At 40.9% G+C, this 72,089-nt stretch overlaps 4 protein-coding genes across 4 annotated transcripts; 1 reads left to right on the forward strand and 3 right to left on the reverse strand.

Moving 5' to 3' along the window:
* Window positions 1-18,882: 18,882 nt before the first annotated feature.
* LOC110924704 lies at window positions 18,883-20,000 on the reverse strand. Its single transcript, XM_022168700.1, has 2 exons — window positions 19,869-20,000; window positions 18,883-19,716 (listed from the first exon to the last, which is right to left on the reverse strand). Exons 1-2 carry the CDS (start codon window positions 19,998-20,000, stop codon window positions 18,883-18,885), a joined length of 966 nt encoding a protein of 321 aa, XP_022024392.1.
* A 2,528-nt stretch (window positions 20,001-22,528) lies between these two features.
* Window positions 22,529-22,981, forward strand: LOC110924705. The gene has a single exon (XM_022168701.1). It carries the CDS (start codon window positions 22,529-22,531, stop codon window positions 22,979-22,981), a length of 453 nt encoding a protein of 150 aa, XP_022024393.1.
* Window positions 22,982-28,805: 5,824 nt separating this feature from the next.
* Window positions 28,806-29,741, reverse strand: LOC110924706. The gene has a single exon (XM_022168702.1). It carries the CDS (start codon window positions 29,739-29,741, stop codon window positions 28,806-28,808), a length of 936 nt encoding a protein of 311 aa, XP_022024394.1.
* A 36,424-nt stretch (window positions 29,742-66,165) lies between these two features.
* LOC110924708 lies at window positions 66,166-67,074 on the reverse strand. The gene has a single exon (XM_022168703.1). It carries the CDS (start codon window positions 67,072-67,074, stop codon window positions 66,166-66,168), a length of 909 nt encoding a protein of 302 aa, XP_022024395.1.
* Between the last annotated feature and the right edge of the window lie 5,015 nt (window positions 67,075-72,089).

Below are 72,089 nucleotides of genomic sequence, written 5' to 3' on the forward strand. Positions count from 1 at the left end.
TATAGAAATTGACAAACAACCACTAATCACAGACTGTTACACATCCAAACAAGAAAGCTAACTAGTTCGTTATAGACGGTTGAAGATCAACTACTAATCACAGACTGTTATACATTCAATCACGAAAAAACTTGGGAAACATGATGAACGAAAATCGCCAGGCTAGTGAGAGAGAATTAGGGTTTTTTTCTTCCCTTCGGCATGCTTTTCTTAAGGAATTGGGTTCTGTCACATTGAATCAAAACAATCCTAAATCCTAATGGTGATTTGGGATAATGCCACAAAAAATAATACAATAAGCACACTTATATATAGGAAGTACCAATGGCGTATCCACCATATGCTTATTGTATTATCTAGTTTCGTTATCTAAATCACCAACAATCTACACAAAAACCAACCAACTGTCGAGTTTGTAAAAAGCACTTCTTAAAAACCTTACTATGAAGATGGGAAGATCTAAGACTGTACTTCAAATATCCTATATGAATCTAACTATGAAGATAGGTAGATCACTTAAGGATAAAACATTTAGTTTGCATAATCGGAAATAAACACATAAAAGCACTTAGTAAACACATATATGTCGTATATTTTGAAAAACAGATCGATTACACATATGAATCACCCCAACACATTTGAAGACAGTAAAAGAGGGGAACTATGTACTCACATGGGGTTGCGTATAGTCCCGGTACAAAAGGTATAACAAAGCTTCAAAAGACCAAGGGTTCGAGAGTTGAAGCGATTCCTAGGGTAACAATTACTATGTTAGGGAATCGACACCTAAATCGAAAGATCGGGTAGAATGTGGTCTTGTAAACCAAATGAGTATGGGAACTCATGTGATATGGTTTAACAAAGCCTACATTCTAAAACGAAACCTATCCTAAGTGCTTACGACTCATTAAGGTAGCTTTTTTTTTTTTTGGGTAAAGGGTTACCCCGGTGAATTTTATAAATCAACAATAAGAACAAAAGTGTGGCTGAAGTACCACACCCAAACTAGTGTTGGCATACCAACACTAGGCACAAGCATCCCAAAACACACGAGCAGGCACACAGGCCACAACTAAAAACCAAACATAACACAGCCAAACTAAACAAAAAGACAACAAAAAAAAAACAACTACTCTAGCCGGGTTCAAGCTCCAAGTTGTTGTCAGGAATCTTCCATTTATCCACCAAGCTCCGATTCTCAAATTGCCGTTTGAACTTAAGAGACAGAAGCCGCACTCGGACCGTAGTAAGAATTTCATGAGATACCACCATAGCCGTCCGATGGTTCCTTGAAAACAGCCGGCTGTTACGTTCTTGCCAAATGAAGTAAGTTGCAGCCGCAACGACCAACCTACTAATCACATTATCAGGTTTCTGAAGGGACGAATTATGATTCATCCAAGCCATGATATCACTCCAATCGCCATTGACATCCCCCATATTAGTGAAGCTCCTAACTTTGTTCCAAACCTGCATAGCAAAAGAGCATTCAAAGAATAGATGGTCCCTCGAATCCCTGTTGTAGTAGCATAAAGGACAACACATGAGATTCAAATTTGTTTCACTTCCCGCTTCCCAAACCGAGAGCCGATCCTGCGTCTTCAATTTATTCTGGATAACAAGCCATATATGAAACGCATGCCTAGGAATGCATTGTTTATACCAAACCATATTCCCCCATTGCACTTTACTAGCATGATACCGAATATTATTCCAAACCTCCCAAGAAGAAAATGGACGATTATTGCCTTCCAAGTCTTTCAAAACCAATCGATCACGAGAATTGCTACATAAAGTAGGCGCTACTATATTAATTAGGACAGGAAACAGGTTATACCAGGCAGTCGGCCAGTTCCACTGACCATCATGAGACACCAGCTCAGCTAACGAAGACTGCAAACTGAAACCTGCATTTGCAATACGCCTAGGAGAAATGAACGCTCGAAGAGGACCGATGTTGCACCAAGTATCACTCCAAGCATTTGTTTCAGCACCATTCCCAATAGATTTCCATATAAAAGGACGAACAAGGCTCCTACTCGCAAGAAGTTTCCTCCAACCCCATGTCATACGGCCACGACTCGGGATTTCCCAGAAACTACGACCCTTAAGCTTATAAGAATGAATCCAACGAACCCATAAAGAGTTCCGATTGGATAAAATGCTCCAAACATGAGAAGATAAAAGGGCTTTATTAACAGCCGCTAAGCTCCGGATGCCCAACCCACCCTCATCCTTCGGAAGACAAACCACCCTCCATGCAACCTTAGGCTTCACGGTCTTGTGGTAGTTGCCAGACCATAGAAAATCTCTCATACGTTTTTCCAGATCTGTAACTATTTTAGCTGGTAATAAGAATACCGTAGCCCAATAAATATGCATCGACGAAAGGACCGAATTAACCAGCTGTAATCTACCTGCAAAGGAGAGGGATTTGGTCGTCCAGTTATCAATCTTCTTTTCCATTTTCTCAACCAGCACTTTACAATCCTTATACGAGAGCTTAGATGAAATTAGAGGAACTCCTAAGTACCGGACCGGAAGCGCACCCTCTTGGAAAGGCATAATTCTCAGGATATCTCTTTTAATATTTTGAGGAACATTACCAAAAAAGGCCGTGCTTTTCATCATATTGGGGATAAGGCCCAACACCCTAGAGAATCGATTAAGGGCATCTTTGATAATCTTAGTCGACACAACATCCGCATTCACAAAGATGAACAAATCATCCGCAAAAGTAACATTTATGATCTTCTGTTTTTTACAATTGATGTGGTATCTAAATGCATCACTAGAGGCCGCTGCATTGTGTAATAAAAGCGAGAGACCCTCCATAACCAAGGTAAACAAATAAGGAGAAATTGGGTCCCCCTGTCTCAGGCCCCTTTTGCCCTTGAAATACCCGTGCAAATTACCATTAATGCTCAGGGAGTATGAAACATTGCTAACACATGTCATGATCCAACTAACCATTTTGGGAGGGAACCCGAACCCACACAATATATCCTCCAGAAAAGTCCAGCTGACTGTATCATATGCCTTTTGAATATCGATCTTAAATGCACATCTAGGAGGCCCGACACTCAAGTGATAATTATGCATAAGTTCCTGAGTAAGAAGGATATTATCTGAAATCTTTCTACCCGGAACAAAAGCAGACTGACTAATATTCACCAAAAAATCCAAGCTACCTTTTATTCTTTCAGTGATTATTTTGCTGATACACTTATAGAGCACATTGCAACAGGAGATCGGCCGATAGTCAGTAACCGAATTTGGAGTAGAAACTTTAGGCACCAACGCTATAATGGTGTGATTAATTTGTTGAAGCAGCTTCCCATTATTAAAGAAATCCAAAATAGCTTTTGTTACCTCATCCCCAACAATTTCCCAAGAGTTCTTAAAGAACGCAGACGTGTAACCATCAGGGCCTGGAGCCTTGTTTTCACCTATCGAAAACATAGCACTTTTAACCTCCTCCCGAGTAACCTGACGGATCATAAAGGCTGCAACATTCGGATCCAGAGTGTTACTGAACAAGCCATTGACATCTAACTTTTCCACCTTATGCACCTTACCCAAGAACTCAGTATAGTGGTCAACCAACACTGAATAAACTTCATCCCCCGTGAACTGATTACCATTAGAATCTCTTATTTGGTGGATCCTATTACAAGCATTCCGAGATTTCACACAGTTGTGAAAAAATTTTGTATTAGAGTCACCTGCCGCTAACCACTCAGCCTTAGCTTTTTGTTTGAGAAAACACTCTTCATCATAAGAAGCTGAACGAAATTCTTTAAGGCGAATAGACTCTTCCTCTCTAAGGCCAGCATCAAAGGGATTAACATCTATAGCCTTTTGGACCTCATCCAACTTCAACCTCAGCAAATTGACCCTCTCGTGAAGATTACCTTGCTGATAAAGAAGCCGTCGAAGAGGAGACTTCAATGAGGTGAGTTTCTTCACCACCGAAAACATGGTAACACCTTGAACTTCCTGACTCCACGCATTCAAAACACATTGGCTGAACCCCTCCTTGGTTACTAAAAAATTAGCAAACTTAAAAGGCTTAGGCCGACTATGTTTAAAGCTGGAGAGGAGGAGAATGCACGGGGTATGGTCCGAGATTCGAAACGGGTGAAACAGCGCATAAGCATTAGGATACATATCCAAGAAATGGATATTCCCCATGATCCTATCGATCTTCTTAACCACACCTATTCCTTGTTTCGGTTTTTGATTCCAGGTAAAATGCATACCATGGCTCTTAATGTCAACCAACTCATTACTTTGAACACACTCATAGAACTCTCGCATGCCAATAGTAGTAGTAGAAGAGCCAACTAGACAATCATCCAAAGATAATGCCGAGTTAAAATCCCCCAACACGACCCACGGCCTGTCTTTAACAAAGCTTTTATGCAAACATAAGTTTTCCCAAAGGTGTCTTCTATCTTGGTATTTATTCTCGGCATACACGAACGAACAAAAAAGGATCTTATTATCCGACTTAAACCGTGATTGCACATGAATAACTTGATCAGTTTGGTGGACCACCATAAGATCCACAATATCCTTATTCCACCCAACAATAATCCGAGTTCCCCTTGAACAACTACTACTATTGGAGACCCAATCCCAGTTCCTGAACACCCCTTTGCAAACTCTATCTAAATTAGAAGTGTTAACATGCGACTCCAAAACAGCACAAATATGAAGATGATTTTCAGTGATTAGTTTCCGAACCTCACGTTGTTTCAGGGGATGGTTCAAGCCCCTAACATTCCACACCATTAAGCTACCCACTAACACCCTTTAGACCGGGAGTGCTTGCCCCCTCAGCTGGTTTTGAATTCCTATCTGCTGCCATGAAATCCGACATTTCAGTGTGAAGATCATCTATAACCCCTTCCTCATCATACGGACTTCTACTCGGCTCGTTCTCAAATCTCCGGGTAACAACCGGAACCCCTTCCACCTTATCAGCGCTAGACAGCACCTCAAACGAGTTCTGGACTTTTATCGTGCTTATATTTTTTCCATTGCCTCCATTTACCCCCTTACTCGTGCCTCCTTTGTTCATAATCTCATTATCTTTTGTACCAGACGTACTAGCTCCAGGAGTGCCGAGACCTCCATTAAAACCCTTCTGCATATCAGCCCCAGACGGATTGGTTTTTTGTTTATATACAAACTTCGCCTTTTGCTTCTTCTGAGGAAAGACATGTTTGGCCGTTTTGCGTTTATCAGTCACAAACCCATCCTGATCAATAGAGACTTTCTTTTGCAACACCGGTTCATTCTTCGGACAAGACAAGTCATCATGGCCAAAAAGGCAGCAGGTAGGACATCTCTTAGGTCTCCACTCATATTCAACCTTTACCTCCTCCAGAACATACCCCTCTTCAACCAGCTTAGGAACGGCTACAACGATATGATCTTTCAATTCCTTATCGGCAGAAATTTCAACCATAGCCCGAGCAAAACTTGTCCTACCCCAGTTATCGACACACATATCAGCAGTGTAGTTGTCTAACCTCTTAGGGACCCCAATATTTGATGCCAGAAGACTCAGTCCATCATCCGTGTAGACCGCAATAGGCACGTTATGAAACTTAACCCACACAGGGACCGATTTGATCCCATCCTTCCTAAGTGTGACTGCCGGGGTCCAAGCATTGAGAAATAACGGGATTTTTCTGATGAGCCAAGGATGTCACACCCCCAAAAATCCACACGCGGAGTATCACCGCTTGGGAGCGTGACTGACCAGGATCAAGCCACCAATCATATAGAACAATGTATAAAGTAGAAGTAATTGCAATATAATTCAAAACAAATCCATATGAAAGGTGTTTCCAAAACATAAGTCAGTTATCAATGTTTAGCGGAAGCGTATATATAAAAATATCCAATGTAAATGTGTATCAAGTATCATATGGGTTTCATATGACGTTCACGATCCAAGTCCACAACGTCCGCGCCTCCAGTGCAAGCTCCCAGTACCTAACGATCTGCAAGGCATGTAAAAGAAAGGATCAACAAAATAGTTGAGCGAGTTCACAGTAAATAAGTACGTAACAGTAAGTACAGGTTGGCTCTACTGGGCCGATAGTAAGTTATATAGGTGGGGGCTTCCCATGTTATGTGACCACTAGACTGTTCGTATTATCCCTGTTCTTCGTCCGAGAACAGTAGCGCGTATGAGGTGTGCGTAGCACGTATCCTTTGCATCGAGGATAGTAATTAGTATATGACCACGTAGGTGTTATCCCAACCTACGGAAGAAGTAAGTAATGCGTACACGTAGGTTTTACGTGCGTGCCTGACATCCGAGGCAGTAATGGCATATGACCACGTAGGTGTTATCCAACCTACGGAACCACGTAGGTGTTATCCCAACCTACGGAATTAGTATATGACCACGTAGGTGTTATCCCAACCTACGGAACCGTCCTGACATCCGAGGACTATGATAGGTGATAGTCTAGGAAAAGCGTTTGTACGTTTATGTCAATTGAAACCTTTAACCCATTCCCACGACCCGGGAATCCCATGCCTTAGTAGGAGTGTGAACTCACCTTGGTTTGCTCGGTATGCTAGGTTATGCACTCACAAGTAATTAATCACGTCCTATTGTATGCACGTATAACAAATCAGTTCATGTTCACAACGATACGCATGCAAGTTAAATGTTCACAGAACAGTCAGTTTGCATATCAGCACGGCACGTAGTATTGCACGTTCATCACTAAGCATGGCATGTCAATTAAATCAACGTATGTTCCACTGTTCAAACATTATTCAAAACCCTAGTATCCTTCGACTCATACTATCATCTTTCGAAAACAAGTGTCACAATGATCCTTCGGGCCGAATGTCATGTTTCGGACCATGACATCTTTCGGTCCTAACTATCCTTCGGTCCAACTATCTGTCGGTCAACCAGTATCCTTCGGTCAACTATCTGTCGGTCAACCAGTATCCTTCGGTCAACTATGGTTCGATCAGATTATGGTTCGGTCAAACTACCATGGTTCGGGCCATTGCTATCTTTCGGTCATGGCAGTTACGTTTTATCCATTAACACAATTTCACTAATCAGTTATTGTCAACAGGATCAAACAAGCATAATCACAAGGTTTCACTCAAGAACCCTAATTTGATTAACAAGCATAACACTTTATCCTATACGATTCCGTTTTCAAGAACAGTGAACAATAACAATCCGTAGTGTATACATCACAACCAATCCACAAGCCTTATCATTAACCCTAATCACAACAGATCCAATTTGCATACAAAACCGATGAACATCCAAATCCTACCAATATGCACAACCGATTAACATACAACCCTAGTATCTTTCAAAACATCCATACTAACCGATCATAAAAACACATATTGCAAAACGATCAGGCAATTATAACATTCATATCCCATTAACATACATAATCGATTAGCATACAAGTCCGATCAACAACATATTGTAAGGCGATCGATAAATCATGAAAGCATATACATTAAACACTAACCGATATTGAAAACAGGGAATTGATCAGCAAGAAGTCTCCGTAAGTTTGTGGTTGCCGTCACAAGTAAAGATGCTCTAGGGTTTTTAGAAAAATAACCACTGATTTCATGCATTCCCATATATACGTATCACAGTAATGGGCCAAGCCCATTGGAAAGACTGGGCCGAAACATATCGAAGGATATGTTTCGTGCTCGAAAGATATGTTTCGTGCTCGAAGGATATGTTTCGTGCTCGAAGGTTATCCTTCGTGGTCCTTCGAATCCTTCGAACTACATGTCATCCTTCGAGGGCTAGGTTAAAGTTAATATTATAATAATAACAATTCTAATATTATTTTCTATCACCACAAATAGTAACATATAGGCAAACAACTCGTATAATTCAAGTCCACAATCCAACAACTAAACAGTCAAAGTCAAAGTCAACGCGCAATAAATGCGAAAGTGAAAGTCAAACACTCGAGTTGTCACATTATCCCCAACTTAAAAGAAATTTCGTCCCGAAATTTAGTACGCACTTACTGAGGAAGCTAAGTATCGTTCACTGGTTTTCCTGGGGTGTCACATCATCCCCCCGTTGATTTGGAATTTCGTCCCGAAATTCAGTAGTAGTAGCTTCAGCCTCAGAAGTGGATGCATTGGTTTCGAATAACTGGGGATACTTTTCTGTCATCTGGTCTTCGCGTTCCCAGGTGTACTCTGGGCCACGTTTGGAGTTCCAACGAACTCGGACAAGAGGGATTCTCTTGTGTTTGAGGACCTTAACATCCCGGTCCGTGATTTCAACTGGTTCCTCGACGAACTGCAACCGCTCGTCGATAGTGAGCTCCTTAAAAGGAATGATGAGGGTCTCATCTGATAGGCATTTCTTCAGATTCGACACGTGAAATACATTGTGAACTGCACCGAGTTCAGCTGGTAGGTTCAGTCTGTAGGCTACTGGGCCTATTCTTTCAGTGATTTCAAATGGTCCAACATACCGTGGATTGAGTTTGCCTCGTTTACTAATTCGAACCACACCCTTCTAGGGTGAGACTTTCAATAAAACCCGGTCCCCGACCTGAAATTCCAAGGCTTGCTACGCTTGCCCGCGTAGGCCTTCTGACGGTCGCGTGCTGCCGTCATGCGTTGTCGTATCTGTGCAATCTTTTCTATAGCGTCCACTACAATCTCTGGACCCGTAATTCGACTATCCCCCACCTCTGCCCAACAGAGAGGTGACCGGCATTTACGTCCGTAGAATGCCTCGAATGGAGCGGCTTGAATGCTGGTGTGATAACTGTTATTGTACGAAAACTCCACTAAAGGGAGGTGTTTTTCCCAGCCGTTGCCGAAATCAATAACACACGCTCGAAGCATGTCTTGAATAGTTCGCTCAGACTGCCCATCCGTCTGAGGGTGATATGCTGTGCTCATGTCTAAACGTGAGCCAAACGCTTTGTGCATCGCATGCCGTAGTTCTGACGTGAATCGTGCATCCCGATCCGAAATAATAGAAATGGGCACCCCGTGCCTCGAAACAACTTCCTTGAGGTAGATATCTGCGAGAGTGGAGAACTTATCCGTTTCCTTAATAGCCAGGAAGTGTGCAGACTTGGTGAGTCGATCCACGATCACCCATATTGTGTCGTTCCCACGCTGAGATCTCGGTAGGCCTGTAACAAAGTCCATGGAAATTTCTTCCCATTTCCACTGTGGTATCGTAGGCTGTTGAAGTAGGCCAGCTGGTTTCTGATATTCGACCTTGACTCTCGCACAGGTCAAGCATTTTCCAACGTACGTAGCAATGTGGGCCTTCATACTAGGCCACCAATATGTAGTGCTGATGTCGTGGTACATTTTATCCGACCCTGGATGTACCGAGTAGCGAGACTTGTGTGCTTCGTCCATTACGAGTTCGCGTAAACCGCCATAGAGAGGGACCCAAATCCGGCCCGTGACATAGTAGGCGCCGTCCGCCTTTTGTTCCATTTGTTGTCGTGAGCCGCGTAAGGCTTCAGCCTTGACGTTTTCGGGCTTCAGGGCTTCTGTCTGAGCAGCTCGTATCGGAGCAGGAAGGCTAGACTGAATCGTAAGCTGTAGCGCTCGCACGCGCCGTGGTAAAGTGTCCTTTCGACTAAGGGCATCCGCCACAACATTGGCTTTGCCTGGATGATACTTGATAGCGCATTCGTAATCGTTAAGTAACTCGACCCATCGTCGTTGACGCATATTCAAATCCTTCTGCTTAAGGATATGCTCGAGACTCCTGTGATCGGTGTAAATCGTGCACCTGGTACCGTACAGGTAGTGTCGCCATATCTTAAGCGCGAAAACAACAGCTCCCAGCTCTAAATCGGGCGTCGTGTAGTTGCGCTCGTGAACCTTGAGTTGACGAGAGGCGTAAGCGATAACCTTGTCGCGCTGCATTAACACACATCCCAGTCCCCGAATGGATGCATCACAATAAACCACGAAGTCGTCTGTGCCCTCCGGCAATGAGAGGATAGGTGCATTGCAAAGTCTATCCTTTAGGTGCTGAAAAGCAGTCTCCTGGGGCTCTCCCCAGCGATAGGTAACACCCTTCTGTGTCAGTAGCGTAAGTGGTTGCGCGATCTTTGAAAAGTCTCTAATAAACCGTCTGTAGTAACCTGCCAGACCCAAGAATTGACGTATTTCTGTCGGTGTACGCGGTGCAGGCCAGTTTCGGATCGAATCTACCTTGGATGGATCGACATGAATCCCATCCTTGTTTACCACATGGCCTAAGAAGTGGACTTCACGAAGCCAGAAGTCGCATTTTGAAAACTTTGCGTACAGTTGCTCTTTTCGAAGAAGTTCCAAGATCAGGCGTAAGTGCTGCTCGTGTTCCTCCTGACTCTTGGAGTAAATCAAAATGTCGTCGATGAAAACGATAACAAACTTATCAAGATACGGTTTGCACACCCTGTTCATGAGATCCATGAAGACTGCTGGCGCGTTCGTAAGCCCGAATGGCATGACAAGAAACTCGTAATGACCGTAGCGAGTTCTGAAAGCAGTTTTGGAGACGTCCTCATCCCGGACTCTCAGCTGATGATACCCTGACCTCAAATCGATCTTGGAATAGTAACACGACCCTTGCAACTGGTCGAATAAGTCATATATGCGTGGAAGAGGATAACGGTTCTTCACCGTCACCTTGTTGAGTTCACGGTAGTCGATACACATCCTGAACGTACCGTCTTTCTTCTTCACAAATAACACTGGAGCTCCCCAAGGCGAAGAGCTTGGACGAATAAAGCCCTTTTCCAAGAGCTCTTGCAGCTGTTTCGACAGTTCTTCCAGTTCGGTTGGAGCTAAACGATATGGTGTGCGGGCTATTGGCGCTGCTCCAGGTGCCAATTCGATCTGAAACTCGACTTGGCGATGAGGCGGTAAGCCTGGTAAATCTTCAGGAAACACCTGAGGGAAGTCACGTACAACTGGGATATCCTCCAGCTTCTTTTCCTTTGCTGATGCATCTGTAACGAGAGCCAGAATGGCAGTATGCCCCTTTCGTAAACATTTCTGCGCCTTCAAGTAAGAGATGATGCCAACCACAGCACCACTTTTGTCACCTTGTACTTCGAGAGGTTCTTGACCCGAATGAGGAATGCGAACAATCTTTTCTTTGCATAGGATTGCTGCTGGCTGTTGCTGCCGGCGATTCCGATTTGCAGGTCGTGGACTCCTGAATCCTTAGCTTCTGCTGTGCTCTGGTGATCACTATTCTTGCGCTGCTGTTGTGCTTGAGACCGAACGGTAGCTGAACCCTTGCTGGAATACCCATCCCATTTCCGCTTGTTGTCACTAGGAGTAGCGGGAGTAGCAGAAGTGGTAGCGGTAGTAATAGCGCTGATACAACTAGGCAGCCTGTTCTGTTCCACTGCCTGATCCGTGAGGCGATGAGCAAGACACTGAATGTCTTGGATTTTGTCGAGGTTAGCCGATGTAGCTTGGCTCTGAATCTCTGAGGCTAGACCCTTGAGGTACAATTCGATACGCTTGTTTGGAGGGTCCACCATGGTTGGACACAAGATGGCCAGTTCGTTCTATCGTTTCGTATGAGCTTCGATTTCTGACCCCGTCATTTTCAAATGGTAAGGCTCCACTTCCAACTTGTGGATGTCATCACGCGTGTAGTATTCCCTTTTAATGTGTTCTTTGAATTCGTTCCAGGGGGTGGCGTTAGCAGCTGCCAACCCTAGTATCTGTACTTGCGCGTTCCACCTGGTTAGCGCGATTCCTACCAAAGTACCAGTGGCGTACTTGACCCCTGCGGACCTCAGGGCGTTCACACATGAAGTTCTTGAATGTGCCACTGAATGTGCTTGAGTGACAGTCCATGATGTTCTGGAATGTGTGCGTTCTGACCCGTTGCGCGAGAAAGATAGATCAAGGTTAAGCGCGAAAGTTGGGTCACGAGAGTAGGATCTAACATCCTAGAATAGGTCTGGGATAGCAGGTTATACCTCCTGCTTGTGCGGCTGCAAGTGCCGCAGCAACTTGTTCGTTAATGAGAGCCGTCAACTGGGCTTGAGTCATGTCAACACGTCCAGACATGATCGAACAGTAAAGGTAGCATAAGTAAGAATGGTTCACGAATAGTGCGATGACAGAAGAGTGTAAGCACGTATGTGTTCTCAAGCAATAACAAGTTGTGAGCAAAGTAATGTAAGCATACTACGAGCAAAGTTCTATGCAGTTCTAGCAAGCAGGTAATAAACATAAACCTTATTACCTAGGATGTCGAGTCTTGCACGTGGAGCGAAGCGTCGTTGTGGATCGTTGAGAGCACTGTTCTGGTTATAGTCTGGTTTTAATAAAAACGTTTTTCCATATTAAAACCAAGTTCTCTATAACCAATGGCTCTGATACCAATCTGTCACACCCCCAAAAATCCACACGCGGAGTATCACCGCTTGGGAGCGTGACTGACCAGGATCAAGCCACCAATCATATAGAACAATGTATAAAGTAGAAGTAATTGCAATATAATTCAAAACAAATCCATATGAAAGGTGTTTCCAAAACATAAGTCAGTTATCAATGTTTAGCGGAAGCGTATATATAAAAATATCCAATGTAAATGTGTATCAAGTATCATATGGGTTTCATATGACGTTCACGATCCAAGTCCACAACGTCCGCGCCTCCAGTGCAAGCTCCCAGTACCTAACGATCTGCAAGGCATGTAAAAGAAAGGATCAACAAAATAGTTGAGCGAGTTCACAGTAAATAAGTACGTAACAGTAAGTACAGGTTGGCTCTACTGGGCCGATAGTAAGTTATATAGGTGGGGGCTTCCCATGTTATGTGACCACTAGACTGTTCGTATTATCCCTGTTCTTCGTCCGAGAACAGTAGCGCGTATGAGGTGTGCGTAGCACGTATCCTTTGCATCGAGGATAGTAATTAGTATATGACCACGTAGGTGTTATCCCAACCTACGGAAGAAGTAAGTAATGCGTACACGTAGGTTTTACGTGCGTGCCTGACATCCGAGGCAGTAATGGCATATGACCACGTAGGTGTTATCCAACCTACGGAACCACGTAGGTGTTATCCCAACCTACGGAATTAGTATATGACCACGTAGGTGTTATCCCAACCTACGGAACCGTCCTGACATCCGAGGACTATGATAGGTGATAGTCTAGGAAAAGCGTTTGTACGTTTATGTCAATTGAAACCTTTAACCCATTCCCACGACCCGGGAATCCCATGCCTTAGTAGGAGTGTGAACTCACCTTGGTTTGCTCGGTATGCTAGGTTATGCACTCACAAGTAATTAATCACGTCCTATTGTATGCACGTATAACAAATCAGTTCATGTTCACAACGATACGCATGCAAGTTAAATGTTCACAGAACAGTCAGTTTGCATATCAGCACGGCACGTAGTATTGCACGTTCATCACTAAGCATGGCATGTCAATTAAATCAACGTATGTTCCACTGTTCAAACATTATTCAAAACCCTAGTATCCTTCGACTCATACTATCATCTTTCGAAAACAAGTGTCACAATGATCCTTCGGGCCGAATGTCATGTTTCGGACCATGACATCTTTCGGTCCTAACTATCCTTCGGTCCAACTATCTGTCGGTCAACCAGTATCCTTCGGTCAACTATCTGTCGGTCAACCAGTATCCTTCGGTCAACTATGGTTCGATCAGATTATGGTTCGGTCAAACTACCATGGTTCGGGCCATTGCTATCTTTCGGTCATGGCAGTTACGTTTTATCCATTAACACAATTTCACTAATCAGTTATTGTCAACAGGATCAAACAAGCATAATCACAAGGTTTCACTCAAGAACCCTAATTTGATTAACAAGCATAACACTTTATCCTATACGATTCCGTTTTCAAGAACAGTGAACAATAACAATCCGTAGTGTATACATCACAACCAATCCACAAGCCTTATCATTAACCCTAATCACAACAGATCCAATTTGCATACAAAACCGATGAACATCCAAATCCTACCAATATGCACAACCGATTAACATACAACCCTAGTATCTTTCAAAACATCCATACTAACCGATCATAAAAACACATATTGCAAAACGATCAGGCAATTATAACATTCATATCCCATTAACATACATAATCGATTAGCATACAAGTCCGATCAACAACATATTGTAAGGCGATCGATAAATCATGAAAGCATATACATTAAACACTAACCGATATTGAAAACAGGGAATTGATCAGCAAGAAGTCTCCGTAAGTTTGTGGTTGCCGTCACAAGTAAAGATGCTCTAGGGTTTTTAGAAAAATAACCACTGATTTCATGCATTCCCATATATACGTATCACAGTAATGGGCCAAGCCCATTGGAAAGACTGGGCCGAAACATATCGAAGGATATGTTTCGTGCTCGAAAGATATGTTTCGTGCTCGAAGGATATGTTTCGTGCTCGAAGGTTATCCTTCGTGGTCCTTCGAATCCTTCGAACTACATGTCATCCTTCGAGGGCTAGGTTAAAGTTAATATTATAATAATAACAATTCTAATATTATTTTCTATCACCACAAATAGTAACATATAGGCAAACAACTCGTATAATTCAAGTCCACAATCCAACAACTAAACAGTCAAAGTCAAAGTCAACGCGCAATAAATGCGAAAGTGAAAGTCAAACACTCGAGTTGTCACAAAGGACCTCCTTCAAGCACCTTATTCATACCTTCAGACGAATCAAACTTAAAAAAGAAAAACCCATTGGAGTTCATCATCGCCTTAGAAAATCCATACTTATTCCAGACATTCCTAGCATAATACCCTACCACCGGAAACGGAAGTCTACTACCCAAAAAATATCCATACAAGACATTGTTAAATCTATCTTGCACTTTCTGGACCGCTTCTTTCGGGATAACAATATCAGCATTCTCCATTACCTCCTGTGCCTCTACCAGCCTGAAGTTAACTACCCTTTTAGCTCCACCAGAAGACTGAAGCTTTTCAGCATAGGAAACAGGTTTTGACGACACATTCATACTAGGATCAGCTTTGCCATTGTCAGCAGATGTCTGTACGGGCACCGTGACCTTCTCCAATTCATCAATAATGTTAATAACCCTTTGCTCATTATGAACCATACCACGTCTAGGCAACACCGGGTTCCCATCAATATTCAGAGGCTTAGCAAACAAGGAAGCCTTGTCTCTCAACTCCTGTCCACCCATCGGCTTTGAGCTTATGAACACATCCCCATACATTCTTTCAGAAAATGACTTAAACCCTAACTCCTCCAATCCAGTATCTATGTTGGGGTTTTCCGCAGCCCTCACGTTAACAGGTAATGGTGGCTTACCCCTATCATCTTTCGGAACATTATCTTTCGGATCCATACTAAACGTTACAGCAGATCATGCACAGGCGCATACAACGTAGGGACAAAACCCTAACAGCCGATAATGAATCCAAATCCAAAATAAAACACACGTGTCTCAAATCAATACCTTGTTGAAAAAGAAACTAGAAGCAAACTAGAACCCTAATCCGCCCCCAATTCTGAAGCATGCAGCAAATCCAAACAACGGAATCAAGAAACAACCCGAGCAAGTTGGCCGTAAACCCTAGCAAGAAACAAAGAAACGAACAACCCTAAACCTGATGTCAAAAAATTAGAAACCACGGTAGAAGTCTAGAAACCTTACTCAGAAGGATCGACAACACCACAATTGCTAACTCAGATCAATCAAGAATAAGATTAGATGAGCAAGAAGCTAGGGTTTCACAGGATTCGCCAAAATCGCCCAGAAGCTAGGGTTTCTCATTAAGGTAGCTTACGCCACTTTAACGCGTCGTTTGCGCGAATGCGCGTTCGAGATGCCTAACTAGTCCTATAACAAGTATTATATGCCTTAACATATCTAATTATGTTATATAATCAGTTTGGATGTCAAAACATGTGTTTTTTTTTTTTTTTTTGGGTAAAGGGTTACCCCAGGTGAAATTTTATAAATAACTCAAATAAGTACAAGGGTATGCCAGAATGACATACCAACTAGGCTCCACAAACCGAAGCCTAGGAAACAAACCAAGACAAAACACAACCCCAAACATAACAATGTCCAAAACAAACAAAAAACCTAAGAAACACACACAGCCACGAGCCACACACTCGAGATCCGACACACCAAGAGCTAGGCTCTAACCCGGGTCATCCTCCTGTTCACTTGTAGCGATCTCCCAGTTCTTTAACATCCTGTCCACTTTGGAATCACCTTTAAAGTCGAAACCCATAAGACGTAACCTGACCATGTTCTTAATCCTCCCAACCACCGACTCAACTTTAGCCTGATTATTTGAAAACAAGCCATTGTTCCTCTCAAGCCATATAAAGTATGTAGTCGCCGCAATGACCAATTTGCAAACAATGTGATCTACCTTCTTAGACGAAGCATGAACAAACATCCAATCCATAATGGATTGCCAAGAGTCATCAACCTGATCCAACGACACCAGCATCTTAACATCCTTCCATACCTTTGAGGAAAACGAACATCGAAAGAACAAATGGTCTCTCGAATCACGATTTTTTCTGCACAAGGGGCAACACATGAGATTAAAGTTAGTTGCACTACCCACTTCCCACACAGCCAACCTGTCTTGAGTTTTAAGCTTATTCTTGATCACCAACCATAAGTGAAACGAGTGTCTTGGGATACACTGGGGAAACCAAACTCCATTAACCCACGGCACAATGCTTTCACGATGTCTAACCACGTTCCAAACCTCCAATGACCGAAAACAACAACTCTTACCCTCCAAGTCTTTCCAAATTGTACGATCTAGCATGTTATGGCTTAACTGTGGAACCTCCAAATCGATCAACACCGGATAGAGATCATACCAAGCTATCGGCCACTTCCATTGCCCATTACCATCAATCAGATCTGCAACGGTAGAGGACATAGAGAACCCCGCATGAGCAATGCGTCTAGGAGTTATAAAGGAGCTAAGGGGACTAAGGTGGCACCAATTATCGGTCCACATATTGGTTTGACGCCCACTCCTAACCTCCTTCCATATGAACGATCGAACAATGCCTCGAATGGCTAACATTTTCCTCCATCCCCAGCTGATACTCCCACGGGGTTGAATGTCCCAAAAGCTGCGATCATTCAGCTTATAAGCGTAAATCCAATCAACCCATAGGGACTTCCTTCGAGTAACAATGCTCCAAATATGGCTGGTCATCAGAGCCTTATTGACGTCTGATATGCTTCTAATACCGAGGCCACCTTCCGTCTTGGGCAAACAAACTTCCGACCAAGCCACTTTGGCTTTCGCCCTACCCTGAGACCCCGCATTCCATAAGAATCTCCTCATAAACTTCTCAAGATCATGAATAACTCGAGCCGGAATAATGAAAACCGACGCCCAATAAATATGCATGGATGATAACACTGAGTTAATAAGCTGTAACCTACCCGCAAAGGACAAAGATTTGTTAAGCCAACTATCAATCTTCTTTTCCATACGATCAACTAGGGGTTTGCAATCTTTATATATCAGCTTTGTTGAAATTAACGGCACCCCCAAGTATCTAACCGGAAGAGAACCCTCCCGAAAAGGCATCAAACTGAGAATTTGCTGACGAACATTAAGCGGGATATTGCAAAAATACACCGTACTTTTAGCTGGACTCGGCACCAGACCCGAGATCTTAGTGAATTCCTCAAGAGCTTGTTTCACCTTCCCCACGGACAACACATCCCCATGAACAAAGATGAAAAGATCATCAGCGAAGGAGACGTTAATTATTTTCTGCTTAGCACATTTAGCATGATACTTGAAGCCGTTACCGGACGTAGCCACATGCTGAAGCAATAACGATAAAATTTCCATAACCAACGTGAACAGGTATGGGGACATAGGATCACCCTGTCTTAACCCCCGTTTCCCTCTAAAATAACCATGCAAGTTCCCATTAATGCTGATCGAGAACGACGTCGTAGTAACACATGCCATAATCCATGCAACCATCTTATGATGAAAACCAAACGCCTTAAGCACATTCTCTAAGAACACCCAGTTAACCGTATCATAGGCTTTCTGAATATCAATCTTGAAAGCACATCTAGCCGGCCCCTTATTCAGATGATAGTTATGCATGAGCTCCTGAGTTAATAAAATATTGTCCGAAATTTTTCTACCCGGAACAAAGGCGGACTGATTAATACTCACCAAGTTCTCCAGGCTACCCTTGATTCTGTCTGTGATAATCTTGCTTATGCACTTATAAAGAACATTACAACAAGATATCGGACGATAATCCAGCACCGAATCCGGAGTATCCACCTTAGGGACAAGAGCCAAAATTGTATGATTTACTTGTTTCAACAGCTTGCCATTGTTAAAAAAATCTAACACAGCAGAGGACACTTCTTCACCCACAATATCCCAAGAAGCCTTAAAGAATGCCGATGTATACCCGTCCGGCCCAGGGGCTTTGTTCACTCCAATACTAAACATAGCATTTTTTACCTCCTCTCGTGTTACTTGCCGAACCATATTGGCTGCACCATCACTACTTAGCGTATTAACACAAATGCCATCCAAGTCAATAGCTGCAACCCGATCCTCGGTACCCAAGAATTTAGCATAATGAGCTACCAAAGCGTCCATAATACATTCCCCTTCATACCGAGTCCCATTAACATCCTTAATAGTATGAATTTTATTTCTAGCGTTCCTGCATTTAACACTATTATGGAAAAACTTAGTGTTCGAGTCACCAGCACATAGCCACTCCACTTTAGCTTTTTGCTTAAGAAAGCATTCTTCATCATATGCTGCAGTCTGAAACTCTTAAAGACATTGAGCTTCCATGTTACGAAGATTGGCATCTAACGGATTGTTATCAATCCGCATCTGAATATCATCAAGCTGCTTCCTCAAATCAGCGACTTTATCATGCAACTTCCCTTGATTGAACAAAATCTTACGCAAATACGGCTTCAGATTCCTAAGCTTCTGGGTTACCGCAAACATAGTGTAACCATCCACCCGCTTAGCCCATTCCTTTTCAACGCATAACCTGAATTCCGGCTTGGAGGTAATAAAATTAGCAAACTTAAATGGTTTCGGCCGAAACTTGGCTGACGGAGCTATCTTAAGTATGCACGGTGTATGGTCAGAAATCCGAAACGGGTGATATAAGACATACGCATCCTTAAACATTTCCAAGAACTTCATATTACCCATCACACGGTCGATCTTTTTAAGCAGCCCAACACCATTCGATGGTTTCTGGTTCCATGTGTAGTGTAATCCATGACCCTTAATATCCATTAACTCCGCATATTGAACACAGTCATTAAATTCTCTCATACCAATTGATGGAGTGGAAGGACCATTCAATGAATCCTCTATATGTAACGCGGAGTTAAAATCGCCCATAACGACCCATGGCTTGTTATAACAAAAACCCTTATGTTTACATAGATTATCCCACAACGTTCTTCTCTCCTGATACTTATTCTTAGCATAAACAAACGAAACAAACACAGAATGATTATCAGCTTTAGAGAAGACCTGAGCATGGATGACTTGGTCCGATTGGGCCAAGATCATAATATCAACCACATCGGCATTCCAACCCAAAATAATTCTTTTTTTGGGTAAAGGGTTACCCCGGTGATTCTATTAAATTCCAACGCAAATAAGAACAAGTAGTGAGGATGAGTTCCACACTAGTTCATATATAGGACATGCACCAAAATAATTCTCGTACCTCGATCACATAATCCTCCATTCGACGTCCAATTCCAAGACCGGAAAACATTTTTACACACCTTAGCAAGCTTAGAAATATCCACATGAGATTCAAGAAGAGCACAAACAGATAGTTTATTTTCAGACACTAAAAGCCGAACCTCACTTTGTTTCAGGGGTCGGTTCAAACCCCTTATGTTCCAAGCAGTCATACTATCCATTAACACCATTGTGACCGGGAGTGCTTGCCCCCTCAGATTGTTTTTGCCGCTCACATCGCATAAATTCAGCCATTTCAGTAGGGACCTTTTCCACCACCTCATCATCCATTCGAGAATCTTTCCCATTATTATCTATTCTACCCGACTTCCCATCACCAACTTTTCTCGTATCACAGACATCCGCCTCCCCCATCATCCATATGCAAGCATCAAAAGGGTTTTGGGTATGTACCTTTCCATTCTTAGCAACATTCTCCGTATCCGGTTTCGTGCCTGACGTGCTCGGCCCATACTTGTTCACTTTAGGACGATAAACAAATTTCTGTTTTGGCTTTTGCTTTTTGTGCATCATCCCCCCACGAGCCACCTTTCTCTTGTCCACAGTGAAGCCATCCTCATCAATAACCACTTGTTTCTCTTTATTTTGGACGTTCTTGGCACATGTCTGGTCATTATGGCCAAAAATACAACAAATCGAACAACGTTGCGGCTGCCATTCATATTCAATTTTCACCTTTTCAGTAATGTACCCATCTTCATCAAGCTTTGGAATGGCTACTACAATATGATCTTTCAGATCCTGATCCGCATCTATCTCGATTAATGCCCGAGCAAAACTGCTCCTCCCCCAACTATCCGCACACATATCAGCCGTGTATCCATCTAGTCTCTTCGGGTTACCTATCTTGGATGCTAATAGACTCAAGCCATCATCTGTGTAGACAGAAATAGGGACATTAAACATTTTAACCCACACCGGAACCGTTTTGATACCCTCCTTCCTCAAACTAACAGACGGCGACCATACATTCAAGAATAAAGGAACCTTCCTGATTAACCATGGGCCCCCTTCCAGCACTTTGGCCATACCCTCCTTCGAATCAAACTTAAAGAAGAAGAAACCATCGGAATTCATCATAAGTTTAGAGTAACCATATTTCGACCATACATTCTTCGCGTAGTACTCCACCACAGGAAAAGGGAGACAATTACCTAAAAAATATCCATACAGAACATTGTCAAACTTTTCCTGAACCTTCCGAACGACTTCTCTAGGAATTACCACATCCGCATCCTTAACAGTCTCCACCGAATCCATCTTTCGGAATTTTACTTCTCTTTTCAGCACATCATTCATCTTGACCTTATCAGCATATGAGACATTCGTAGTGTTCATCATTTGATCAGTTGCCCTATCTTCAACTCCATTAATATTCTCCATCTGAACCGGCACGGTAATCTTTTCCAGTTCATCAATAATATTTATTGGATTTTGCTCTTTCTGGACGATACCTCGTCTCGGCAGAAGAGGGTTTCCATCAATTTTCAAAGACCTGATTTCAATACCCCTTCCAGATGTATGCATGTTACCTCGCACCTCTTGTGCATTTATCGGCTTTGTACTGCTCTTGCTAATAAAAACATCCCCATGCAATCTTTCTGAAAACGACCGAAAACCTAAATCCCCTAACCCTTGTTCATTAATGTCAGGCGGTTCAGAATTCATTGTCACAATAACCTAATACCATGCAGACGTAACAATGGCTAAAAGTAAACCCTAGTATAGCCGACAAGGAACAAACACCTCAGCAAATCAATAATCCACCAAACAATCGATACCTTGATGAAGAAGTAATAGCAATTCAGAAACCCTAATCCGCCACCACTCCAAACCATGCAACGAATCCAAAGCAAGAAATCAACCCGAGCAAGTTGGCGGCAAACCCTAGCAAGAAAAAACGAAACGAAACAAACCCTAAACCTGATTTCAAAAGATTAGAAACCACGGTAGAAGTCTAGAAACCTTACTCAGAAGGATCGACAACACCACAATTGCTAACCCAGATCAATCAAGAATAAGATCAGATGAACAAGAAGCTAGGGTTTCTCAGAAGTCGCCAAAATCGCCCAGAGCCCTTCCTTCACCAAAAATTATGTTACATAGGCTTGTCAAAACATGTGTTACATATGCTTAAAATGAAATTAGGTGAAAAAGGGTATTTTGGTCATTTTCCTAAGGCATATAAACAACCTATCATACAACTAACTAAATGAAGTGACCATAAGGTCTAACCTTGGAAGGTTATTCCCTATGCAACTATGGTTACCTAATGCGTTTGGTCGGATCCTAATGATCGACCAAACGGGTCGGGTTCGAAAGTCTAAGCGGTTGTTTAGACCGCTTGACTTACGACTCTATATAAGCACTAAACCTAAAGTGACGAGCTAAACATGTTAAAACATGTTTAACGAATTTAGAAAACAGGTTTGGTATCAAAACAAACGGTTTTGATACCTAAAAGTAGTTTGGTTACAAAATACGCAAGAATACGCATTTTGGCCGAAACTACGACTCGTCACTATGCCTAGATAACGTGGTAATCAGTAGGTATAGTCACAAGAGACTAAAACCATCGTGATTATGCTCACGTTATGAAGTTCAAACGAACTTCGTGTTGACCATAAACTGGTCAATGCAGAAAGTCAAACAAAGTTTGACTTTCATAACTCAAGACAGGATGGCCGTTTGGGAAGCGGGTAGTGAAACTAATCTACGACTTATGTGTTGCCCGCTTTGCAAGTATGATCGTGATTCAAGAAACCACCTTTTCTTTCAATGTGTATATGCTTCAGAAGTTTGGAGAAAGGTCAAAAGCTTGGTTGATATGGAAGATGTTACGGACTCATGGGATTCTATCATACAATGGATGGATCTTAATGCTCATTCTAGAACTGCGGAGAGTATTATTTGCAGGATTGTGGTTGCGGCCTCAACTTACTTTGTTTGGCAGGAAAGGAACAGCAGATTATTCAATCAGAATCAGCGAAGTGCTTCTGTGCTTGCAAAGGTTATCATAGACACTGTTCGACTCAAAATAATGGGGTTCCGATTTGGTAGATGTCCGAAGCAGCAGAAGATCTTGGACAGGTGGCTGATCTCGAAGAAGAACATGGATGTTGATCCCGGCTAGTGTGTCTCTTCTAGTTTTTGGCGTTTAGGCGTGTTTGTTGCTAGGCTGTGATTGTTTCTCTTGTTTTTATGGTTTTGGTTGTGACTGTAGTCGTGTTTGGTTTGTTTGTTGTCCTAGTCTTGGGTTGTCAAGACTAGTAGTGTGTATCGGTGTCACGATGCACCCTGTTTCTTTATTTGTTTGATATAAAATTTCACCGGGGTAACCCTTTACCCAAAAAAAAGTTTGACTTTCATGCTAAAAACGCGTAAAAGAACGAAAGAATACTTACAAGAGGTCCAAGAATGGAGGTTTTGATCTAATAATTCCCAGGTATGATGGTTTATCCTTCAACTTAGGGAAAATCTGATCAAATGTGGGTTGCAACAATGAATGGGTGGGGTTTATATAGGAAAGCCAGGACCGTTAGGATCGTTCATCGTAAAACGAGCTTCAATCACAACCGTACACATGTGCCCATGGTTTTGTGAAACCATGGGAGCCCCTAAAATGGCCCATAGTACTGAAAATACCATTTGCAAGAGTGCACAACAGCTGGAACAGCTGGAAACAGGCTGAAAAATCATTTTTGCAGATCTGGCATGCTCATACCGGCCGCGTAAGGTTCAAGGGAGGCTTACGCCGGCCGCCTGAGCTTCTAGTCTGCACAGAAAGTTTCAATAATTGCAGTTTTGGTCCCTGCATGCTTCTAAGGCCATTTTTGATGCGTTTGAGGCTCGTATAGCCATTTTCAAGGCTCTACAATGATGCTTAAACATAAGGGACATGAAACATGCTCAAAAATATCTCGGATGTCGGTTCGTTTGGTCGTACGGTCGCGTTGTTCGGTTAATTACGATGAAACACGAACGATTGCGAAAAACGATCCAAATTACGTGACGAATGGAATTTTTTCATGCCAATCACTAAAATAAAGTATTTTAATGATTACATAATATTTTCGAAGTCCGGATATATTCAGAACGTAAGATATGCGCTAAAATGCAAACTTATGCACTTTTTTGACGCTTTTAGTCCCTATTTCTAAGCAATGTGAAGGATATTTAGGGCATATTTAACTTATGATCAAGTTCTGGAATGTGAAATACTATGTGAATCAGCAGACTTTCATAGTTTGACGCAAATAGTCCCTGAGTGTGAAATAACTTGTTTTTGACACACAAAAGCCTTCAAAACTTATTTCTAAGTAATCTAAAAGTTATTTAAGGTATGTTAAGCCTATGTCACTGTTCCGGAGTGTTTGCCGCGTTAAACTGAGTACGTTTACGCATCAATTCGTGTTTAACTTTCCAGAAAGCGATTTTAAAGCTTGAAAATGAACTAGAATCAAAATGTGAAATTGTGAAACCAAAATAAACAAATTTTTGAGGTCAAAACACATTGTTTCTTTTGATAAAAGATAGTGTCCTACGTTGTGTGTGTTTACAGAGCATAAGTGTTACAGTCTCCCATACTTCAGGAAATTTCGTCCCGAAATTTATTTGAAGGAGACCGTAGAGTGGAATTGAAACAACTGTTGGATAAGCAGATTGCTAGATCCCAAAGATGCGGAGCATCATTTGGAAATTTTAGGGAATTCAAATTATGATTTGGGGTATTCAAAGCGTCTCAAGGTATTCAATCCTTTGAAACTTGTGATAGTCGACTAGTGTTCAAAAATCATCTAGGTAAGGCACTATGTTATACTAAGCTCCTAGTGTAATTCCTAGCAAACGAAGGGGGTGTACATTCAAGCCCTACACGTACACGGTTTCTAACATCCCACGAGGTACATCCAATGCACCATGAGCATCTCATGCATAGGAGACAGGTCAACATACCTATGGCATCAAGGTCGTCACCTTTAACACCATAATATACTCCCGGTCGGCTCGCTTTGAGTTAATATATGTACTTGCTTATATCTATTGGAAATAACCATTCAAATAACAAACAAACATATAATCACATAATGGTCCAAGATAACATAAAATCACCAAATGATCTCAGCAACGTTCTAAAGAATAACACAATAAGAACACTTATATATAGGAAGTACCATCGGCGTATCCACCATGTTCTTATCGCATCATACTCCTCTCGTTACCTTAATCATTCTAGATTTTATGCCACCATACTTAGCAAGGCTTACTATGATTCTCATGCGTCGAAACTCATAATTAAGTGTGCACCCATAATTACTTGTTTCGTCACATGGTCCACATAGCTCCTCTTGTTAAGCAAAGGTAAACAAATAATAAGGTCGAACTATCATCTAAATCAAATAAACATTGTCACAATCATAACATCTGTCAAATTGAATTGTAATTCATACTAGCAATGATAACACTACTTATTTTGCCTACGACAAATTTAGTAGTATGTATTTTATTCTAGTACAAATATATATGTTTCATATTAACCAAACATGTAGAATGCAACATATACTAATCATACATTATCATCATGATGTAAGCATATCGAGGAAAATTATTTTCAAATTATGCACTAGGTATGCTAAGTGAACATACAAGGTAGAAATGTAAAACAATGTGTCCATATGCAACAAGAACATGTGTAACCAAATGGTTACACATGTTGCTTTACTAATGTTCTTGATGCGAATGTTGCTAGCCAAATGGTTAGACAGGTTTCTCGGGAGGAGGTCAAAAGTGCTATGTTTTCCATAGGTGTCAATAAAGCCCCGGGGCCAGATGGTTACACTTCAGCGTTTTTCAAAAACTCTTGGGATATAGTGGGTGACGAAGTTACAAAAGCTGTCTTGGATTTCTTTGATAATGGTAAGCTTCTTCAGCAAATTAATCACACCATCATTGCCTTGGTGCCGAAAAATCCGTCTCCTAATGCAGTGACGGATTATAGGCCGATTTCTTGCTGTAACGTTATTTATAAGTGCATTAGTAAAATTCTCACGGACAGAATTAAAGGTAGTTTGGAGTATCTTGTTGACATTAATCAGTCTGCCTTTGTCCCGGGTAGGAAAATCACAGATAATATTCTCCTTACCCAAGAGCTTATGCACAATTATCACTTAAACGTAGGCCCGCCCAGATGTGCTTTTAAAATTGATATTCAAAAGGCCTATGATACGGTGAGCTGGTCTTTTCTTGAGGATATCTTGCATGCTTTCGGTTTTCACCAAAGAATGGTTAAATGGATCATGACTTGTGTTACGAGTGTCTCTTATTCGCTGAGCATTAACGGGAATCTATACGGGTATTTCAAGGGTAAACGAGGGCTCAGGCAGGGTGATCCTATATCCCCTTATCTATTTACTCTTGTCATGGAGGTTCTCACGTTGTTACTTAAGAAGGCAGCCTATTCTAGTAACGCGTTTCGGTTCCATCGTTTTTGCAAAAAACAGAAGATAATTAGTGTGTTGTTTGCTGATGATCTGTTTTTATTCGCTAATGGGGATGCGGCTTCGGTTAAAATTCTAAGGGACACTCTTCAGATGTTTACAAATGTCTCGGGTTTAGTTCCAAGTTTGCCGAAAAGTACCGTTTATTTTGGCAATGTTCCTCGGCCTATTAAACAGGAAATTCTCCAGATTATGCCTTTCCAAGAGGGTTCTCTTCCGGTTCGTTATTTGGGTGTGCCGTTAATTTCAACAAAGCTTGCTTATAAAGATTGTAAAAGTTTAGTTGATAAAATGGAGAAGAAGATCGACAATTGGATGACGAGATCTCTATCTTTTGCGGGTAGACTTCAGTTGGTGAACTCAGTTCTCTCAGCTATGCACATTTATTGGGCGACCGTCTTTATGTTGCCAGTTAAAATTGTCACCAATCTTGAGCGGTGTATGCGTGCTTTTCTTTGGTCTGGATCAACCCATCAGTCTGCTAAGGCTAAAGTGGCTTGGAAGGTTGTTTGTCTTCCCAAGTACGAGGGGGGATTGGGTGTTAGAAGTATTTCTGATGTTAACAAGGCCCTTCTGTCTACGCATGTTTGGAGTATTCTTACCAACAGGAATTCTCTTTGGGTTCAATGGATCCACATGTATAAGCTGAAAGGTAGGAGTTTCTGGGAGGTCCCGGGCCGGGGTTGTATGACTTGGGGATGGAGGAAGCTACTTGCAATCCGTAGCTTAATCCGCCCTCACCTGTGGAAGTCTATTGGCAATGGGTCGCAAACAAACATATGGAATGACATGTGGTGTAATCAGTGTCCTTTGAGCCATTTTATCAGCCCGAGACGCATTTCTAATGCAGGTTTTCATCTTCAGTCCTCGGTTGCTGACTTGGTTTCGGCCAATGGTGAATGGAAATGGCCGACAGCGTGGTATGATTTATTTCCTGTTCTAATCAATATTCAGGTTCCAACTTTTCTTGATAGGCAGGATCGGCTGGTTTGGAAGGATCTTGATGGCAATTCTTGTCATTTTTCTTCTTGGGAGGTTTGGAACAATATTCGACAGCGTGAAAGCTTAGTGTCTTGGGTTAATATGGTTTGGTTCAAACATTGTATCCCTAGGCACTCGTTCCATCTATGGCTTGTTATTCGGAATAAACTGAAGACGCAGGATAGATTATCCGTTTGGGAAGCTGGTAGTGCCACGAATTTAAATCTCATGTGTTGTCCGTTGTGTTACCATGATAGAGATTCAAGGAATCACCTATTCTTTGAATGCTCGTTTGCTTTACAGGTTTGGAATAATGTTAAGACATGGACGAATATGAATAGTGTTAACGGTTCTTGGGCCGAAATTTTGTCTTGGATGAATCAGAACTCGAACATGCAGGTTCCCGAGAATATTATCAGCCGCTTGGTATTGTCAGCAGCTTCTTATTTTGTTTGGCAGGAAAGAAATAATAGGCTTTTCTCTAGAAGTCACCGTACGGAGACGGTGATTGCTCGTGAAATCATTCGAACGGTCAGACTGCGCCTCTTATCATTCAAGTTCAAGTGGCATCCGAGCATTCGAAGAGTGTTAGAGAAATGGCAGATTCCTGGTGGGAACTTGGTCATCGACCCAGGCTGATGTGTAGAGTTTTCTTTGTGTTTTTGTTGCTCTGTTGAGCTGGGTTGTTTAGTTGGTTGGTTGTCTTTCTTTGGGTTGTTTTTATTTGTTTGGCTGTTCTGTATTTACCTTGGTATGCCAAGGTTTCGGGGTGTAACACTTCAGTTGCACTTTTTGTGCTTATTTTGTTTATAAAATTCACCGGGGTAACCCTTTACCCAAAAAAAAAAAATGTAAAACAATGTACTAGGTATGCAATAAATGGATATACATGGCATGAAATGTAATGTAAAATAACGTACTAAGTATTCACTAAATTGACATACATAGCATGAAATGTAATGTAAAATAATGTACTAAGTATGCATTAAATGGACATACATAGCATGAAATGTAATGTAAATTAATGTACTAAGTATGCACTAAATGGACATACATAGCCTAAAATGTAATGTAAAATAATGTACTAAGTATGCACCAAATGGACATACATATGAAGCAAATTGGATTTACAATCATGTGCTATACATATTAGATAAACAAATCATGTGTATAATGCTATGATTATAAAACAGTATTATCCTGTATTGATCGTGTTACCAAATTTGCACGAATGCACCAGAGTGTAATCATATTATACTAAATTATAAGATTTTTTTTGGGTAAAGGGTTACCCCGGTGAATTTTATAAATCAACAATAAGAACAAAAGTGTGGCTGAAGTACCACACCCAAACTAGTGTTGGCATACCAACACTAGGCACAAGCATCCCAAAACACACGAGCAGGCACACAGGCCACAACTAAAAACCAAACATAACACAGCCAAACTAAACAAAAAGACAACAAAAAAAAAACAACTACTCTAGCCGGGTTCAAGCTCCAAGTTGTTGTCAGGAATCTTCCATTTATCCACCAAGCTCCGATTCTCAAATTGCCGTTTGAACTTAAGAGACAGAAGCCGCACTCGGACCGTAGTAAGAATTTCATGAGATACCACCATAGCCGTCCGATGGTTCCTTGAAAACAGCCGGCTGTTACGTTCTTGCCAAATGAAGTAAGTTGCAGCCGCAACGACCAACCTACTAATCACATTATCAGGTTTCTGAAGGGACGAATTATGATTCATCCAAGCCATGATATCACTCCAATCGCCATTGACATCCCCCATATTAGTGAAGCTCCTAACTTTGTTCCAAACCTGCATAGCAAAAGAGCATTCAAAGAATAGATGGTCCCTCGAATCCCTGTTGTAGTAGCATAAAGGACAACACATGAGATTCAAATTTGTTTCACTTCCCGCTTCCCAAACCGAGAGCCGATCCTGCGTCTTCAATTTATTCTGGATAACAAGCCATATATGAAACGCATGCCTAGGAATGCATTGTTTATACCAAACCATATTCCCCCATTGCACTTTACTAGCATGATACCGAATATTATTCCAAACCTCCCAAGAAGAAAATGGACGATTATTGCCTTCCAAGTCTTTCAAAACCAATCGATCACGAGAATTGCTACATAAAGTAGGCGCTACTATATTAATTAGGACAGGAAACAGGTTATACCAGGCAGTCGGCCAGTTCCACTGACCATCATGAGACACCAGCTCAGCTAACGAAGACTGCAAACTGAAACCTGCATTTGCAATACGCCTAGGAGAAATGAACGCTCGAAGAGGACCGATGTTGCACCAAGTATCACTCCAAGCATTTGTTTCAGCACCATTCCCAATAGATTTCCATATAAAAGGACGAACAAGGCTCCTACTCGCAAGAAGTTTCCTCCAACCCCATGTCATACGGCCACGACTCGGGATTTCCCAGAAACTACGACCCTTAAGCTTATAAGAATGAATCCAACGAACCCATAAAGAGTTCCGATTGGATAAAATGCTCCAAACATGAGAAGATAAAAGGGCTTTATTAACAGCCGCTAAGCTCCGGATGCCCAACCCACCCTCATCCTTCGGAAGACAAACCACCTTCTATGCAACCTTAGGCTTCACGGTCTTGTGGTAGTTGCCAGACCATAGAAAATCTCTCATACGTTTTTCCAGATCTGTAACTATTTTAGCTGGTAATAAGAATACCGTAGCCCAATAAATATGCATCGACGAAAGGACCGAATTAACCAGCTGTAATCTACCTGCAAAGGAGAGGGATTTGGTCGTCCAGTTATCAATCTTCTTTTCCATTTTCTCAACCAGCACTTTACAATCCTTATACGAGAGCTTAGATGAAATTAGAGGAACTCCTAAGTACCGGACCGGAAGCGCACCCTCTTGGAAAGGCATAATTCTCAGGATATCTCTTTTACACATAGTTCCTAAAGAACGGAATCCTTAAAATTAGCACGAAATTTGAAATTACACATAGTGCAATCACATTAACATTTGAAATTGAAAATAGAATAACAGAGATAAAGATAAACTTCTTGAAATTTATATTGTCATTACAAACATCGTTTAAAATATGTACATTAATCTTGAAAATAAAAAGGAAATTTAGAGGTTCAAATGATCATAAGCGCGTAATCATTAGCTTGAGCCTCATTGATGTTGAATACTCGTCCATTAGCATTGGGAAGCTTGGGGCAGTTTCGCTTGAAATGATTTAAGTCACCACAATTGAAACATGCTCTTTGGCGAGTCTGAATAGGGGCTGCTTGATTCTGGATACGACAGGTCACAGCTAGATGTCCAAACAAACCACAAAGTGTACACTAGCGACAAGGGGAATTTGATGCATGATGATAATTGCAATGATTGCACCGAGGTTGCTTCCCACGATAAAATCCCTTAAAGGGTACTGAGTTCAGTGGAGCAGGTGCAGGAATTGCAAAATTCTTTGAAGCCTTGTGCTTCTTAGAACTTTTAGAAGATTCGGCCTTTGATCTTCTTGAATTCTTGGTAACAGATTCAGTGTCTTGTTTCTTGTCTCCTTTTCGAAATAACTTACCTTTTCTAACCTGTGAATCAGTCAAGATAGCAGCTAATTCCTTAGCCTCCCTGAGCGTTGCAAGTTGGCTGCCAGTGACGATGTTTTGGACAGGGTTAGGTAAACCATCGATGTATTTTTCAATGACCCGATCCAAAGGTGTGACCATAGTGGGGCAAAGTAGGCTTAACTGTTCAAATCGGTCAGTGTAGCCACGATTTTCCCCACTATCATGTTTTAAATAATAGAACTCATTTTCCAATGCCCTTATTTCACTTCTTGGGCATAATTCCTTCTTCATAAGATTCTTAAATTCTCCCCACGTCAGTTCCATTGCTACCTCGGCACCTCGGTCCCTCATAATACCATTCCACCAAGTGAGTGCTCTCTTTTGAAAGACACTCGAAGCAAAATCTACTTTTTTTTTTGGGTAAAGGGTTACCCCGGTGAATCTATTAAAAATGCAACCGCAAATAAGTACAAGTAGTGAGGATGTGTTCCACACTAGTTCATATACAGGACATGCCCCATATATGTAGAACAAATAAAAACCAAAAACCTATGACACCCCATTACCTAGTCTACTATACATCATGACACGACATCTAGTAGACAAAATAATGCAAAATCTACTTTTCGCTCATTGGGACACTGAACATAACGGAATGTGCTTTCTATACTTTCGAACCATTGTAAGAGTGCGGTTGCTCCTTCAGACCCAGAAAATTTTAGTGGTTTGGCTGAATTAAAGGTCTTGAAATTACTCTGGGCATTGTTGTTGTATATCTGATGAATCTGGGTTACTACGCCTAGAAGCACTGCAACCATTTGCTGAGCGAAAAGGGCTGCTGTAACATTTGTGCTTATAATCGTCATGAACAGTTCTATTATCAATAAAACAATGTTATTTGATCCCAATGTTTGTTTGGTTGCGTTTTACATTTTTCATGTTTTAACTTTTGTTCAATTTCAAACTCTACATCGCTTTCTGGAGCATTATACGCAAACTGGTGCGTAAACGTACTCAGTTTAATGCGACAAATACTCCGGAACATCAACATATACTCAACATACCTTAAATAACCTTTACATAACTTAGAAATAAGTTTTGAAGGCTTTGGTATAGCAAAAACAAGTTAATTCGCTTACAGGGACTAAACTTGACAAACTGCGAAAGTATGCCAATTTGAACTGTAACGAACATTCCAGAACATGTCCATAAGTTAAACATACCATAAATATCCTTTACATAGCTTAGGAATAGGCTTTGAGGGGTTTGGTATGCTAAAACAAACTTTTGGATCATTCAGGGGCTAAAAGTGTCAAAAAGTGCACAAGTTTGCACTTTCGCGCATAACTTACGTTCTGAATACATCCGGACATCCAAAAATTTATGTAAGTATCCTAATATTATGCCTAGTGTTTGGCATAAGAAAAATCCATTCGTTGCGTCATTTGGATCGTTTTTCGCGCTTATGCGCATTCCGTCGTAATTAAGCGAACATCGCGATCGTACGGCCAAACGAACCAACATTCGGAACATTTTTGAGCATATTTCATGTCCACAATGTTTAGGCATCATTTTAGGGCCTTAAAGTTGACTTTACGGGCCTTAGAAGTGCTGGAAATGGCTTAAATACGCAACAGGGACCAAAACTGTCATTTTTGAAAGTATATGCAGATCAGACAGGCTCAGGCGGCCCGCCTGAGTTTTTGCATATCCTGACGCGGGCCGCGTGGGACTGTCAGACAGATTCAATGTATGCATTTAATGCAGTTGGCCTTTCGTTCGATCAAGAGGCAATGCCCTTTCACCCAATCAAGAGCCAAGGGGCATTTTCTGACTTACCACAACATTTCGACAAGTGTACGCACGAGATCGCGGCACGATATTCGATAAACGATCCTAACGGTTCCACTTTTCCTATAAATACCCCCCCCCTTGTTCCAAAACCCACACAATCTGATCTTAAGGCTCTAAGTTGGAACCATTGTTTCATACCTGAGCTATTTGATCTAGATTAGCACTCGGGGACCCTCCGTAAGTCTTCTTTCGCTCTTTTATTCGCTTTTCGAGTCCGAAAGTCAACGTTTTGTTGACTTTCTGCATTGACCAGCTTATGGTAGATGCGAAGTTCTTGGAACTTCATAACGTGAGCGTGATCACGATGGTTATAGTCCGTAGTGACTATACCTACTGATCACCACGTTATCTAGGCTCAGTGACGAGTCGTAGTTTCGGCCAAAATGTGCATTCTTGCATATTTTGTAACCAAACTACTCGTGGGCATCAAAGTCGTTTGTTTTGATGTCAAACCTGTTTTCAAACTTAGTTAAGCATGTTCTAACATGCTTAGCTCGTCACTTTTGGTTTAGTGCTTATATAGGGTCGTAAGGTAAGCGATCTAAACCATCGCTTATACTTTCGAACCCGGCCCATTTGGTCGATCATTAGGATCCGACCAAACACTTTAGGTGGCCATAGTTGTAACCTTCCGGGGTTATACCTAGTGGTCACGATGTTAGGCGTTCCAGACGCGTTCTACGCGAACGACGCGTTAGGGTAGCCTAAGCTACCTAAACAAGTCGTAATGGACCGTAAGCACTTAGGTTAAGTTTCATTTTAGTATGTAGGCTTTGTTAAACCATATTACACGAGTCTCCATACTCGTTTGTTTACGAACCCGCATACTATCCGATCCTTCCGATTTGGTCCGGTATATTAACATAGCTACCTATTAGGTGCCGTTTGATATCCCGTGATCTTTAGCATTATCTGGTTATATTACAAGGAAGTCAAAGCAATCTCAGGTGAGTACATTGAACCCCTCTTTTACTGTTTTCCAAACTGTTTTGGGGTGAAATACATGTGCCTATCTGTTACATTCATGCTTTCCATGTTTTCACATCATATGCCTGCTATGTTGTTAGTACATTATAGTACACGATTTTATTACATTTTATGCTATGTATGCCCATTGTGTGCGTACTTAGTGCATTGATTTACATAAACATTACTGCTGCATATGTTTACCCAGCATATGGGCACATTGATTTGCATGAACATTTCTGCTGCATATGTTTACTCAGCATATGGGCACATTGATTTACATTAACATTTTCTGCTGCATATGTTTACTCAGCATATGGGCACATTGATTTACATGAACATTTCTGCTTCGTATGTTTACTTAGCATACTTAGTACAATTGTTTACATCACATGCCTTCATTTTGTTATGACATTTGGTTGGTTTAACATGGGACAATACATTCATTAACATTAGCTACGCCGTTCGTTAGTAGGTAGTGGTACCATAGGAATTGACAACTCCCATTCCTGAAGTCCTGGGTTTGATAGGACTGGAAGGAATGACCGAATTCGATATACATAACTTTGATAAACCTTTAATTTGTTTAAGGGTTTATCGCCGCAGTCTCAAGGCTTGGATGTATGCATAGTTTACAATACCGCATAAATGTTAATATCAATAGAGCATGCATTTTTCCACAGAACATAACGTTGATTTAAACCACGTGTTACTTCAACGACTTGTTTTGTGCATTTTACAAATGGTTTAAGTTGATACATTTCGCTTACCATACATGATACATTTTGGGATGCACATTACATGATTTACATTGAACATAAACACGTTGACATTGACATACACATTTGGTGGTTTACATTTGAACATAAACATTTGACATGGTTTACACAATAACACTTGACATTTGGTTTACACATGAACAATTTACATGGTGGATTGGTTTGGGTAAATGATTTAAGTAACGTGGCGTGTGTAATATGATACAAACATGGTGGATACGCCGCTGGTACTTCCTATATATAAATGTTTGTATAATATTACATATCGTGGCGTTATCTAAGTCATTTCAGTTTAGACACATTACATTTTACATAAGTAACATATTCTTCACAAGACATTATTTTCACAAACAACTTATCTTATTCAACTCATTTTACTTGGTTATTCATTTAACCTTGCACTTATTTATACATATCCTTTGATGTTATCGTTTTTCAAATGGTTTACAAAGCAAGACAAATTACAAGGTTCATGACTGACTGTTATTAAACATTCTTTTTTTGGGTAAAGGGTTACCCCGGTGATTCTATTAAAATGCAACCGCAATTAAGTACAAGTAGTGAGGATATGTTCCCCACTAGTTCATATACAGGACATGCCCCATATATGTAAAACAAAAACAAACCAAAGACCAATAAACACCCCATATCCTAGTCTACTATATATCATGACACGACATCTAGTAGACAAACAATGCAAAAACACAAAACAAAACCTCAACCACCATCATCAAATATAAAGTAGCCACAAAACAGCAGCCCCTTCAGACGAAAACCAGCTAGCCTATCCATTCAAGGACTTGGTAGAAGAGGTGCTTGCCCCTGCTTTCGAGGAGAAAGGATGAGTGCCCGATGTCATAAATGCACTAGTTTCATTGTAGACTTCTTCAACCTCCTCCTCATCCGATTCCTGCTGGTCATGCTGAGCTTCACCATTTTTACCCACATTCTTACCTCTATCCGATAGAACATCAAACGGATTGTGCGTTTTGACACTAGGTGGCGGACCTGAGGTAGTAGCCCCACCCTGCGGCTTGGATCCAATCGGCCGATATTCGAATTTCTGCTTCTGCTTATTAACAGGAAACCCTGATTTCCTAGCCGCTTTTTTTCTCTCCACATCCGTAAATCCCTCTTTGTCTACAGCCGGCTGTTTCACTTGCTTCCGGGAATTGCTTCCCTCATGATTGTTCTGACCAGTGATCGGCCCCTTAGGAGCCCTCCTAGGCTGATTCGGGCAGGAATCATCAGAATGACCAAACACCTTACAATGAGCACACCTAAGAGGACTCCATTCATATTCAACCGACAAAACCACTTTCACAAAAACATTACTATGTATCTCACAGGCATTTTTATGCTGACGTACGTACTTTCACATGTGTTTTCAGGAGCTGTTCCATAGGACGATGAACACGACACTAGGGCGGACCTGTGCCTTAGAGCCTAACAATGAAGATAGGCTAGTATAAATATGTTATGAACTTGGTATTTCTTGTTTTGAAACAATGTACTACTCTTGTTTATAAATAAAATACAACTTTGTATGCCATGGTTATGAAACAAATTAATTCTGTTCACAACACTCCCCGACGTTTTCCGCCGCGGTTGCATGTTATACGCGGTCGGGGTGTGACAGAAGAGTTGGTATCAGAGCCATTGGTTATAGGGAATTAGGTTATTAGTAATGCTTTGACCTAGACTATAACTTTCTAGGACCCTAATACAAGTTATCTTGTGTTTAGAGTTTAAAACATGCACATCACCTATCCTTAGGTGATAACCACAACGGGAACTTCGGTTCCGAATCCGCTTTGAAAATTAATCATCTGTTCTAGGATGATTGATTACTAGGTTTTGAACCCTCTATTGTAAGGTTTTGAACCCTCTGTTATAAGGTTTTGAACCCCTTTGAATTTTCAAAAGCCTCGTCAAGGTTTTGGGTTAATAGTGTGAACACGTGCGAACTGGAAGAGTGAATGCCTATACCCTGGGTTTTCTGTCTAAGGCTAGAGTGTTCGTACAAATCCACATAATCGGACCAGTCACTCTTACCTGGGAACTCTTGGGGTGAGTGTTCACTTATAGGCGAGCATGTCTTCGCGATACACTAATTCTGACCCATTTACTTTGACTAGACATTTCATATCGCTTGTTTGCGTTGCGATGCATAACCACCATCTTTGCTTTTGTTGATTCTGTTTCATCTCATTCTCTACATCCAATCATCTCACTCGTTTCCTTTCATGTTTTCCTCTTCCAGAATGCCTCCTCGACGTGAACACCAAATAGCGACTGCTGAACTGGCAGAGATCATTGCGCAGCAGATGGCTGCTCAATTCCCGAATCTCTTTACTCAATGGAACCAGGCCAACAACAACAACAATGGTACATGCAAATACAAAGATTTTAACTCGGCTAAGCCACTCAAGTTTAGTGGTTCTGAGGGAGCAACTGGGCTTCTTCAGTGGTTCGAGAGCATCGAGAACACTTTCCGTCATGTTCAGTGTCCTGACAATCGCAAGGTCGAGTTTTCTTCGAGTGTGTTTCAGAAGAGGGCTCTTACATGGTGGAATGGGGTTATGAGAGATCAAGGTGCAGAAGTTGCTCTAGCTCAGACATGGGCTGAACTGAGAGCTCTTATGATGAGGGAGTTTTGTCCTCGTCATGAGCAACGAGCGTTGGAGAAAGAGTTTGATGATTTAAAGCAAGATAGTGGTGAGCACAGGGCATATACTGACAGGTTTGAGGAGTTGAGTCTGCTCTGCCCGACTATGGTCGCTCCACTCGATAAGGCCATCGAAAGGTACATCGACGGCCTACCTGACTCAGTACAAGACATCCTTACTGGTAGCAACCCTACCACACTCTGTCAGGCGATCGAGTTATCAGCAACGTTGACTGAGTCGCAAATTCGAAAGAATAAATTGCACAGGAAGGGTGACAAGGGCAAGAAGCAGTCAGCTGACAAGGAAGATGGTAAGAAAGGTCAGAACAAAAAGGGAAAGGATTCTGGTTCCTCAAGGGGGTCAAGGAAGCGTAAGGCTTCCCAAAATTTTGCTGTGACTGCCCAAGCTAACCAGGCAGCTCCCAACCAAGCCGCACAGCCTCCAGCCAAGAAACCCTATTCAGGAAGTGCACCTTTGTGCAATCGATGCAACAGTCACCACCAGCCACAATATCAGTGCCGTTTCTGTACTAACTGTGGGAAGTCGGGTCATCTTGCCGATGTTTGTCGGTTTGCTCAGAATCACGCAGTCCAGAACCCTGCTCAACAGGTTGCTCAGCAACAGGGTCAGGCTGCACGACCAAACTACCCACCAGGTGCATGTTATAATTGTGGGGATCTGACCCACTACAGAAATCGGTGTCCAAGACTAGTCAACCAGAACTAGAATGCAAACCAGAATCCGGCACCGGCTCGAGGTCGAGTCTTTAACATGAATGCACAAGAAGCACAAGCAGACAACGAGGTGGTGAACGGTACGTCCTTTATTAATAATCAGCCAGCATCTGTTCTTTTTGATTCGGGTGCCGACAAGAGCTTTGTGTCATTGTCTTTTGAGACAATGCTTCGCGTGTCTAGAACGAAACTAGGTAAACCTTTGACAGTAGAGGTTGCCAGTGGAGAACCCATTGTTCTTAATTCTGTTCTACGCAACTGCCAGTTGAACCTTAACGACCATATTTTTCCGATTGACCTCACGCCAATGCAACTTGGAAGCTTCGACGTTATAGTGGGAATGGATTGGTTATCCAAGCATCGCGCAGAGATAGTTTGTTCTGAGAAGATTGTTCGTGTACCGCTGTCTACAGGCGAGATCCTACAGGTTCGTGGTGAGAAGCCTGCCGGTGGTCTCAAACTTATGTCTTGTTTTAAAGCACGGAAGTATCTGCGAAAGCACTATGTGGCTTTCCTAGCACATGTTACAGCAGATAAAGGCAAGGGTAAGACTATTTCAGATATTCCTGTCGTTCGGGATTATTCCAAAGTATTCCCTGAAGACTTACCTGGTCTACCTCCAGCACGCCAAGTCGAGTTTCGTATTGATCTCGTACCTGGTGCAAATCCCATTGCCAGAGCTCCATACCGTCTTGCACCGTCTGAGATGCAAGAATTATCTAAACAGCTTCAGGAGCTCTCCGACAAAGGTTTTATCCGTCCTAGCTTTTCACCTTGGGGTGCTCCCGTTCTTTTTGTAAAGAAGAAGGATGGATCTTTTAGGATGTGTATCGATTATCGCGAGCTTAACAAGCTTACCATCAAGAATCGATATCCCCTACCTCGCATTGATGATCTCTTTGATCAATTGCAAGGCGCTTCTTATTTTTCGAAGATTGATCTTCGATCCGGATATCATCAGCTCCGTGTGCATGAAGAAGATATTCCAAAGACAGCGTTCCGTACTCGTTATGGACATTATGAGTTCACAGTCATGCCATTCGGTTTGACTAATGCTCCTGCTGTTTTCATGGACTTAATGAATAGGGTCTGCAAACCCTACTTAGATAAGTTCATCATCGTTTTTATTAATGACATTTTGATATATTCTAAGACGCGAGCTGAACATGAGCAACATCTTCGTCTTACTCTGGAACTCCTAAAGAAAGAGCAACTTTTCGCCAAATTCTCCAAGTGTGAATTCTGGCTTAAAGAAGTTCAATTCTTAGGGCATATTGTCAACGAACAAGGTACTCATGTAGATCCCTCCAAGATCAGCGCGATTAAGGATTGGGATACACCTACTACTCCTACTGAAGTTCGTTCTTTTCTTGGTCTAGCGGGTTATTACCGCCGCTTCATTGAGAACTTCTCGAAGATCGCAGTTCCTCTAACTGCTCTAACTCAGAATAACAAGCCATTTGATTGGGGAGTCAAACAAGAGGAAGCGTTTCTGACTTTGAAACAAAAGCTTTGCGACGCGCCTATCCTAACATTGCCTGAGGGTAATGATGATTTCGTCGTTTATTGCGACGCATCTAAATTAGGTCTTGGCTGCGTCCTAATGCAAAGAAACAAAGTCATAGCATACGCATCAAGGCAGTTAAAGATTCATGAGAAGAACTACACCACTCATGATCTGGAGTTGGGTGCAGTTGTCTTCGCTCTCAAAATCTGGAGACACTATTTGTACGGTACAAAATGTGTGGTTTTCACAGACCACAAAAGTCTTCAGCATATCTTCAATCAGAAAGAACTCAACATGAGACAACGACGTTGGGTTAAACTTCTAAACGACTACGACTGCGAGATTCGCTACCATCCTGGTAAGGCGAAAGTCGTAGCCGATGCATTGAGTCGCAAGGAACGTATTAAGCTTCATTGTGTTCGTGTCCAATCTGTTATTCAAACCGACATCCAAGCACGTATTTCTCAGGCTCAACAAGCTTGTGTTTCACAAGGTTTAATGGATAAGGAATTTCCTTATCACATAACTCCTGCTCTAGAGCTAAAGGACAATGGATCGTATTACTTCATGGACCGTTTGTGGGTCCCAAGCCAAGATAATCTTCGTACCTTGCTTATGGATGAAGCCCATAAGTCTCGTTATTCTATTCATCCTGGCTCAGATAAGATGTATAAGGATCTTCGTATTCAGTATTGGTGGCCTGGTATGAAGAAAGACATTGCCTTATATGTATCAAAATGCCTTACTTGTCTTAAAGTTAAGGCTGAGCACCAGCGTCCTTCTGGTTTATTGGAGCAACCAGAGATCCTAGTTTGGAAATGGGAAAACATTACTATGGATCTCATTACCAAACTCCCGCGCACAAAGAAAGGTCACGATGCCATCTGGGTAGTCGTTGATCGTCTTACAAAGTCAGCGCATTTCTTGCCAATCCGTGAGGATTTTTCGGCTGACAAACTTGCTCAAATCTACGTGGATGAAATTGTAGCACGACATGGTGTTCCTTTGAACATCATTTCTGACAGAGATGCTCATTTCACTTCTCATTTTTGGAGAACCATGCAATCTGCTATGGGGTCTCAACTCAATTTGAGCACAGCTTATCATCCGCAAACGGATGGTCAATCTGAAAGAACAATCCAGACACTGGAGGATATGCTTAGAGCTTGTGTGATCGATTTTGGTGGTAGTTGGGATTCACATCTTCCATTGATTGAATTCTCCTACAACAACAGTTATCACTCCAGCATCAACATGGCTCCTTTCGAGGCTCTCTATGGTCGAAAATGTCGTTCACCAGTCTACTGGAATGAGATTGGTGAGGCTCAGCTTACTGGACCTGCCCTCATTTTAGAGACAACAGAAAAGGTAAAGAAAGTTCGTGATAACCTTCAGACAGCTAGAAACCGTCAAAAGAGTTACGCGGACCTAAAACGCAAACCCTTGGATTTTCAAGTCGGTGATCGTGTATTACTTAAGGTCTCACCTTGGAAAGGTGTGATCAGATTTGGAAAGAAAGGAAAACTTGCACCTAGATATGTTGGACCATTCAAGATCGTCGAAAGAATCGGCAAGGTAGCCTACAGACTTGAGTTACCTCCTGAACTTGGAAATGTTCATCCAACCTTCCACATGTCCAATCTCAAGAGGTGTTTAGCTGATGAGAACCTCCACATACCGCTTGACGAAATTCGTGTTGATAAAACTCTGAAATTTGTCGAGAAACCAGTGGAAATCATTGAACGTGAAGTCAAGTGGCTCAAACGCAAGCGCATTCCTTTGGTCAAGGTTCGCTGGGAATCTAAACGTGGACCCGAGTTTACTTGGGAACGTGAAGATCAAATGAAGGCAAAATATCCGCATCTTTTTCCACGAGTTTCCTCTAAATAAATTTCGGGACGAAATTTCCACAAGTAGGGGAGACTGTAACATTTGTACTTATAATCGTCATGAACAGTTCTATTATCAATAAAACAATGTTATTTGATCCCAATGTTTGTTTGGTTGCGTTTTACATTTTTCATGTTTTAACTTTTGTTCAATTTCAAACTCTACATCGCTTTCTGGAGCATTATACGCAAACTGGTGCGTAAACGTACTCAGTTTAATGCGACAAATACTCCGGAACATCAACATATACTCAACATACCTTAAATAACCTTTACATAACTTAGAAATAAGTTTTGAAGGCTTTGGTATAGCAAAAACAAGTTAATTCGCTTACAGGGACTAAACTTGACAAACTGCGAAAGTATGCCAATTTGAACTGTAACGAACATTCCGGAACATGTCCATAAGTTAAACATACCATAAATATCCTTTACATAGCTTAGGAATAGGCTTTGAGGGGTTTGGTATGCTAAAACAAACTTTTGGATCATTCAGGGGCTAAAAGTGTCAAAAAGTGCACAAGTTTGCACTTTCGCGCATAACTTACGTTCTGAATACATCCGGACATCCAAAAATTTATGTAAGTATCCTAATATTATGCCTTAGTGTTTGGCATAAGAAAAATCCATTCGTCGCGTCATTTGGATCGTTTTTCGCGCTTATGCGCATTCCGTCGTAATTAAGCGAACATCGCGATCGTACGGCAAAACGAACCAACATCCGGAACATTTTTGAGCATATTTCATGTCCACAATGTTTAGGAATCATATTAGGGCCTTAAAGTTGACTTTACGGGCCTTAGAAGTGCCGGAAATGGCTTAAATACGCAACAGGGACCAAAACTGTCATTTTTGAAAGTATATGCAGATCAGACAGGCTCAGGCGGCCCGCCTGAGTTTTTGCATATCCTGACGCGGGCCGCGTGAGACTGTCAGACAGATTCAATGTATGCATTTAATGCAGTTGGCCTTTCGTTCGATCAAGAGGCAATGCCCTTTCACCCAATCAAGAGCCAAGGGGCATTTTCTGACTTACCACAACATTTCGACAAGTGTACGCACGAGATCGCGGCACGATATTCGATAAACCATCCTAACGGTTCCACTTTTCCTATAAATACCCCCCCCCTTTGTTCCAAAACCCACACAATCTGATCTTAAGGCTCTAAGTTGGAACCATTGTTTCATACCTGAGCTATTTGATCTAGATTAGCACTCGGGGACCCTCCGTAAGTCTTCTTTCGCTCTTTTATTCGCTTTTCAAGTCCGAAAGTCAACGTTTTGTTGACTTTCTGCATTGACCAGCTTATGGTCGATGCGAAGTTCTTGGAACTTCATAACGTGAGCGTGATCACGATGGTTATAGTCCGTAGTGACTATACCTACTGATCACCACGTTATCTAGGCTCAGTGACGAGTCGTAGTTTCGACCAAAATGTGCATTCTTGCATATTTTGTAACCAAACTACTCGTGGGCATCAAAGCCGTTTGTTTTGATGTCAAACCTGTTTTCAAACTTAGTTAAGCATGTTCTAACATGCTTAGCTCGTCACTTTTGGTTTAGTGCTTATATAGGGTCGTAAGGTAAGCGATCTAAACCATCGCTTATACTTTCGAACCCGGCCCATTTGGTCGATCATTAGGATCCGACCAAACACTTTAGGTGGCCATAGTTGTAACCTTCCGGGGTTATACCTAGTGGTCACGATGTTAGGCGTTCCAGACGCGTTCTACGCGAACGACGCGTTAGGGTAGCCTAAGCTACCTAAACAAGTCGTAACGGACCGTAAGCACTTAGGTTAAGTTTCATTTTAGTATGTAGGCTTTGTTAAACCATATTACACGAGTCTCCATACTCGTTTGGTTTACGAACCCGCATACTATCCGATCCTTCCGATTTGGTCCGGTATATTAACATAGCTACCTATTAGGTGTCGTTTGATATCCCGTGATCTTTAGCATTATCTGGTTATATTACAAGGAAGTCAAAGCAATCTCAGGTGAGTACATTGAACCCCTCTTTTACTGTTTTCCAAACTGTTTTGGGGTGAAACACATGTGCCTATCTGTTACATTCATGCTTTCCATGTTTTCACATCATATGCCTGCTATGTTGTTAGTACATTATAGTACACGATTTTATTACATTTTATGCTATGTATGCCCATTGTGTGCGTACTTAGTGCATTGATTTACATAAACATTACTGCTGCATATGTTTACCCAGCATATGGGCACATTGATTTGCATGAACATTTCTGCTGCATATGTTTACTCAGCATATGGGCACATTGATTTACATTAACATTTTCTGCTGCATATGTTTACTCAGCATATGGGCACATTGATTTACATGAACATTTCTGCTTCGTATGTTTACTTAGCATACTTAGTACAATTGTTTACATCACATGCCTTCATTTTGTTATGACATTTGGTTGGTTTAACATGGGACAATACATTCATTAACATTAGCTACGTCGTTCGTTAGTAGGTAGTGGTACCATAGGAATTGACAACTCCCATTCCTGAAGTCCTGGGTTTGATAGGACTGGAAGGAATGACCGAATTCGATATACATAAATTAGATAAACCTTTAATTTGTTTAAGGGTTTATCGCCGCAGTCTCAAGGCTTGGATGTATGCATAGTTTACAATACCGCATAAATGTTAATATCAATAGAGCATGCATTTTTCCACAGAACATAACGTTGATTTAAACCACGTGTTACTTCAACGACTTGTTTTGTGCATTTTACAAATGGTTTAAGTTGATACATTTCGCTTACCATACATGATACATTTTGGGATGCACATTACATGATTTACATTGAACATAAACACGTTGACATTGACATACACATTTGGTGGTTTACATTTGAACATAAACATTTGACATGGTTTACACAATAACACTTGACATTTGGTTTACACATGAACAATTTACATGGTGGATTGGTTTGGGTAAATGATTTAAGTAACGTGGCGTGTGTAATATGATACAAACATGGTGGATACGCCGCTGGTACTTCCTATATATAAATGTTTGTATAATATTACATATCGTGGCGTTATCTAAGTCATTTCAGTTTAGACACATTACATTTTACATAAGTAACATATTCTTCACAAGACATTATTTTCACAAACAACTTATCTTATTCAACTCATTTTACTTGGTTATTCATTTAACCTTGCACTTATTTATACATATCCTTTGATGTTATCGTTTTTCAAATGGTTTACAAAGCAAGACAAATTACAAGGTTCATGACTGACTGTTATTAAACATTCTTTAAACACAAGTCATGAATTCCATTTTCACAAAAACTATGTATCTCACAGGCATTTTTATGCTGACGTACCTACTTTCACATGTGTTTTCAGGAGCTGTTCCATAGGACAATGAACACGACACTAGGGCGGACCTGTGCCTTAGAGCCTAACAATGAAGATAGGCTAGTATAAATATGTTGTGAACTTGGTATTTCTTGTTTTGAAACAATGTACTACTCTTGTTTAGAAATAAAATACAACTTTGTATGCCATGGTTATGAAACAAATTAATTCTGTTCACAACACTCCCCGACGTTTTCCGCCGCGGTTGCATGTTATACGCGGTCGGGGTGTGACAGCTGCGACTTCTTCATTGGTTTGAGGTTGTGTATCTCGTCGAGGAGGCATTTTGAAAATACAACTATAGAGAAAACCAAAAGTTAGATTTATCCAATTGTTATGAGTTTGTAACATTATTGTATTGTGAAAACTTTGATCTAGTAAAATCTTGTTCATCAGTCTTGTTCTTTTACTTAGAATATTTGGTGTTCTGGATATTGTTTTGAGACAAGAGTTGTGTGAAAATAAACTTTTGTAATATTTTTGGATGAGAGGATACAAACCGAGTTAATGGTTTGTATTATAAAATTCATTACCTGTTAAAAAAATTATTACTTTTAAGACAGAAATGTATTTAAATTAAAATTTTAAAATAAAGAAACTTTGTGTTGAAATTTTGAAAATTCTCATCCAAATGGTAAAATTTGAAAATTTTAAAAGATAAAGGTAGTATTTTGAAAATATAATAGGATCTCGTAGAGTCGTGAAATGCAATGAGATTCATTTCAACTGTGTCGAATCAAACATATTACGGAAAGTAATATGATGAAATGGTATTGGGTAAGGAAGGATGCTTTGATTGTGATGTGGTAAATGTGGTCTAAGAAAAAAAACTAAACCTAATCTAGACACCCTAGTTTTAAATTTATAAACTAAGACTCTCTAAATGCTAGACGACTGACAGGCAAGTGTACCTATCGTACGTAGTAAAGCCTAATGAAGTCCGAGTATCGAACCCACGAGACACTAGCGACGCTAACTAGACTTTGACTCAACTAATACTTAACTGGTTTTAATTTGTATTTTGATTTTTTCCTAATTATACTAATGTGAGTAAACAAAAGAACAAAGAAAGCAAGCAAGGTGGTGAAGTGACGGGAAGCAGACAGTGATGAGAGAGAACTACCTAGATATCGAATCCCTAGAATCATGCAATGCTAATGTGACAATGATAACGGTTAAATATCTATTTCCCTCAATTGACCCCCCGCTAGAGATGTCCCAAATGAAGAAGCAAGACTAAATGTGAAGTGCTAGAACGAACCGGCTCGAGCTATCGATACCAAATCCTTCGAAAATAGAATCCTTTTGACCTCAGAGACAGTTATGTTAAGAGAAGATCCCAAAATCGCAAAGCAAACCCAACTTTAATAATTGAAATCCTAGAAAACCTTAATTACGATGCAATAAACGAGCCCGAGCTATCGGTCACCCAATCTACCCACCAATAATTAGCTAATAACCTAGCTCACCCTAATTGTCTTTCGAGTCACAAGATGAGGATGCAAGTTTTAATATAGTGATTTTAATTATTAGTCAACTTGGTCAATTTCTCAACACAATATTCAACCTGAAAATCCTAAGATCAACGAATTAAATTAAATCCTAAGTCTAGGGGGAATTTCTTCGTGCCTAAACCGCTGAATTTATTGACTAATAAAATAACCAAAACATACCAACATGCAATATCAAGATCAATATCAAAGAAAAGTTATGTAAATCACATCAAATAACCGAAAACATGTCACAAGCGCATTACAATCCTCTAGTTCATCAAAACCCAGGTAGCATGAAAAGTTTAGCCAATAATCATAACCACTAAAAAGAAATAAGTCTCAAATAATAAATAATCCATAGCAATCAAGTTCATAAAACACAAAGTTATTAAAACTTACTATAAACTATTTGCAAACCCGGACTGTAATCTTGATCGTGGCTTGAACCCTCGAACCAATTGGCTTTCTTTTCTTCTTCTCGATCGCAGCCTCCTGTTGTCTTTTTCTTCTGTCGTCTAACTCCCTTTTTTCGAATATTAATTAGGGGATCCCTTTCACTTTGATTCACGTCCACTATATAATCAATCTCCTGGCCTTTAGGGTTTTTGTTTCTATAATATTCAATCCACTAGTTTCTTGTTTCCAAAAGCCCAAAAAATAGAAGTAACGGTCCTCATTTGATGTTTCGTGAACTTGTATGTGGAAATTAGCGGCCCACTATCTTGACTTTAAAGGTTTTGCTGGGCTTAGTACATATGGCAGCCCATGTGTTTCATATGAAGCCTCTATGTTTTATACTATAGAGATAAGTGGGCTCGACTCAATCAAGGAAAATAGTAGCGATTTTAGTTTCTGTCACTGGCATTCTACTCTGCCCAACTGGCTGGTCATTTAATTATTACTCTTTTCCGCTCCATTTGCACCAGGACCTGGTCCAACACAAAATAATGTAATCTAATACTAAAAACTAAATAAAACAAATAAAAATTATACAAAAACTATACAATTTACACGGGACAAATATGTGTATTTTACAATACATCAGATTGTCATAAAGAGCAAACACATTACCAAGGGTAACATGAATGAGTAGGGTTACAAAGGTCGTTTAGAAATCATTCGGTAGGGTCAAGATGGACAGGTTTTTATAATGCTTCACGAAGACATGCTTTAGCCTATACGTGGACACTCACCCTAAGAGTTCCCAGGTAAGAATGACTGGTCCGATAATGCGGATTTGTACGAACACTCTAGCCTTAGACAGAAAACTCGGGGTACAGGCATCCACCCTTCCAGATTGCATGTGTTCACATTATTAAAACCCAAGATTTCGATGAAAAACGTTTGAAGAAAACATTTGAGAAATCTTTTGATACAAATCGTTTGAGATAAAACATGTTGTGAAATATTTGGACAAAAACATTTTGAAAAAATATTTTAATGAAAACATTTTGAGAAAAATATTTAAGAAAACATTTTGGAAGATATTTTAATGAAAATAGTTTGAGAAAACATTTTGAAGAATACCTCAAGGCATAAAGCCTAAGGTTCAGGACAAATCATCTAAGGTTAGATGATTCGTAAATCATAGAGTAGTTGTGGCACGAATAAGGATTAGGATTAGGAAAGAGTTCCTAAGTCTACTCACGTTTGGGTCCTAGGAAGGTTATAGACTAGGTTCAAGGCATGCTAATAACCTAATTCCCTATAAAGAGTGCTCTGATACCAATCTGTAACACCCCAATCGCGTAATATAACAACACGCGGCGGAAATATCGGGGAGTCACGTTACAAATTGCTCACAACTATTGGTACCTACTTGTTTCAATATCATTAACATCGTTTTACAAAAAAGAATACATGTAATTGTTCTTTTTAGAAGTCTAAGAAAACGTATGCAGTCCTATGCGTTGCATGCTTGAATAGTTGAAAACCTGAAACAAATGTGAAAACAGTCAGCATAAAAATGTCGGCGAATACATAGGTTTTACTAGCCAAATAAATGGCAAAACATTTGGTATTAATCTTAATTGTGAAAACTCGTGACAAAATAGGTTTGTATATGGCAATATGATATTTACTAAGTCATTTTATGACTTATATTGAAATCTTGATTAAACCATTGTAAAAACTTGACAATGTGTTATTAGGAATCCAATCAAGGATTAATAATAACTGTTTTGAAATAAATCAAAACTTATATAAGTATTATATAAATCAAATCAATGAGTTATGATAACACTTCAGATATCTTTCTAGGAATCTAACATATAAAAATATGGGAGATTCTACAAAGATTTTGATAACCAACAATGAACAATTGTACACAAAATCCTAAAGTGATCCAGATAACGCTACAAGAATAATAAAATAAGAACACTTATATATAGGAAGTACCAGCGGCGTATCCACCATGTTCTTATTTTATTATACCCGTTTCGTTATTTAAATCACAACTACCACATAACACATAAATTGTCAACTTATACCAACTTGTAAACACGCATTAAAGCACATAATGAATCCAATAAAGGATTCCAATATTAGTACTTTAAACATCCCATATACGTCTAACAATGAATATAGATAGATACTACAGGGATTCTGGGTTCTCATAACATTGTGTAACTTAACATGCATTAAAGCACATAATAAATCCAATAAAGGATTTTAATATCAGTACTTTAAACATCCCATATACGTCTAACTATGAATATAGATAGATACTACAGGGATTCTAGGTTCTCATAACATTGTCTAACTTAACACGCATTAAAGCACAAAATAAATCTCTCATGGCACAAGGTTCTTTCCACCACTCCACCAAAGTATGCAGTCCTATGCGTTGCATGCTTGAACAGTCGAAAACTTGAAACATATGCGAAAACAGTCAGCATAAAAATGTCGGCGAATACATAGGTTTTATTAGCCAAATAAATGGCAAAACATTTGGTATTGCAATATTTTAATCTTAACTGTGAAAACTCGTGACAAAATAGGTTTGTATATGCAATATGATATTTACTAAGTCATTTTATGCCTTACATTGAAATCTCGATTAAACCATCATAAAAACTTGTTAATATGTTATTAGGAATCCAATCAAGGATTAATAATAACTATTTTGAAATAAATCAAAACTTATATAAGTATTATATAAATCAAATCACTGATCTATGATAATACTTTAAATATCCTTCTAAGAATCTAACATATAAAGATATGGGAGATTCTACAAGGATTTCGATAATCGAATACTGAAACCATAGTACACAAAATCCTAAAGTGATCCAGATAACGCTAGAAGAATAATAAAATAAGAACACTTATATATAGAAAGTACCAACGGCGTATCCACCATGTTCTTATTGTATTGTACCTGTTTCGTTATCTAAATCACAACTACCACATAACACATAAATCGTCAACTTGTACCGACTCGTAAACACGCATTAAAGCACACAATGAATCCAATCAAGGACTCCAATATTAGTACTTTAAACATCCTACAAGAATCAACCTATGAAGATAGATAGATGCTATAAGGATTCGGAATCTGTCACATTGTCTAATCTAACATGCATTAAAGTACATAATGAATCCAAACATGGACTTCAATATTAGTACTCTAAACATCCCATATAAGTCTAACTATGAAGATAGATAGATAGATAGATACAACAGGGATCCTGGGTTCTTGTCATATTGAATTATTGAATCAAAACAATCCTAAATCCTAATGATGATTTGGGATAACCCCACAAAAGGTAATACAATAAGCACACTTATATATAGGAAGTACCAGCGGCGTATCCACCATGTACTTATTGTATTATCTAGTTTCATTATCTAAATCACCAACAAACTACACAAAAACCAACCATCGAGTTGTAAAGTACTTCTTAAAAACCTTACTATGAAGATAGGAAGATCTAAGACTGTACTTCAAATATCCTATATGAATCTAGCTATGAAGATAGGTAGATCACTTAAGGATAAAACATTATATTTGCAAAATCGGAATAATACACATAAAAGCACTTAGTGAACACACATATGCCATACATTTTGAATACAGATCGATTACACATATGAATCACCCCAAAACATTTGAAAACGGTAAAAGAGGGGAACTATGTACTCGCCTGGGGTTGCGTATAGTCCCGGTTTGAAGGGTATAACAAAGCTCAAAAGACCAAGAGTTCAAGTGTTGAAGCGGTTCCTAGGGCAACAGATACTATGTTAGGGAATCGACACCTAAATCGGAAGATCAGGTAGAATGAGGTCTTGTAAACCAAATGAGCGTTGGAACTCATGTGATATGGTTTAACAAAGCCTATATTCTAAATCGAAACCTATCCTAAGCGCTTACGACCCATTAAGGTAGCTTACGCCACTTTTACGCGTCGTTCGCACGAAAGCGCATTCGAGACGCCTAACTAGTCCTATGACAAGTATTATATGGCTTAACATATCTAATTATGTTATATAATCAGTTTAGATGTCAAAACATGTGTTACATATGCTTAAAATGAAATTATGCGGATGGTTACCGGTATGGCTTTTCTCTGGTCCCTTAGGCGATTTTGGCGACTACTCAAGAAACCCTAGTTTTGCTTCGTTCGTTCCTACTGATCTTCTTCTTGATTGATTTCGGTTAGCAAGTGGGGTGTTGTCGTTCCTTCTGAGTAAGGATACTAGACTTCACCGTGTTTTCTAATCGTTTGACGTCGGGTTTAAGGTTATTTTTTTCTTTCGTTTTTTCTGCTAGGGTTTGTCGCCGGATCGTTTGGTTCTTGTTATTTCTCTTTCTTTTTTGCACGTTGCATGGTTCTAGATCTTGTTTGTCATGGATTCTAAGCAGTTCAAGCAATCGGATATGGATGCTAGACTTGTTAAACCGCCGGATATATTGAGTGCCTCGTTAAACCCTAATAAGGGTTTTCAGGTGGCTAATGAAAACGCTGATGCAACTCCGGGTTCAACGCCAGGCACTGCTCCGATACGTGGAATTGGATTACGGGTCACAAACATTGAAGGTAATACATTGCTGCCAAGGAGGGGATTATATTCCACGAATAATCCATCGATCCTTGATGGGTTGGAGGCAATATCTTTACCTGTGGAGAATATGTTTGCTGCTGGAGGATCGTCGTCGAGGGCTGCTACGGGTCAACCTGATACTGTGCATGATGAGCCTTTTTGGGATACTTATAAGGCAGAAGAACCAGTCTCGTATGCTGAAAAAGTGCAGTCAAATCGGAGGAAAACAGAGGTAAATTTCAGACTTATGGAACCAGTTGAGACAAGGGAGGGTGCGGACATTGTTATTCCTAAAGAAGTTGTCAAGCAGGTTCAAGATAAGTTTGAGAACGTGTTATATGGTTACTTTCTTGGAAATAGATTACCGTTTCCAGTAGTTGAATATTATGCAAAGAATGTCTGGGCCAAGTATGGATTTGTTAAACTCATGATGAACTCAGATGGATTCTTTTTCTTTAAATTTGATTCTAAAGATGGTATGACGAAGGTGTTGGAAGGAGGGCCATGGCTTATTCGTAAAGTTCCTTTATTTTTGAATGTGTGGTCGCCTAAGGTTAGTCTAAAGAAAGATGGGATTAAAAATGTTCCAGTATGGGTTAAGTTGCACAACGTTCCAATTTCAGTGTACACGGGTGATGGTTTGAGTCTGCTAGCATCCAAACTAGGGGTTCCAAAAAGATTGGATTCTTACACTGCTGATATGTGTGTTGAGAATTGGGGTAGGAGTAGTTATGCGCGAGCCATGATTGAAGTCAGTGCGGATAAAGATCTTAAAGACCATATTATCCTAGCTATTCCAAAGATGGATGAGGAGGGGTATATAACTGAACGTGTAAAGGTTGAATATGAATGGAAACCCCTTCGGTGTGCGACATGTTGTTTATTTGGGCATGATGAGAATACGTGCAGTAAGGTGGATAGGGGTAAACTTAAACAGGTAGTCGTTGATGATGAAGGATTTGTTACGGATAGGAGGAGGGTAGCGAAGCGGTCATATCTGCAAAAGAAACAAAAACCCAAAGTGATTTATCGGCCCAAGCTGAATACGATTGGGGCAAGTACTTCGGGCACAAAGGAGGATAAAATAGAAAATGCTGTGTCAACTTCTTCAGGCGCAAAAGGGTCGGGTACATTCAATGTAAAAATTTCGAATGCCTTTGATGTCCTTGATTCAGCAGAGGGGGATGGATATGACAGTAGACCGGGTAATTCACATAACAAGGATAAAAAAGGTGGTGATACGGTGCATGAAATAGACGAGGTTTTAGACGAGATTCCAACGGAGATGTCAAAATTTATGAGGAATGCGAATCAGGATACTCAAGCTGAGGGGGCAAGCACTCCCGGTCACATCGGTTTGAATGGATAGTATTATGTCCTGGAACATAAGGGGATTGAACCGTCCCCTGAAACAAAGTGAGGTTCGTGTTCTAGTAGCTGAAAATAATTTAAAAGTTTGTGCTATCTTAGAGTCTCATGTTGATGTTACGAAACTGGTTAAAGTTTGCAAAAATGTGTTTAGAAAATGGAATTGGACTTCAAATGGTGGTCAATGTAGTCGAGGCACTAGAATTATCTTGGGTTGGGATACGGATTCAGTAGATCTTATGGTCTTGGCTCAATCGGACCAAGTCATACATGTTCAATTGATTTTCAAGGCTAATGGGAAAGTTCTCTTTGGTTCGTTTGTGTATGCCGAAAATAAGTATCAGGAACGGAGGGCCCTATGGGATGATCTTTGTAAGCATAATAGTCTGTGTTATGATAAGCCCTGGTTCGTGATGGGGGATTTTAACACCACTCTTTATCATGAAGACTCGCTTTATGGGCCGTCGAAGCATACTATTAGTATGAGGGAGTTTAATGATTGTATCCAGAAGGTGGAGCTGCTTGATATCAAAGGCCACGGCCTTCACTATACTTGGACCCAAAAACCAAAAAATGGCATCGGACTCTTGAAAAAGATCGATCGAGTAATGGGTAATCTTAAGTTCCTCGAGAGTTTTCCAGACGCTTATGCCTTGTTCCAGCCGTATAGAGTGTCTGATCACTCTCCATGCATTTTAAAGACGAACAATAGTGTGGCTAAACGGGCTAAACCGTTCAAGTTTCCTAACTTTATTACCGCTAAACCTGAGTTTAGAAAGTATGTGGTTCAGGAATGGTCGAAGAGCATTGATGGTGTTCATATGTTTTCGGTTATGAAGAAACTAAGGAACCTTAAGCCGTATATGAGAAGAATTTTGTTTGATCAGGGGAATCTCCATACAAAGGTGACTGAGTTGAGGAAAAAATTGGACGACATCCAGATGATGATTGATAAAGACCCTCTTGATGCTAGTTTACGGCAAATGGAGGTTCAATGTCTTCATGAGTTTCAATCAGCGGCATATGATGAGGAGAGCTTTCTGAAACAAAAGTCTAAGGTGGAATGGTTATGTGCTGGTGATTCGAATACAAGTTTCTTTCATAATATGGTGAAAAGCAGGAATGCAAGATGTAATATTCATAGTATTCTGGATGCTTCGGGTAATCGGTATGATGGAGATGGTGTTGTGAATGCGTTGGTTTCTCATTATTCTAATTTTTTGGGTGTGGAATACCCGGTTGAATCGGTAAGCTTGGAGGATGTCTTCACCAATGTTCTCTCGGCTAATGTTGCGGGTTATATGGTGCGTCAGGTTACCCGTGAGGAGGTTAAGCAGGCTATGTTTAGCATTAGTGAAAATAAAGCCCCAGGCCCTGATGGGTACACTTCAGCGTTTTTTAAGCATGCATGGGATATTGTGGGTGACGAGGTTACTAATGCGGTGTTGGATTTCTTTGATAATGGTCAACTGTTGAAACAAATAAATCATACGATTCTGGCATTGATTCCTAAGAAAGATACGGCGGATTCAGTTTTGGACTATCGTCCAATCTCTTGTTGCAATGTTCTGTACAAGTGCATAAGTAAGATTATTACGGATAGAATAAAGGGTAGCCTGGAGTCGCTTGTGGGGATTAACCAATCCGCCTTTGTGCCGGGTAGGAAAATATCTGATAATATCCTTCTCACTCAAGAGCTCATGCACAACTACCATTTAAATAGAGGTCCTCCGAGATGTGCTTTTAAGATTGATATTCAGAAAGCTTATGACACGGTAAATTGGAGTTTTTTGGAGATAGTTCTTCAGCGGTTTGGTTTTCATAATAAGATGGTTAAGTGGATCATGACATGTGTAACCACGGCTTCGTATTCGGTCAGTATTAATGGTGATATCCACGGTTACTTCCCGGGGAAACGTGGCCTTCGTCAAGGGGATCCCATGTCGCCTTACTTATTCACGCTTATCATGGAGGTGCTCTCTTTATTACTTCAAAAGGCGGCGGAATCTTCGTTTAAATTTCATGCTCACTGTGCTAAGCAGAAAATCATTAACGTCTCATTTGCGGACGATTTGTTTATCTTTGTAAATGGTGACATCAGCTCGGTTAACAAGGTTAAAAATGCTCTTCAGTTGTTCACTAGTATATCTGGCTTAGTTCCGAGCCCTTCAAAGAGCACGGTTTTCATGTGCAACGTTCCTCCATCGGTTCGTCAGCAGATTCTGAGTGTTATGCCTTTTCAACAAGGTAATCTTCCTGTTCGGTATCTTGGGGTTCCGCTTATTACCACTAGGCTGAATTTTAAGGATTGCAAGATCCTTGTTGATCGGTTGGAACATAAAATCACGAGCTGGATGAATAAATCTCTGTCATTTGCGGGTCGGCTCCAACTTATAAATTCGGTCCTCTCCTCAATGCACATATACTGGGCCTCCGTTTTTATTATTCCTGTTCGTATCATTCATGATCTAGAGAAAAGAATCCGAAGATTTTTATGGAATGCGGGAACTGATAGTAGAGTTCGAGCTAAAGTGGCTTGGAAGGATGTTTGTTTACCCAAAAAGGAAGGTGGTTTAGGCATTCGTAGTATTGCCGATGTCAATAAAGCTTTAATTACCAATCATATATGGAGTATTATCACTAAACGGAAATCTTTATGGGTAAGTTGGATTCACTCTTATAAGCTGAAAGGCAAGTCTTTTTGGGATATTCCGAGTCGAGGAAACATGAGCTGGGGGTGGAGGAAAATCCTCTCCATTCGTGAGTTGGTTCGACCGCATGTTTGGTTTACTATTCGAAGTGGGACTCAAACAAATGCATGGAGTGATAATTGGAGTGAATACAGCCCGCTTAGATCCTTTATTACGCCGAGACACATTGCCAATGCAGGTTTTAACCTACAGTCTTCTGTTGCGGATCTGATTGATGATCACTCTCAATGGAAATGGCCTCAAGCTTGGAATGACTTGTACCCGGTTTTAATTAACTTACCGGTTCCGACTCTAGATCAAAATATGGAGGATAGAATCAGTTGGAAGGATCGGGAAGGAAACAAGTGTAGCTTCGGATCTGGGGTGGTGTGGGATTCTATACGCAACAGGGATGGAATCGTTTCGTGGGCAAACATGGTGTGGTTCGCTCAATGTATCCCGAGACATTCGTTTCATATGTGGCTTGTGTGCAAAGATAAGCTAAAGACGCAAGACAGATTGGCGGCATGGGAAGCAGGAAGCGAAACTAACTTAAGGTTAATGTGTTGTCCTCTTTGCAGGTACGGCCGGGACTCGCGTGATCATCTTTTCTTTCAATGTTCCTATGCGTCTAAAATTTGGAACAATGTAAAGACAATGGTGGATTTGGATAGTGTGTCTGACCAATGGAGCTCTATTATGGTATGGATGGCTCAATATGCTGATTCGAAGACGTTGGTTCATGTTATTTGCAAGATTCTTATAGCAGCATCTTCGTATTTTATTTGGCAAGAGAGAAACAACCGATTATTTTCTCAAAATTGCCGAACTCCCGAACAGGTGGCGCAGGTGATACTTCATACGGTCCGGTTAAAAGTGATGGGGTTCAAAAAGGACAGCAATCCGGGGAACAGGAGAGTTCTCGAGAAATGGAAGATCTCTACAGAGAATCAGCTAAATGATCCAGGCTAAATGAATTAACTAGAGTCTTGAGTTGTCTAGTTTAGTTGTGGCCGTTTTTGGTTTTGTTGTTCTGGGTTGTTTCTGTAGTTGGTTGTGTTTGTTTTTGGACTGCCTAGACTTGGTATGCCAAGTCTAGTAGTGTGTGCCAATTCTTGTCACACCCTGTTTTGTTTTTTGATGATATATAAAATTCACCGGGGTAACCCTTTACCCAAAAAAAAAAAAAAAAAAAAATGAAATTATGCGAAAAAGGGCATTTTGGTCATTTTCCTAAGGCATATAAACTACCTATCATACAACTAACTAAACGAAGTGACCTAAGGCATATAAACTACCCATCATTCACATTATATGTTTGGTCGGATCCTAATGATTGACCAAACGGGTCGGGTTCGAAAGTCTAAGCGGTTGTCAAAACCGCTTGACTTACGACTCTACACAAGCACTATCCTAAAAGTGATGAGTTAAACATGTTAAAGCATGTTTAACGAAGTTAGAAAACAAGTTTGATATCAAATCAAACGGTTTTGATACCCAAGAATAGTTTGGTTGCAAAATACGCATGAATACACATTTTGGCCGAAACTACGACTCGTCACTACGCCTAGTCAACATGGTAATCAGTAGGTATAGTCACACGGGACTATAACCATCGTGATTACGCTAAGTTTTCGAAGTTCAACGAACTTCGTTTGACCAACTCGTTGTCAAAGCAGAAAGTCAAACACTGTTTGACTCTCGTGCTAAAAACGCATAAAAACACAAAAGAATACTTACAAAGGGTCCACGCTAGGAAGTTTGGTCCATGTTTGCTCAGGTATGAAGTGTTTAAGCATCAACTTAGAGCAAAATGAATCAAGTGTGAGTTGAAGTGAATGAAAGCATGGGTATTTATAGATTTTGGAAAACCATTAGGATTGTTCCTCGCAAAACGTGCCTTGATCTAGACCTTACATGTGGGCACAAGGTATTTCTAAACCATGGGAAACTCAAAACAAGCAAATGGTATTTGAAATCAGGAGGTAAAAACCATCAAAGCATCAAAATTGGACTAGATACAATGAATCTGGTCATTTGGGCACTTTTTGACGCTTTTAGTCCTTGTTGATCAAATAAGTTTATTTTTGCGCACCAAACACCTCAAAGCCTATTTCTAAGCTTTGTAAAGGATATTTAGGGCATGTTTAACTTATGATCATATTCCGGAAGGTTCATTACAGTACGAATCGGCATACTTTCGCAGTTTGTCGAAGTTAGTCCCTGTAAGCGAATAAACTTGATTTCAACACATCGAACCATCAAAAACTTATTTCTAAGTTATGTATAGGTTATTTAAGGTATGTTAAGCCTATGTCACATTTCTGGAGTGTTTGCCGCATTAAGCTGATTACGTTTACGCATAAGTTCGCGTTTAACTTTCCAGAAAGCGATTAAAGCTTGAAAATGAACTAGAATCAAATGTGAAATTGTAAAACCAAAATAAACAAAGTTTTGAGACCAAAACACATTGTTTCTTTGATAAAAGATAGTGTCCTACATTGTGTGTGTTTACGGAGCACAAGTGTCACACCCTACTTCAGGAAATTTCGTCCCGAAATTTATTCGAAGGAGACCGTAGAGTGGAATTGAAACAACTAATGGATAAGCAGATTGCTAGATCCCAAATATGTGGAGCATCATTTGGAAGGGAATTCAAAATGTGATTTGGGATATTCAAAGTATCTCAAGGTATCCAACCCTTTGAAACTTGTGATAGTCGACTAGTGTTCAAAAAACATTTAAGTATGGCACTATGTTATAATACTAAGCTCCTAGTGTAATTCCTAGCAAACAAAAGGGTGTACATCAAGCCCTGCACGTACACGGTTTCTATCGTCCTACGAGATACATCAAATGCACTATGAGCATCTCATGCATAGGAGACGGGTCAACATACCTATGGCATCAAGATCGTCACCTTTAACACCATAATATACTCCCGGTCGGCTCGATTTGAGTTAATGAATGTACTCGTCGTCTTCCATCGAAAATAACCACACAAATAACACTAAAACACATAATCACATAATGTTCCAAGATAACATAAAATCACTAAATGATTTCAGCAACGTTCTGAAGAATAACACAATAAGAACACTTATATATATGAAGTACCATCGGCGTATCCACCGTGTTCTTATCGCATCATACTCCTCCCGTTACCTTAATCACTCTGGATTTTATGCCACCATACTTAACAAGGTTTACTATGATTCTCATGCGTCGAAACTCATAATTAAGTGTGCACCCATAATTACTCGTTTCGTCACATGGTCCACATAGCTCCTCTTGTTAAGCAAGGGTAAACAAATAATAAGGTCGAACTATCAACTAAATATTGTCACAATAATATATCTGTCAAATCAAATTGCATTTCATACTAGTAATAATAGCACTACTTATTCTGCATATAACAAATTGGGTAGTAGTTATTTTATTCTAGTACGAATATTTATATATGTTTCATACTTAACCAAACAGGTAGAACGCAACATATATAATTCATACATTATCATCATAATGTAAGCATATCAAGAAAATGTTCTCAATTCATGTGCTAAGTATGCTAAGTTAACAAACTAAGTACATATTAGATAAACAAATTGTCACACCCCCAAAATCCACCTGCGGATAACACCCGCTTCGAGGGCGTGACTGACCAGGATCCAGCCACCAATTATACTGAATAATTAAATTGATAGCAAAAGTGATACTTACTAACCATAAGATTAGCAAATATTAAGTTCAGAGTTTAAGGTTTCAAGTTCAAACAGTAAATAAGTAGCGGAAGCATAAGTAAACAGTTTTAAACAATGTTCATGAGGTAAGCATGATAAATGCCCAACACACGGGCAGACGACCACTACACATCCCCAAGCGGCTGCTCCAGTCACTGGCCACCTGCAAAGCATGCAGTAAGGGGGGGTCAACAATAATGCTGAGTGAGTTCACTAGTTGTCCAGTTTTAATTACCAAAAACTCGTTTCACCAGTTAATTTATCCGTTTATACATGCCATGGGGAGCTACCCCAAAAGTTAGCGACTAAACTGTTTTTCCAATACCGAACACTAGGTAACCGTTTGCGTTTCCGCAGGATGCCCCGATGTCAATGTTCTATCATCATTGACGGATGCCTGAGTACATTAGTTCACGACCGATCCCATACCATGGCACGGTGTGAGGTTGGTAAAACCTAAATAGCGCTATCAACTAATAACCCGTTCGCCTGGCCCCGGCGACTAATCGGTATTATGTAGTAGGGACTTGAGTGATAGAGTTGCGTTTAGTGCCGTTTGGTTGCATTCCGTATAAACAGTAATTAACTAAAAGGTTTCCCAATGACAAGGGAAGGAAAAGTAAGTTGGTTCCCAATAACTAGGGAAGGAATGTAAATGGTATCCCCTTTACAAGGGGATAGGATTGTTTTAGTCTCGTGTCCCAAACCACCGGGACGCATGCTTTTAAGTTGTGAACTCACCTTGGGTTGCTCGGTAGATATTTTTACCCGGTCAAGTATGTTGATCACCACGTCCTAGCATGGTTACCAAGGATGGGTCAAGTCGGGTACAAGTAATACATAGCGAACACGTATAGCAAACACATATAACATGCGAATACACAAACAGTTGGGTTATTGGGTCAGCCCTAACATACAATCACATAGCCCAGTCAACAGAAAGTCCAATCAGTCAAAGCCCAATAACACCAAAGTAGTCCAGTCGAGACAAGGGTGGTTGCGACTCGCAACCGAGATTACGACTCGCAACCGAGGTCTCGGTTCATCACGTTTTGGTTACGAGTCGCAACCAGAGGTTACGACTCGCAACTAGCAGCAGTGGTTACGACTCGCAACCGGATTCGATACGCGTTGATTGCGACTCGCAACCGGGAGATCTCGACAAGACTTGATGTGGTCTCGAGTCGCAACCGAGGGTTCCGACTCGCAACCGCCGTTGCGTGCACCTGAATCCTTCTAGAACCTGTGCAGTGTACTATCCAATGGTATTGTATTTTCATGTAATTTGTGTACTATTCCCACTAACATGTTTTGTTGTCTGAACATACACCAAAACAGATCAAACAAGCAGAATTTCAAATATTCATCATGTTCATAACATATTCAAATTGTTCATCAAATCACCGAATGTTCATCATGTTTTAGACTATCCTTTAACCGACCCAAAACAAGTATTTTCCACCTTTCATTTGCAATAACATTGGCATTTCTAGCAGCCCTACGTTACACACATCCAAAACATTCGAAGCATGCCAAGTTACCCAACTAGATTTCATACTTGATCCTATTTCTAGCATGTATGACACAAGAACATATAAACACATAATATTCACCCTAGCTTATATCTATATCATTTAGTTATTTCAAGTCATGCATTTAGCTCACACAACACATTGTTTGATTTGTCATAACAATCTATCACCCTTCAAACAAAATAAACCAACATCCAACTACTCAAAATAGTTTAAGCATCAAGAACCATCATTTTGAGGCAAACAACTATAGTATACTAACCAGTTAGATGTAAGGGTGTGAAGATCCGATGAACCGACTTTCGGGTGGTGATCTTGAGCTCGATCCGGGGGTCTTGGTGTCTCCGGTTGGTTCCGAGTAGGAAGAGGAGATGAAAGGAGGTTGATGATCTTAGGGTTTTAGGGTTTAGTGAGAGGAGATGAGGGTGAAAAATGGAAAAAGGGTGTGAGGGTTGGGTTATATAGGATCTCGAGTTGGGGCTAGGGGGTTCCGGGTTGGGTTCTCGGTCACAAGGCCCTAACCGGCCCAACTGCTACTGTTCACTCGAGACCGAGCATGGTCTCGAGTCGGGTTTCGGCTCCTATATATATATAACACACATATATATATATATATCTATACATACACATATGCACCCAACATGTAATAACAAGCAATTCATAATTTTTCACTTAATAGTTTACGTACACACATGTTACATCGAAAGGTTGTCCGGGAAAATCCGAAGTGTCACATTATCCCCAAGTTTTAGGAACTTTCGTCCCGAAAGTTAAGGCAGCCACTGTCAAGCTAGCGTAAGTGAAAGCGTTTCAACGGGGTGTCACACAAATCATGTATATAATGCTATGATCATAAAACAGTATTAACTTGTATTGATCGTGTTACCAAGTTTGTACGAATGCACCAGAGTGCAATCACATTATACTAAATTATAAGATTTAGTTCCTAAAGAACGGAATCCTCAAAATTAGCATGAAATTTGAAATCACACATAGTGCAATCATATTAGAGTTTGAAATTGAAAATTGAATAACAGAGATAAAGATAAACTTCTTGAAATTTATATTGTCATTACAAACATAGTTAAAATATGTACATTGATCATGAAAATAAACAGGAAATTTAGAGGTTCAAATGATCATAAGCGCTTGATCATTAGCTTGAGCCTCGCTAATGTTGAATACTCGTCCATTAGCATTGGAAAGCTTGGGGCAGTTTCGCTTGAAATAATTTAAGTCACCACAATTGAAACATGCTCTTGGGCGAGTCTGAGTAGGGGCTGCTCGGTTCTAGATACAACAGGTCACAGCTAGATGTCCAAATAAACCACAAATTGTACACTGGCGACAAGGGGAATTTGACGCATGATGATAATTGCAAAGATTGCACCGAGGTTGCTTCCCACGATAAAATCCCTTAAAGGGTACTGAGTTTAGTGGAGCAGGTGTAGGAATTGCAAAATTCTTTGAAGTCTTGCGCTTCCTAGAACCTTTAGAAGATTCGGCCTTTGATCTTTTCAAATTCTCGGTAACGGATTCGGTGTCTTGTTTCTTGTCTCCTTGTCGAAATAACTTACCTTTTCTAACCTGAGAGTCAGTCAAGATAGCAGCTAATTCCTTAGCCTCCCAAAGCGTTGCAGGTTGGCTGCCAGTGACAATGTCTTGGACAGGGTCAGGTAAACCATCGATGTATTTCTCAATGGCCCGATCCAAAGGTGTGACCATAGTGGGGCAAAGTAGGCTTAACTGTTCAAATCGGTCAGTGTAGGCACGGCTTTCCCCACTATCTTGTTTTAAATAATAGAACTCATTTTCAAGTGCCCTTATTTCACCAAGTGAGTGCTCTCCTTTGAAAGACACTCGAAACGAAATCTACCTTGCGCTCATTGGGACACTGAACATGGCGGAATGTGCTTTCTATACTTTCGAACCATTGCAAGAGTGCGTTTGCTCCTTCAGACCCAGAAAATTTTAGCGGTTTGGCTGAATTAAATGTGACAACCCGTGTTTTCAACACTTCTCTAGTTCCTACAATGCTTGACGAGTGGGTACTGAATGAACCACTTAAATAATTATTTGATTTTTATTGTGTACGATATATGAATGATTGGATGTATGGTTATATTTGGTTGATATAAAAGTTTATGAACCATAATTTTTAGATGTTATATGTCTATGTGTTATAACGTGCTGTTCAGTGATAACTACGTTAATCTAAACGTATAATGACTTGGTTTAGTAATGTATTGACATCTTGAGCCGCATATGTAGTGGACTACATATTCACATTTGGAAATAACCCATTTCGGATCAAAATGCACGAGCCCAGCCTTGCACAAATGGATTTATGCGACCCAGTCCTTGTAGCCCAACACTATTGTCATAATCGGCCCACTTGTTAGATACTTGATATTTTAGTTGGAATTATACGTAACATTCTAGGCATCCCTCAACCTCAAAATAAACCCTACATCTCTCGCTGGCTTGGTGACGGCAGACGACCCCCCCTCCTTTTCCTTCCAGTCGATTATTTTGAGGTAAACCTCTTGTGGTTGAAGTTAATTGTTTGTGAGATGTTTAGAATGTGCAGCCAAAATAGATAAGGAATCATGTGGTCGGCCATTAGGTTCTTATTTGCTTGAGGATTTGTTAGTGATATGTGATATCTCATGATTTTGCCTAATGATTGATATCAGGATATATGTGTTTAAATATGTAAATGATTAGTGTTTGCGCATCTTAATGGCCACAGTTTACTTTGAATGTTAAGCAAGTAATAATCGGATAATGGTTACAAGTATGTGTATTGTTAATGACTCGACTTCACGTAAACGTTAAATCGGAAACTTGATGATTGACTGTTGATATACGACGTATGTTAGATAGATGATCATTAGGGTTTTTCTGTGTTTCGTAACTGTTGAGGGTAATCATGCTTGTCCAGCGAACCTTCAGTCCGACGAACCTTAAGGTTCCTCGTGGGGAAGGTTAAGGTTCCTCGTGGGGAAGGTTAAGGTTCCTCGTGGGGAAGGTTAAGGTTCCTCATGGGAAAGTTAAGTTTCCTCGTGGGGAAGGTTAAGGTTCCTCGTGAGGAAGGTTAAGGTTCCTCGTGAGGAAGGTTAAGGTTCCTCGTGAACTTATGAGTACTTAAAGTTCCTCGTGAAACTTATAAGTAACAGTAGTTAAGTATGTTAACTCTGTTAGTGTGATAACTCTGTTAGTGTGTTATCTCTGTTAGTATGTTAACTCTGTTAAGTCAGTTAACTAATAACCCATGTTAGAATAGACTGAAAACTTAATTATGTGAAACACGAATTATACCAACATGAGATAATTGTTATGTATTACTTGATAATGATTGCCTAAGCCCACTTTGTGACATAGATTGCATGATAATCGTTACGAACTTAAACTAATTGCATATACGTGTATACTATAGGCCTTGACTGATTATTTGTGAGCACGTAATTTAGCATACTGAGCAAACCGAGGTGAGTTCACACTTTCTACAAGGCATGGGATTCCTGGTGGTTTGGGAATGGGTTAAAGAATTTAAAACGGAACCTACATATCCTCCGTGGGTAGGATATGTGTGACAACTCGAGTTTCCAAGATTCCATCTTCGCACTATTGCACGTTAATGGTTAGATTGTTTGTTGACACGACTTGTTTGTTTCACAACTATACACGTTATAATATGTTGAATCGTACTATGGTTAATGTTTTATATACGTTTGGTGTGCATTATATAAGTGTGTATGTGGTTTATATATACATATTGTGTGTTAATGTTGTGAGGTGTATAATTAATAAACTAGGATGCTTGCCAATCACCTCCTTCACGAAATCACCCACTCATGAAAACACTTTGTGTGTTTTCGTCCATCAGGTGGCCAACTAAAACCAAAGGGCCTTGGCCCACTGTCGATTTAGTATAAGTTTGATTTGAGACTTTACGTGATAACTCTTGATCGGCAAAACCCTAGAGCACCTCTTTAACTGTGACGACAACTGCAAGCCTACGGAGCCTTCGTTTTCGATCAATCCATTAGTTTTCCTATCTCGGTTAGTTTACACTGTTGCTTGATTCTTGTATGGTTTCTTACAAAGTTAATGTATGGCTGCATGTTTTGTTCGATTAGTTGATGAGATTGTCATATCAGATTGATAAAATTACTGGGTTGTTTGATAGGGTTGATATTTCTGTTGTGAATCGTTAGGCTAAATCTGATTAATTGTACTACTGATCATGTTTGACTGGAGGTTATGGTTTATGTGAAACAACGATCTGTTAACATGTAATACATACTAAGGATGTTGATTGTATGAACAGATCTGAGGGTTGTTAGGCTACTAATCAGGCTAGTATGATTATGTGTTACTGTTCTGTAAATACGTTGATGTTCTGATTCAATGATTTCGTGATGCTTGATCATGTAACTGTAAACGATGATTAGGTTGCCTTAGGTTGTAACTGTTTGATGATGATACTTTATCTCGACGAAAACAAGCCTGGCGAAAACACAAGCTGGACGAAAACACTTAAGTGTTTTCGTCATACTCCAAGCCGACGAAAACCAAAAGGGTTTTCGGCCCAAAAGGGTTTTCGGCCCAAAAGGGTTTTCGGCCCAAAAGGGTTTTCGTCCAAAAATTAAATAAATAAATAAATGAGAAATGATTTCGCCAAACTTTTGTTTTCGCTACTAAGTGATTTCGTTCAACAAATGATTTCGGCCCAAAAGGGGATTTCGGCCCAAGGGATTTCGCTGCAAAGTGTTTACGTTGTACAAGTGATTTCGTCTCATATGCTTGTGTTCACTAACCCTGTTAGTTAAATAAACTCAGTTATTGTAGCTCTGTTAGTTTGATGAATTTGTTATGTGATTAAGCCAGTCAAGCATGTTAACTCTATTAGCTTAGTTAAGTTTATCATGACTGTAAATTGATAACTCATGTTAGATTTGATTAAGGGTCCAGTTGCATGGAGCATCAGTTGTATGAAGTTGAATAACTGTTTACGTGTTACTTGATGTTAACTATCCAGTACACTTAGTGACTTGAATTGAATGTTAAACTTCACCAACATGAACTGACTGTATACACATGCACACTCTAGGCTTTGATTGACTGTTTGCGAGCACATAGTTAAGCACACCGAGCAAACCAAGGTGAGTTCACACTTTTACTAAGGCATGGGATTCCCAGGGCACGGGAATTGGGATTGAAGGAATGAGATTGAATAGAATCGTACCTACACTGTTACTAGACTACCATACCATCGTCCTCGGTTGTGCAGGACACATACGTAAAGCCTACGTATACTTATGCTACTCGCTATCCTCGGTTGTGAAGGATACCCACGTAAAACCTACGTGAAATTATACTCACTACTGCCTCGGTTTTTTTTTTGGGTAAAGGGTTACCCCGGTGATTTTATATATTCACAACCAATCAAAAAACAAGTAGTAAGGTAACATCCTTACTAGTTCAGTCATGAGACATACCCTCATGAAAGTAAAACAAGAATAAACAACCAACATGGAAAACAAAGCAAATCAAGCAAAACGACCACTAGCCCACAATCTAGACCCTCACGACATTAGACCAAAAGCTTTAACCGTTCTCCATAAGTAACTCAGCATCATGAATCTCCCATTGCTCTAGCAACTCCCGAACTCTGATTGTGTTCTTGAATCTGAGTCCCATCAACTTGTATCTAACACTATCAATCACAGCTTTAGAAATGATATCCGGAGGCCTCGCATGGTTCTTGAACAAGCGATTGTTTCTTTCCTGCCAAATAACATACATAGAGGCTGCAGCTATCAACTTACAAAGCAGGTTTGTCGCAGATTTTGAACGCGACCGATGCTTCAACCATTCCACAATCTCGGTCCATCGCGGCTCAACACTATCCATACCAACTTTAGAACGGACCGTACACCATATTTCCGAGGACAACTTGCATTCAAAAAACAAGTGATCATGCGAGTCCACATTTTCATAGCATAAGAGGCAGCACATCATGTTCATATTTTTTCTTCGGGGATAACTCCATTGCAAGATCTTATCTTGAGTTAGAAGCTTTCGTCGAACAATGAGCCACATCAAAAAAGCGTGCCGAGGAATACATTGAGAGAACCAAACAATACTCGCCCAGTTCACCTCCTGCTCCCTAGCCCGAACCGAATTCCAGACCCCTGAAGAGGAATACTCGCTAAGCTTGTCACCATCCCTCCATAACAACCGATCCTGATTATTCACGTTCCTTTGCATGAGATCTAGTTGTATAAGCACCGGATAAGTATCCTTCCATGCAACCGGCCATACCCAGGAGCCCCCCGTATGAACATCCGCCACTTTAGCATTCAGCGAGAAACCCTCTCTAGTTATAACTCTAGGAGTTAGAAAATTGCATAACGGGCCGATAGTACTCCACAAATCAAACCAAGCATACGTGTTATTACCGTTCCCAATTTGAGACCAAACATGCTGTCTAATCAAAGGCCTAAGTTGAGACATCTTCCTCCAACTCCAACAGCAAGAAGTCGGAACCCTATGGTCCCAAAAACTCCGACCTTTTAAACGATAAGAGTGAATCCAAGCCACCCAAAGCGAATTACGGTTAACACTACTGCCTCGGTTGTGTCAGGCACTTACGTAAAACCTACGTAAACCCCCGCGTACCCCTATCCTCGGTTGTGAAGGATTACTTACGTAAAACCTACGTAAACTTGTACGTGTTACTGTTCTCGGGATATGTAGAACACTTATGGTTACGAATAGTCTAGTGGTTATACAACATGGGAAGCCCCCACTAATAGAATGTACTATCGGCCTAGTAGAGCCACATGTTACAAACGAATATACTATTACACATTTACTTTCTGTGAACCCGCTCAACTAGTTGTTGATCCTCTGTTACATGCCTTGCAGGTCGTTAGATACATGGAGCTTGCACATGGAGGAGCTGGTCGTTGTGGGCGTGGATCGTGATTGTTTGTTACACACTTTATGACATTACATACTTAATTATGTTGGGTTTTTATCTATGCGCTTCCGCTAAACAGTGATTAACTACTTATGTTTTGGAACATCTTTCATATTGGTGATTGAATGGTATTTACCAATATGATTGGTGGCTTGATCCTGGTCAGTCACGCTCCCAAGCGGTGATACTCCGCAGGTGGATTTTGGGGGTGTGACAGATTGGTATCAGAGCCATTGGTTATAGAGAACTTGGTTTTAATATGGGAAAACGTTTTTATTAAAACCAGACTATAACCAGAACAGTGCTCTCAACGATCCACAACGACGCATCGCTCCACGTGCAAGACTCAACATCCTCGGTAATAAGGTTTATGTTTATTACCTGCTTGCTAGAACTGCATAGAACATTGCTCGTAGTATGCTTAGATTACACTGCTCATTACTTGTTATTGCTTGAGAACACCTATGTGCTTACACTCTTCTGTCATCGCACTACTCGCGAATCAAACTCACTTATTCTACTTTTACTATGAAGATCATGTCTGGACGTGTGAATATGACTCAAGCCCAGTTGACGGCTTTCGTTAATGAACAAGTTGCTGCGGCACTTGCAGCTGCTCAAGCAGGTAGTATACCCTGCAGTTTAGACTCACACTAGGATCTTTAGATCCCACATTAACTCTTGTGTTTAACCTTGTCCTATTCGTACACAATAGGTCAACACGCTCAGCAGCCCGTCTGCACTTTCAAGAACTTCATGGATTGTCATCCTAGCACATTTAGTGGCACTGAAGGAGCGGTTGGACTCCTTCACTGGTTTGAAAAGCTCGAGTCTGTGTTCGAGATGTGTGAATGCCCTGAGGCTCGCAGGGTTAAGTATGCCACTGGTACTTTGGAAGGGATCGCGCAAGTGCAGATCTTAGGGTTGGCAGCTGCTAACGCCACCCCTTGGAATGACTTCAAGGAACTGATTAAACGTGAATACTGCACTCGGGAAGACATCCACAAGCTGGAGGATGAGTTTTATCATTTGAAAATGACTGGGTCAGAAATCGAAGCTTATACTAAATGGTCAAACGAGCTGGCCGTGCTGTGTCCAACTATGGTGGACCCTCCATACAAGCGCATCGAGTTGTACCTCAAGGGATTAGCGCCAGAAATTCAGAGCCATGTAACATCGACTAATCTTGACAACATCCAGGCTATTCAACGCCTCGCTCATCGCATCACAGATCAGGCAGTGGATCAGAACAGACTGCCTAAACGTGTCAGCGCTACTGCTACGCTACCACTGCTACTACACTTGCTACTCCCAGTGACAACAAGAGAAAATGGGATGGGGATTCTAGCAAGGGATCAGCTTCAGTTCAGTCACAGGTTCAGCAGCGAAAGACTGACAGTTACCAGAGTCCCAGTCAGCACTCTTCAAGTAGCCACAGGCAGGGCGGATATCGAGGGAACCTTCCAAAGTGCAACAACTGTAACAGACACCACAGTGGCCAGTGTAACAAGGGTCGCTGTCAAAGATGCCTCAAGATGGGCCATGAGGCCAAAGATTGTAGAAGCCCTCGGCCTGCGAACCAAAATCAGCAGCAGCCTCAAGCACAGCAGAATCAGCAACAGGGCAACAAAGGATGTTTTCATTGCGGCGCAGAAGGGCACTTCAAAAGGCACTGCCCTCAGCTAAACAGGAACCAGAACAACAACAATAACAACAATCAGGGAAATGGCAACAACAACAACAACGGTGGGAACAACAATGGCAATGAAGCAAGGGGTCGTGCGTTTGTGTTGGGGCAGGGTGATGCCAGAAATGATCCCAACGTCGTTATGGGTAAGTTTCTTCTCGACGATATTTACGTTACTGTTTTGTTTGATTCGGGTGCGGATACAAGTTATATGTCTTTGAAAATGAGTAAATTGTTAAAGCGTACACCAACTCCCCTAAACACCAAACATGTCGTAGAACTAGCAAATGGTAAGAGTGTAGAAGCCACACATGTAGTCAAGGGTTGTAACATCGTTCTAGCGGGTCAGGCCTTCTCGATTGATCTTATTCCAATAATTCTGGGTAGTTTCGACATCGTCATCGGCATGGATTGGTTATCCAAGCAGCAGGCGGAGATCCTATGCAAGGAGAAGATCATTCGTATTCCTCGTATGGGAAAGGAACCTCTCGAAGTTCAAGGCGACAAGAGTGGTGCTGTGGTTGGCATCATCTCTTTCTTGAAGGCTCAGAAATGTTTGAGAAAGGGGCATACGGCCATTTTGGCACTTGTTACTGATGCATCGACAAAGGAGAAAAGAATAGAGGATATTCCAGTTGTACGCGAATTTCCTCAGGTGTTTCCTGAAGATTTACCAGGTCTACCGCCTCATCGTCAAGTCGAGTTTCAAGTCGAGCTAGCTCCAGGAGCAGCACCTATAGCCCGCGCACCGTATCGTCTAGCTCCAACTGAACTGGAGGAACTGTCTAAGTAACTACAAGAGCTCTTGGATAAGGGCTTCATTCGTCCAAGCTCTTCGCCTTGGGGAGCTCCAGTGCTATTCGTGAAAAAGAAGTATGGCACTTTCAGAATGTGCATTGATTATCGTGAACTGAACAAGGTTACAGTGAAGAACCGTTATCCTCTTCCTCTTATTGACGACTTATTCGACCAGTTGCAAGGGTCGAGCTACTACTCCAAGATTGATCTAAGGTCTGGTTATCATCAGCTGAGAGTCCGGGATGAGGACATCTCCAAGACAGCATTTAGAACTCGCTACGGCCATTACGAGTTTCTTGTCATGCCGTTCGGGCTTACGTACGCGCCTGCAGTCTTCATGGATCTTATGAACAGGGTGTGCAAACCTTTTCTTGACAAGTTCGTCATTGTCTTCATCGACGACATCCTAATCTACTCCAAGAGTCAGGAGGAGCACGAACAGCACCTACGGTTGATTTTGGAACTTCTACGAAAGGAGCAATTGTACGCCAAGTTTTCTAAATGTGACTTCTGGCTGCGTGAAGTCACTTCTTAGGCCATGTGGTGAACAAGGATGGGATTCATGTCGATCCATCCAAGGTAGACTCGATCAAGAACTGGCCTGCACCGCGTACACCAACAGAAATACGCCAATTCTTGGGTTTGGCAGGGTATTACAGACGATTTATTAAAGACTTCTCCAAGATCGCACAGCCGCTCATAATGTTGACACAGAAAGGTGTTACCTATCGTTGGGGTAATACACAAGAAACGGCTTTTCAGTATCTGAAGGATAGACTATGCAGCGCACCTATCCTCTCACTGCCAGAGGGCACGGATGATTTTGTGGTCTATTGTGACGCGTCGATACAGGGGCTTGGTTGTGTATTGATGCAGCGGGATAAAGTTATTGCCTACGCTTCTCGTCAACTCAAAGTTCATGAACGGAATTACACGACGCACGATTTGGAGCTGGGAGCTGTTGTTTTCGCGCTTAAGATATGGCGACACTACCTGTACGGTACCAAGTGCACTATTTACACCGATCACAGGAGTCTCGAGCATATCTTCAAGCAGAAGGAATTGAACATGCGTCAACGACGATGGGTCGAGCTACTCAATGATTACGAATGCGCCATCAAGTACCATCCGGGCAAAGCCAATGTTGTGGCTGACGCCCTCAGTCGGAAAGATACCTTGCCTAGACGTGTACGAGCTTTGCAGCTCACTATTCAGTCTGATCTTCCTGCACAGATACGAGATGCTCAGGTGGAAGCATTGAAACCGGAAAACGTAAGGGCTGAAGCTTTACGTGGTTCGAGGCAACGATTAGAACAGAGGGAAGACGGCGCCTACTATGTAACAGGGCGTATTTGGGTACCACTATATGGCGGTTTACGGGAACTCGTGATGGATGAAGCTCATAAGTCTCGCTACTCGGTACATCTAGGATCGGATAAAATGTATCACGACATCAGAACAACTTATTGGTGGCCTAGCATGAAGGCCCACATGTCAACTTACGTCGGCAAATGTTTGACTTGTGCGAGAGTCAAGACAGAGTACCAGAAACCCTCAGGCCTGCTGCAACAACCCAGGATACCGCAATAGAAATGGGAAGAAATTTCCATGGATTTCGTTACAGGCCTGCCCAGATCTCAGCGTGGGAATGATACTATATGGGTGATCGTGGATCGACTCACCAAGTCTGCACACTTCCTGGCTATTAAGGAAACGGATAAGTTCTCCACCCTCGCAGACGTTTATCTTAAATAAGTTGTTTCGAGGCACGGGGTGCCCACCTCCATCATTTCGGATCGGGATGCACGATTCGCGTCAGAGCTATGGCAAGCAATGCACAAATCTTTTGGCTCACGATTAGACATGAGCATAGCATATCATCCTCAGACGGATGGGCAGTCTGAGCGAACGATCCAAACTCTTGAAGACATGCTTCGGGCATGTGTTATCGATTTCGGCAAAGGCTGGGAAAAGCATCTCCCTTTGGTGGAGTTTTCGTATAATAACAGTTATCACACCAGCATACAAGCCGCTCCATTCGAGGCATTGTACGGACGTAAA

This window comes from Helianthus annuus, chromosome 17 (assembly GCF_002127325.2).
Source record: "Helianthus annuus cultivar XRQ/B chromosome 17, HanXRQr2.0-SUNRISE, whole genome shotgun sequence".
NCBI classification, from domain to species: Eukaryota; Viridiplantae; Streptophyta; class Magnoliopsida; order Asterales; family Asteraceae; genus Helianthus; species Helianthus annuus.

Coding starts and splice junctions, on each gene's coding strand:
- LOC110924705 (XM_022168701.1), top strand. CDS start 22,529: ATGGCCGTTTGGGAAGCGGGTAGTGAAACTAATCTACGACTTATGTGT.
- LOC110924706 (XM_022168702.1), bottom strand. CDS start 29,741: ATGACATGGGGTTGGAGGAAACTTCTTGCGAGTAGGAGCCTTGTTCGT.
- LOC110924704 (XM_022168700.1), bottom strand. CDS start 20,000: ATGACTGCTTGGAACATAAGGGGTTTGAACCGACCCCTGAAACAAAGT. Junction 19,717..19,868: donor ATATTTCTAAGCTTGCTAAG/GTGTGTAAAAAT, acceptor GGAATTTAATAG/AATCACCGGGGTAACCCTTT.
- LOC110924708 (XM_022168703.1), bottom strand. CDS start 67,074: ATGTCTCAACTTAGGCCTTTGATTAGACAGCATGTTTGGTCTCAAATT.